This window comes from Lissotriton vulgaris, chromosome 6 (assembly GCF_964263255.1).
Source record: "Lissotriton vulgaris chromosome 6, aLisVul1.2, whole genome shotgun sequence".
Taxonomy (NCBI): Eukaryota; Metazoa; Chordata; class Amphibia; order Caudata; family Salamandridae; genus Lissotriton; species Lissotriton vulgaris.
This window is the reverse complement of record NC_141694.1, coordinates 1,880,226,221-1,880,297,962: the sequence shown is the minus strand read 5'-3', so window position 1 is coordinate 1,880,297,962 and position 71,742 is coordinate 1,880,226,221.

Below are 71,742 nucleotides of genomic sequence, written 5' to 3'. Positions count from 1 at the left end.
GTCAAAACAAATTAATATTTTGTTGGTATTTGTTTACATGTTTTAAATATTTTATTAACACAAACATCAAACCACTCTCACTTAAAAGCCCACCATAATAAAAATGCACTAAGACACTGCTACATACAAATTACTTAATTATCTAAAACTAACTTAAACTATTCATAAAACTACACTATACATTTTATTATGACTACTAAAATAGCTATATAAAATGTAGAATAAAAAAAGAAGGGATTGTCCATGGGAAACTTCATATCTGTACCGCATTGGGCTCCAGTGTCTCATGGCACTTTGCCAGAAGCTCTCCCTGCAACTTCTGCTCCTTCTCCAAGTTCCCAATCCTCTTGTCCATTTTACACATCTTCCTTCCTAGTATGAAGTTTAATCTGACATGTGCAGAACCTCCATATTGGCCTTGACTTGTGGCTTGCTGCTGCTATGCTCCTGAGGGTGCAGGGGTGTGGGTAGAATGTATCTGGCTGTTGAGGACCATGCTGGATGGCTGTAGAGAAGGTGCTATTTGGTGCCTGTGTGGATGAGGGTGGCTTCAAAATACTAGCAGACTTGTCCTTGTTATAAGTGCAGCCCATGCTGCAGAATGCATGTGCAATCTTCCCCAGGTGGGAATTGCATGCCTGTCTCTAGGCAATGGTGCTTGCCATCTCTTGTGTCATGTTAGGTAGGGAGATAATTGTAAAAGTAAAATATGCACATACCATATCACAAAATATAACTGACATTGTTGTGCAATGATAAATGCCTGTCCATACCAATACCTAATCATGGCATATAGAAATATACAATATGCCTTCAATACAGCGAATTCACAAGTACAATATGTCGAACTAACTCAAGTAAGGTCAGTGTAGATGTATAAAACATCTATTTGGGCAAATGTAGAACAATGCATTTCACCCTTACAGGTCCTCCACACTCATGCTGTCAATTGTAAATAATACACATAGGCCAGATATGCATTCTTTTGTTGTTGGTTTTGCATCATGCAAGAGGGCACGGTCAAGGCAAATCACAATTGAGATGCGTACAAGTAAGAAATGGCAGCTACGATGGCTCTGAATGTCTCAAGTAATCTTGAGTTACATAAGGCAGCACACATTGCTGACATGCCTTAATCTGAGGCAGAGAGCTAGTCCATAGATAGGAGGGTGGGTGTCTCACTGCATCAAATCCTTATATTGATGGCTTTGCAGATTTAGCACCAGTGCTACACCTGGAAAGTGTCATGATGCATCAAGTTAACAGGTGAACCTAAACCAGGAGAAACAATCAGTTTTCACCTTCCTGTTACCTCGTTCTCCCTGTCCTGCGTTCTGTAGCTCAAAAAGAAATCACCAAAGCCTCTCAGGAGTGTGTTTATGCAGGCGCTATCCATACCTTCCCAATAACTATGTTGCCTACAATGCAGGCCCACTTGCACCATGATCCAAGGCTGCCTGTGTTGGTTGTAACCAAAAGTTTTAGGGGCATATTTATGAGAGGCTTGTGTCATACTTGCACCACGACAAGTGGCACATGTATGACACACGCCTCTGAAGCAGATTCATGATGCCACATAAAGGCACATCCCCTGGCTTTGAATGGCTTCATAAATCTGGGGTAATGCAACGCAGTTCAAGTCGCTGTGTTGCCATACTCTGTGCAATGGAGATATTCTATGGGTATTGTGGTGGGGATTCCCACGCAAATCCAATGGTTTTTGACACATTCATAGATTTTTCAAACCTGGTAAACTTGGAAATGCACCAAAAAGATACGCCCCCCCCCAGGTGAGGATTAACAAGGAGAAATATCTTTATTTCTTATCTTGTTTGCCTCTTTCTATGTGTGCTACGTTCTGCAGAACACATACAAAGAGGAAACAGTCTTTGTGGATTATTTTTGTGCAGGAAAGTGCACCTACCTGCACAAACATAACGGTGGCTTCAACACAGGCACCCCTGCATCAGGCTGCATAAAAGGTGCCATTGTAGGGGGAAGGACATGAATGCAGTGCATTGATTAACTACAGTGCTTTCCTGCCCCTTCACTCTGGCACTCAGTGACGTAGCAAGTTGACCTGCTGCACTGCAGTGCACCATGTCAGAATCTCATAAATATGCCCCTTTGTGTAGAAGGTGACTGAACGGAATTAAAATTAATTGACATCTGTCATAGGTGTAGTTATATTGGCACTCGTATCAAGGTAATTACATGCATTGTTTTTACAGAAAACCACGTATCCTTCTAAATTTATACAATGCCCTTTTCACATCCTTGTTTCCCAGACAGTGGATAATGTGGTTAAAAGCTGAGGGCACCACTGTGTAAAGCACAGAGAATGTTTTTCCTGCTTTTCTAAGTTGTTAGAGGTTGGTTTCATGTACATGAAAATTGCAGGTCCGATCGCCAAGGTGTAGAAAGGGACATGAAAGCGCTGTATCATGAAATCACTATGTCCTTTTCCTTTAACACAGCACAGCAAGGTAGCTTGATATGTTGCACTGAGTGAAGTAGTGTGGCTCACTGGTTAGAGGCGGCAGACCCGAGAGCAGAGGACAGCCCGGGACCAGGGTTCGATTCCCGGCGCGGCAGGTTTCTGGACCAGGGTTAGCGGACTCGATAATTCTCTCGCCTCGGTGCCCACTCTTATCAGCGATCACACTCGGCAACTCTGGGCATTAGCTTGCCTCATCTTCACTTACGGCCCCACCAGACCGCCGGGGATGCCTGGTCTCACCCTGGAGATACCCATTAAGGGACCATCTCTCAGGGAAGCCAGGAAGGGTTTCGCAGCGGTCGAAGCGCCTTGGGACCCTACGGGTAAGTAGTGCGCTATATAAATGCCTATACATTTACATACATTTACATTTACACTGCATGACAACTTGACATAAATGACATTGCCACTCTGTGGTCAACAAATACATTATTTACTGATATACGGTTGCTACCATCCACAGTACAACTGCTAGACCACAGTGCAAAGCTACTTGCCTTGTGTTATTCTACCCTCACAATGCGCATTAGACAGGCTGATAGCTGTAATAAAGCAAACATTGGATCAATACACAAGCAGTCATACATCTATGCAGCCTCAAGGGCATCAGTGTAATAGGGCCAATGATAATTCAGTCTACATAGGCATGACATGGGCACCTCTGATGGAGGGTCAGAATCTATATCTCAGGTAAATGGTAATACTGACATACAAATCACTCTGTTGTGCAATGATTGCAATGTGATGGCTAACCTGGTAACATTGTAATGGGTGTTTATGCAAAGTGTTGTTAGTCATGAAACACAGATACTGTCACAGATATACCATCCCCATATTTCAAGTGGGGTACAGCAGAAAACACGTACCTACACCAATGTTGACACTGCATTCAGATGTAAACATTGGTGTAGGTACGTGTTTTCTGCTGTACCCCACTTGAAATATGGGGATGGTATATCTGTGACAGTATCTGTGTTTCATGACTAACAACACTTTGCATAAACACCCATTACAATGTTACCAGGTTAGCCATCACATTGCAATCATTGCACAACAGAGTGATTTGTATGTCAGTATTACAGTGAGCCATGATAGATGAAACAATGTTATGTCCATAGGGGGGCATACAACGCATGCTTTTACCTTGCATGCCTTCACAACGCAGGTTTTTCAACGCAAGTCGTTACAACGACTTGCGTTGGGGGGTGCTGGATAGTGAATAGTTTCATTTACTGTTCCAACTCCAGTCCCCGTGGATAGTAGGAAAGGTGTTGGATAGTAAATTAACCATTACCTATCCTACAGTGCCCGCCAGCGTAATTTGTTGTAATGACTTGCATTGAAAAACCTGCGTTGTAAAGGCACTGCGTGGTAAAAGTTGCGTCGTAAAGGATGTTCCCCCGGCATTCACATGGACATGCCTCCTTGTTCTCCTTAACAACTGTTGGGACATTTGATGTTGTGTTTGCTCAATGATTCTGAGTGATTTTTTGGCAGGTGATGTATGCCTCCCTATGGACATAACATTGTTTCATCTATCATGGCTCACTAACACACATGACAGAGGGTCAACCATGTATTCATTACACTTACTTTCCGTATCAGCATCCTTGAAGCTGTCAACTTTGCTTCAGGTGAACAGACGATATTCACCTGCAAACAACAATGGAGTCATTGCATTAATTTTAGAGCTACTCTGCACACTTCCAGATCTCAACTAAGCACTATGACATTCCAGTGTCATGGTACTTTTAACACCCTCATACACATATGTATACTTTCTCAGATCATGGAATGCAGATAGTCACCACACAGAGCTGATATGACAGGAGGGGGAAGGGCAGACATGTCTCACATCATATGTCAAAGTCATGCACCATGCATATGATGTTGTATGAACTGCTGGCCAGCTTAATCACAAGCCCCCATGCACCATGACACGAAGGTGCAAGCATTGCTACTTGGCAGCTAAAACTGTGCCGCTGCTCGGAAAGGACTGGATTGCACTTGATAGATGTGTCCCTTGGTACATACATAGTAGCCTTGCCACACAGATACTCAGAATCTTGTGCAGTGTGGATAATAATCTGCATTAGGAAGATATCCTTAGGGTGAATATAGTCATCACATGGGAAAGGAAAAATAGAAAACATGGTTAATACTAATACATTTACAAGCCCAAACCTTTTCAGTGCTAGATATTGCTATAAAAATAACCCTCATTTGGTCAGAGGGTTTCTTGCATTAATTACCATTAATAGTAGTAGTTCCCTGTAAGGCAGAACTGCATTTATGTGCAAAACAGCAGAAGCGAAGTATCACTCCTAAACCATGTGCACAGCTCCGGGTTGGGATTATCCTACTTTTTTTTCCAAGTTCTTCCAAGTTTTAGCCCAAATTAATTGAAGTACTCCAACGGATCACTGAAAAAATATCGAGGGACAAAATATCGACTTGCAAAAATATTGTGGACAAAATATCGTCAGTCAAAATATCGAGTTTGTATCTACAAACAGGTAAGTACAAAAATATCGAGTACAAAATATCGTTTACAATAATATAGTTATAAAAAATATCGACTTTATTAAAAACAGTGTTTAATTAAATAAATATTAAAATTTAATTACTAAAATATACTTAAAAATACTTAAATTAACTTATACTAATTAAATAATAAATGAAAATAATAAAAATAATGTTTTACTATCATATTTGTTAAAACATATATATCTATATAGTAACATACTATAATTAAATAAGATACTATTATATTACCGTACAATACCAGAAGTGTAAAAAATACTATTCCCACTCCAAAGAGTATCGACGGTCACATTATCGACTTGCTAAAATATCATAAAAAAACTGAAAACTGACCCTGAACCCTAAAAATACCCCTTAACCCATAAACTGAAAACTGACCCTGAACCCTAAAAATACCCCTTTACCCAAAAACCCAAAACTGACCCTGAACCCTAAAAATACCCTTTACCCATAAACTGAAAACTGACCCTGAACCCTAAAAATACCCCTTTACCCAAAAACCCAAAACTGACCCTGAACCCTAAAAATACCCCTTTACCCTAAAACTGAAAACTGACCCTGAACCCTAAAAATACCCCTTCACCCAAAAACCCAAAACTGACCCTGAACCCTAAAAATACCTTTTTACCCTAAAACTGAAAACCGACCCTGAACCCTAAAAATGCCCCTTTACCCAAAAACTGAAAACTGACCCTGAACCCTAAAAATACCCCTTTACCCATAAACTGAAAACTGACCCTGAACCCTAAAAATACTCCTTTACCCAAAATTAATCAATATTATTTAATTACCAATTAATTATTAATTAACAATAACAACAAAGTAAATATATTAGCACATTAGCTGTAATTAATTTAATAATTATTATTATTTTTACCCAATTAATTACTTAACAATAACACAAAATTATATATATAATTACCAATTAAGTACTAATAAAAATATGTATAAAATTATAATAATTAATTAACGAATTAATATTAATTAATTATCAATTAATTATTAATTAAAAATATTTTACAAACATATATTAATTAATTAATTATTATTAAATTACTTCCCACCCTATTCCCCTATAAACCCACAACCCGCTACAGAATTACATTACGCAATTATTATAAAAACAAAATTCATTTAATAAAATATTTTATAACATTAATACACACTTTTCACACATATTATTACAAATAATACACTATAAAATATTATATATTATTAAAAATTCGATATTTTTGCTATCTATATTTTATACAGTCGATATTACTTCACTTACCTTAAAAACGATATTTTTGTAGTCGATATTCTGTCCAGTCGATATTTTGTCCAGTCTATATTTAAAAGTCGATATTATGTCCAGTCGATATTTTGGAGTCGATATTTTGTCTGTGCACCACTCCAACATGTTTGTAATGCTTCATTTATTTTTTGATTTCATTCAGATGTGATATGCTTATGAATTTCATTGCTTCTCATGCCCAAGATATGCTAATCCGAGCCTTTTTCTGGACACGCCAAAAATCATAAATACATCCAATGCATTTTGGACTATTAAAGAGTCCTTCCTCAGGGCTTCACTACAATAAAAGAATATTGCAATTAAATAGTGATTTCAATATTATTTAGTTCTCACATCTAGCCCCGCTCCATTGGAATTGCTTGCCAGACGAGCTACGCGCCTGCACAAGCTTGGAGCAGTTTAAAAAGCAGTTAAAAACCTGGCTGTTCTAAATTCGCAATATTGTCTAGCCTTTAGCACTCTGTAGCTTGTGGAAGAGGCGGGTCTTTCCCTATATTCGTATGTGGATGATACGCAGATTGTCTTTTCACTTTCCACCACTAAAGACGCTACAACATCTGCCCTTCAGTGTGGACTACAGCAAGGGACAGAGTGGATGCAACTTAACTTTTTGAAGTTAAATGGGGATAAGACTGAGGTCGCTATCCTGGGAAAGCACAAGGACCTATAGGGCCCTCACCACTGGCCTCAGGAAATGGGTTTCTTTCCCCTACTTGTCAACCATGTCCGTAATCTGGGCACCCTTATTGATGATAGTCTCTCTATTAGACAACAGGTGGTAAGTGTTGCTGCCATCTGTTTCACGATCGTGAGGTGGCTTTGTAAGATCATTTGGATACTTCCTGCCTCAACCCAATGTAAGGTAGTCCAGGCACTCATCACCTCTCGCCTCGATTACGGCAATGTTCTCCATCTCAGTAGCTGACAAACGGTATTGAGAAAGCTCCAGGTAGTCCAGAACTCTGCAGTATGCCTTCTTTGTCAAGTTCCTGGACAGGCTTCCATCTCGCCGCATTTACGTGACCTTCACTGGCTTTGATAAAAAAATTACATTTAAAACCCTGTGTTACATCTTTAAAATCAAACAAGGTGTGGCACCAGCGCATCTGCAAGAGCTCATCCATCCTTACATTCATTCTCGTCCCCTGCGCTCTACAGCCCACGGAGACTCTGTGATTCCCAGATTTAAACTTGCAAGAATGGGAGGCCGTTCCTTTTCTTGTCTTGGCCCCAAAATCTGGAATTCTCTTACGGAGTCCTTGAAGAATGAACCGTCCTATCTCAGCTTTCGAAGAAATCCTAAAACTTGGCTCTTTTAGTTACAAATTGTTCTTGACTGCTCTTTTTCTAGCAATTTGTGTGCTGGCGCCGGGAAACCCTTGTTGGGTAGCTGTGCACGTTACAAAACTAATCTAATATTATTAATAATAAAAATAATAATAATAACCAAAAGTGCCGAGAGATCCCAGTGGGGATGATTCGTCGCACGATACAAATGCTAAAATAAAATAAAATAAATAAGAACATGCAGACGCACATTAGTACACCCATGAATGAAGCAAACTTCCAACTGAGCATCTTAAGAAAAAATAAAACCTTTCCTCCCCTCTAATGACTTTAAAGTTGCGGTGCAAACACTATTGATCTGTAAGCCGGATTATGGAAGCTCAACTCTCAGTTGCCTTCCTAGATCGAAGACAGGTCCACTTAGGGCCGCTTTCAACTCTGCTGCAAGGCTTATAATAGGTTCTAAAATTAACAACCACATCACGCCTGAGCTGATATCCCTAAATTGGCTCCCATATGAAGCAAGGATGCAAAAAAAAATTGCATGCATGGGCCACAAAGCCATTCATGTCAACTCCCGACATACCCCTTCCAAATTGAGCTCTCTGGTGGCTCTAGATCCTCTAGAAGTGCCAGCACCTAACTGCGCAAACCACAGAAATTCTATAAAATGAAACTTACAATCAAGCCTTTTTAGGGTATCACCCTATAAAAACTGGAATTCCTTGCCGCCTGAAGTCATACAGAATCCCTTGGTTACTCTTTCAAAAAGGAAGTTTAAGGCATATTGATGAAGAAACTTCTGATTAGAAATCTAACTTCCAAGGCTGTCCAGGACACATTTGTTTCTATGAGACTGTGATGATTGTATGTTGATCAGTTGGTTTTCTTTTACTTCCTCATATATCTTTCACAATTGCTAAATTGTAAGCACTCTGATACCACCTGCGGTCATGTTTGTGATATATAAAACATTTGTGTTAAATAAAAGTTCTCTACTCCTCATGTTTTCCCAAAGCAGCCATACCCTTACCCACAAAGGAACCCCAGGTGCTCAATGTTACGTAGCGGTGCCGATACATCTGCACTCAGTGTACAGTCATAGCACATATAGTGACCAATACAGTAAGACACATGTATTATGCTACCACCAGCATATGACACACAGCACAAGTTTCCACACACTGTTCACTACTATAGTCCCTTTTACTGTACTACAGCACTTTCAACAAACACTACCGCACACACACACATTAACCATTCTATTTGTAGTGAATGTCTTGCACAGGTACATGCATTCAACAAATGATTTTATCATGCACACATTTCTAGATCAACCTAATGTTGGGCAGTGGTGTTTTCAAACACACAGCAGCAGAACTTTAGAAAGGGTGGGTGAGTCACTACACCATACGTTGCCACCCCCATGCCTGCAACCCTGGCAAAAGCAGTAGCATGCCACAACCATGAGGGTAGGTCTTTAAGTGCCCTGGTTGTGCAAGACTGTATTCCATGACACTGTCCTATGTCATTGCACACATGCATATTTCATGTTCCTCAATGGGAATATACCAGTAATAGTGATCAAGACAAGTTACAGTTGGGCAAACAGGGCAATGATACACAACTCTTATCATGCAGGGAAAATTCCCTACCCAACACCATCAGCGCACCACATTTCAAATATTTGTGCATGTTTACAACCATTTGTGCTTGCATTATGAAATACATACTTCACACATTACACATCTCTATATTCCTGAAGTGATGGTTGGGAAGAATTTCCCTTGCCTTACTTCTCAGATGACACGCATTGCTACTTCTACAATTTAGTACGTTTTGGTAGGGGCCCTTGCTCTGCATGCATGGTAAATGTATATTTTATCAAGTGTGGGTGAATATAGACCTCACTGCAGGTAGACTTTGAAAGGTGTTACGTTTGTGCTGTTTTGTGGACCACGACACATGAATTATTGTAATCTCTACAAATAACATTTTGGTGTCTACACCTGAGAATATGCCTTTGGTCATGACAGAAATCTCCCATTATCTGTGATGGTATCAGCTGCAACATTTTTTTCCAGCAAAGTGCTGCCTCCGTGCATGCTAGTTCATATGTGAAAAACAAATTAATTTGAAAATTGGCTCAGGGACTGACTTATTGGGAGTACTGTGATCCATCACACACTGGCACATTTAGCATATGTTGATGCAGCAGAACATAGCAAAAGAGCTTGCTGTGTTTCACTGCACTGCTTAAGTGAAGGAGGGTAGGAAAGCCCCATATCTTTCTAGATCTGGAGCAATCCTGGTCTCTCCTTTTTTAATGTAGTGCAGTGCATCACAGTGGCTTGCTGCGTTAATTTGAACTTAGTTGGAGATATGTCCCCATGTTTATCAAACACTCAGAAATCATAAAAACATGTTGTGGCCTACATCTAGTTGAGTAGATGTGTACAACTTTATTCACCTTAACATTGACACAAAGACCACGCCATGGTGAGTTCAAAACAAATACTTAATGAATGATAGGTTTAAATAGTTTCAGCCACTATTTACATCTTTTTGATTTGATTAAGAAATGTGTAACAATGTGGTCCTGTCTCACACGGCCTGCCATTGTGTGCTTTATGGATTGCATTAATTTCATCCTCCTCTGCAGACTTGCACATTATATGACGCAGATAGACAAGGCTTCTACCAGATTTGTCCAGGCAGTGGACATTCGACTTTAGGACCCAGAACGTTCTCTCCATAATATTTCTAGTTTTTCAAAGAGTAGAGTTGTGCTTTTTTTGGCCTTCTGTCTGTGGATTTTGGATGGCATCATGATCCATGGCTGAAGACCATATCCTTGGATAGTGGAGGGGAAAGGTTTGCTTATATATAGTGCTTGCTACCCCTGATGAGGAGTTGAAGCGCATTTTTGACGCGTAGCATGATACTCCAGAACCCATAAAGGGTAAGAGGAAAATAGTATACTGAAATATGCTATTAATTTGAGTGGTAGACATGTTATAATGTTATTTGAATTGAAAGGGAGTAGTGGAGGGATAGATGAGGGAAGGGAATAGCATTTTTTCTAAGCTTAGTTCATAGCAGTAGGAGGGGGTAAAGGGAAGGTGAAGGGAGAAGAGTCAGAGGGAAGGGTTTAGAAAGGCATGTTTGGGAGAACTCAATAGTAAAAGAGGTATAAGATGATGTGAGGAGGGGTAAAGGAGGGAATAGTCTAGAAAGGGCTATATTGGAGATCATAGTAATGGTATGGGTTTGTAATAAGTGAGAGAGTTGAGGTAGAGGATTCAAATTTGAATTTGAATAAAAGTAATAAATGCATAGATACATAAGTACAAGGAAGGTATATATATTTGCATAAGGAAAGTAATATATGTAGAAGAAAATTACATGTAATAAACTCCAGCTTTCAAGTGTGTTGTACTTTAAATTAATGTATTTGTTTTTATTTTTTGTAATTCAATAGTGAAGCAATTGTAAATACATAGTTATGATAAAGATGTTCTTATTTATGCAGTCATTATAACATAGAATAATGCAACTATAATTCTACATTCGTTTAATAGACCTAACAAATATCATTATTACACACATTTATATAAAGGAATACACAGATGTAGGTATAGATCCATAGTCCAAATAAATGCTTATATACAGAGGGAAATGTTGTATATTTATGTTTGCGTATATATGGTTACGTGGGGAGGAACCAATTCTTGAGTAGTTTTATGAAGATAAGTTGGTTATCCATGGATGTTATGTTGGAAGGTAAAGAGTTCCATAGTTTGGCAGCTTGCACAGAGAAGAATGCAGAACCTGTGTTTTTGTATATTGGGTTTTTGAGGCAATGTGCCACTCTAGAGTGGAGGTTGCTTTGTTGAATGTATTATTTGATTTTATTCCTAAAGAATTGCTCTCATGTTCCATGTATCGATTTGTGGGTGAGAGGAAACAGCTAGAAAGTGGATCTTCTGGCAACTGTTAACCAATGCCTGACTTTCAAGGCAGGAGAGATCTGGACTTGTGACTTTATATGTAAGAGTACCTGACAGCTGAGTTCTGATTCAATTTTAGTCTTTTCATAGTCGTTAAGGTGATCCGTGGTAGAGGAAATTGGCATAAACAAGTTTAGACTGACCAAGACAAAGGGAATCCTGGACCATGTGTGAAAATCCGAGATGGGAGAAAATTTGGCACTGAGTTTTTATAGTAACAAAGCTTCATCTTTCTAGTTTGTCCACTTGTGCATTCATTGATAGCTTGTATTCCATGGTAATTTTGACGTTTCCTACTTCCTTTGATACTTTAAGCAGTGATCCCAGATCATCAGGCCAGGCGCTGAGTGGGTCATCATTTTTCCAATCACCACATACGAGTATTTCCGTTTTTGAAACTTTTTATTTGAGATGGCTCCATGTCATCCATTTGTCCACGGCTATGAGACAGCTGAAAATTGCTGAGTATCAAATGTTGACCAAGTATTTGTGTGTCATCTGCATAGTTATAACATGTGAGGTGAAATTGATTGATCAGTAATGGTAATGGCTTAATGTAGATATTGAAAAGCATGGGTGAGATAATAGAGACTTGAGGGACCTCTCGTTTTGTGAAGTACAGTTTGGACGAGAAAGGGGCGTATGGCTGACATTAGTTCTGCTGTGAAGGTAGGATGTTATCCAGTCTAGAGCAGTCCCTTTCTTTCTGGCTTCGTAGAGTATTTTTACCAGAGCGTCATAGTCATACAGCATAGAGCAACCCCGTTCTGTTCAACTGCATTTTTAACGTAATCCCAGATAGCAACGAGGGAAGATTCTGTTCCCATACAGAATCCCCTTTGGGAGTCTGAAAGTATAGCATTATCTTCAATGAATTGTGAAACCTGTGCAAATGCTGCTTTTCTATCAGTTTCCCCAAGAACGGTCCAATTGTAATCGGTCTGTAGATGTCAGGGTTCATCGGGTCCAGGTTTGGTTTCTTTAGTAAAGGGTGTATGTATGACTTTTTGAGTTCTTCTGGACAAATTCCTGTGGTAATGAATTGTTGATTATTCTTCTTACTGATTTGGCAGCAGAGGTTGTTAGAAGAATTGTCTTTAACGTTTATGGTGGGCACGGGCCAGAAGGGCTGATGGCAGGCCTGCTTGCTTTGATCAGGTCCATAAATTCATTATGTGAAATTTGTTGAAAAGAGTGGAGAGGTTGGGTTATAGTATTCATTGATTGTTGTTTTGGAAAAGGGTTAGTGCTGGTGATTTGTCCTTGTTTTAAATATGAATCCAAAGTGTCTGCTTTGGCCTTGTAATGATTTTCCAGTTTGTCTGTGAACTCTTGAGGAACGGGATGAGCTGCTTCTAAGCAATTTGGTTAATGAAATTCAGTGATAATTTTACAGAATTCTTTATTTGCACATTTAGCATTTTGCATTCTGTCAGAAAAGTACCTTTTTTTAAATTTTTTGAAATATGACTATTATAATCTGTTAATATTGTCGAGGTGAAGTTTGACTTCATTGGTGATTTTTAGCAAGGCATTTACCAGCTTCTTAATTTGTTGTTTTGACTCATTTGTTTATTTACTTATTTTGACCGTTTATATAGCACGAACAAGACCCTTGCGGGTATCAGAGCACTTTACAGAGCAAATATTGGTAATTACATATACATATAAATACAATGAATGCTGTGAATACAGTACTGGTAACTATTAGAGATTAGCACATATCTACAGGAGTGTATAGGACAAAATCAAGTGAATTTGGACATGAGAATCGATTTCACTTCTTTTTTGAAGTCTTGTTTCTGGGGGTAATGCATTCCATATCCTGGGGGTCATTCCTGAGAAGGTACAATTGTATGTTTTCTTCTTGGAGAAACGTTGTGGTTTAGGTAGAAGATTATTAGAACTCCTGGTAGATCTGTTACTATCTGTTAGTATTAGTTTCTCGCTAGGTACCTCAGGGTTTTGTGATCCAGTGCATTATGTGTCATAAAGGCAATTTTTTACTGGATTCTGGTCTCATAAGGCAGCCTGTTGAGGGCATGAAAGTCAGGGGAAATGTGTCAGTTTCTTTTGGTGCTTTGACAAGTCTGGCGGCTGTATTGATTGAGGCTCTGAGCGGAGCAGTAGTTGATTTGGGAAGACCACAGAGAGAGACACTCCCATAGTCTACTCTGGGAATTACTAGAGTTTGAACTGCCTGTTTGAAGTCATTTGCGGGCATGAAGGGTTTCAATTTTCTCAGTGCGTTTATCTGAAAAGGTGCTCCTTTTGTTGCAGCTCTGATGTGCTTCTGCTTGTTTAGCTTATTATCCAGGGTTTTTCCTAGAGATGTAGTGGATTCAATGATGAGAGGTTGACCGGCAAATGCAGTTAGGTGCTTCATCCACTCGCAGATGATGGTTGTTTGGTTGGGGGGAGAGATTAAGAGGAATTCTGTTTTTGGTGTGTTTAGTTTTAAATGGTTCTTAGCTAGCCAGGTCTGTGTTGTTTAGAGTGTTGAGTTAAAGGACCTGATGTCTTCAAGAGAGTGGATCTTAATGTAGAGTTGTGTGTCGTCGGCGTACATGTGATATTGGATATTTGGTAAGTTGAGAAGCTCAGTGAGTGGTTCCATAAAAAGATTGAAGATTGTTGGGGAGAGGGAAGATCCCTGGGGTACTCCCAAAGTGAATGGTATGGGGTTACATAAAGATTGGTTGATCTTGAATCTTTGTGTTCTATTTCGGGGGAAGGAAGTGAACCAGTTTAACACTGTTCCAGACAGACCCATTCTATGCTTTAGGAGGTCAAATAGGTTATCGTGATCAAGTGCGATTAGCAAGCAGGCTTTGTTTTCATCCAGTATTTGTAAAGCATCATCTATTATGTGGGTCATGACTGATTCAGTACTGTGCCCTGATCGAAAGCCTGATTAGAATTGGTCGAACAGGTTGAAGTGGTCTATGTGGTTACTAAGATGCATGTGGACACATTTTTCGAGTAGTTTGGCCAGGGTTGAGATGTTGGATATTGGGTGTTAGTTATTCAGGTCTGATGGGTCAGCTCATACTTTCTTAAGGATGGGGGATACCTGACCAGTTTTGAGGATGTCAGGGATGGTTCCTTGCATAACAGAGTTAATTATGATTCTAGTCCATAAGGGCACTAACAGTGGAATGAAGGTTTTTAAGTGGGATGGTTGGAGGGGATCTGTGAAACGATTGGAAGGATTCAAAGTAGTGAGCATGTTTAGGATAGTTTCTTCGCTGTAGAGGTTGAAGGTAGTCCAGGAGGCATTTCTGGAGGTGAAGCATTGTGGAGCAGTTAAGCGGGGTCCCTGGTGTGGTCCGTAAAGAGATTATGCATGTATAGGTAAGGGATAATAGATCATTAAGTAGGTCTGTGTTTAATTTTTCAGTCTTTGTAGTGAAAAAGGAGTCAAGATCCTCACAATTGGGTAGTGTCTGAGGATTGACTTGGGGGGAGGGGGAGATACCCTTAGACTGAGCCTTGAATATTTTGAGCAATTTTTGGGGGCGATTTTTAGCTTGGTCTAATTGGTTGCATATGAAATCAGCTGTTGAGCATCTAATCCTTCTGTAGTAGGCATTTCTGGTGCTTCTTAGTAATTTGAGGTGGGCAGTGGATGGGGTGGCTCTCCATTGTCTTTCAATTTCTCTCAATGATCTTCTGTCTACATTTAGTCTACCATCATACCAGGGGTATTTTTCTTCTGTAACCCTCCCCGCTCCCGCCTCCCAGCTGCCCCGCCCACCCGCGCACTTGGCCTTAAATGGCGACCGTGCGACGCAGGTGAGTGTGACCCACTTGTGGGACACCCCCGCGCCGCACGGCCACCAGCTGCTGCGTGTGCCCCTTGCCTGCCCTCTGCCTCACTGCTGCCTCGTTTGTGCCTCGTTTGCCGGCTGCCGCCGCTGCGAGTGCTTTTTCCGCTTTTTCCCTGGTTTTGTCAAGCATTTGTGCTTGTATTGCCGATCTGTGTTTTACTCTGTTTTTGCCCGTTTTTGTCGCTAATTTTTGCCTGTTTGTATTGTAACGTGTGCGCTCTCCTTCCTTGTTGTCCGCCTACCGCGCCGCCCCCCGCCCTCCCTTCCCGCCACCGCCGCTTGTCCCCGCCCCTTTTTCTTCTGTAACCCTCCCCGCTCCCGCCTCCCAGCTGCCCCGCCCACCCGCGCACTTCGCCTTAAATGGCGACCGTGCGAACGCGCAGCGGTCACGCGCAGCGGGCGCGCCGATTGTGCGCCGAAGGCGCGCCAAAGGTAAGCCCGTCTGCGCCCGTCCGCGACCGGACCGCGCCCAGCGCCAGGACCCCTGGACCTCGAAGACCTCGACCTACCCGCCTGACGTACTCCGCCGCCACCCTCACCGCACTCAACACCGGCCGACTCCCAGAATGCCACCAAGCCACTCCAAGACGCACCCACGGACCTTTCAGCTGCCACGCCTGCAAGTTCTCCTGCATCCGGACCAGCCCCGCACCAGCACCCGCCAAGTCGAACGCCAGCAGTACCCACCTCAAGTGCATCCTGCTCAACACCCGCTCCGTCCACAGACACGCCATCGAACTCTGGAACCTCCTAGACGCCACAGCCCCTGACGTTGCCTTCCTCACGGAGACCTGGATGAACGCCTCTTCAGCTCCCGACATCGCCATCGCTATCCCAGAGGGCTACAAGATCGTCCGGAGGGACCGAAACGCCAACCAGATGGGAGGAGGCATCGCCATCATCCACAGGAACACCATCCGTCTCACGACCAGCACCGACAACACCCTGACCAGCGCCGAACACCTGCATTTCCAGATCCACACCAACCCGAACACCACCCTCAGAGGCACCCTGATCTACCGACCCCCTGGACCACGCACGCAATTCAGCGAGGACATCGCCGACTTCGTCAGCCCGCATGCCCTCCCCTCCGCTGACTACATCCTCCTGGGGGACCTGAACTTCCACCTGGAGAACAACAACGACCACAACACCAGCACCCTGCTCGACAACCTCGCCAACCTGGGACTCAAGCAACTGGTGTCCACCCCCACCCACCTCGCCGGACACACACTCGACGCCGTCTTCTCATCCAGCACAGACATCAACTTCAGCCACGCCACAGAGCTTCAATGGACGGACCACAGCTGCGTCCACTTCACCTTCAAGAGAACAACGACCCACCAACACCAGCAACACACCGCCCGCAGAAGCTGGAACAAGATCACAGCAGACCAGCTCGCCACCTCCCTGAGCCAACACCCTCCTGCCAGCTCAGCGAACCCCAGCCAGGCCGCCGATAACATCACGAAGTGGATCAGCAACTGCGCAGACGAACTCGCCCCGCTGAGGACCCCGCCCAGCAGACCCGGCAGCAAGAAGGCCCCATGGTTCACCGACGAACTCAAGAGCTCCAAGAAGAACTGCCGAGCCCTCGAGAAAGTCTGGAAAAGGAACCCGACACCGGACAACAGGACCTCCTACAAACTGGCCACCCGGAAACACCACCAGCTGATCCGCGCCGCCAAGAGAACAGCATTCAAGGACCGGTTGGACAACAACGCACACAACAGCAAGGAACTCTTCAACATCGTGAAAGAGCTTTCCAACCCCAGCGCAGGAAACAACGACATCACCCCATCGCAAGACCTCTGCAACTCCCTCGCCTCATACTTCCACAACAAGATCACGGACATACACAGCAGTTTCAACAACCAACCAACGCACACCACGACCGACCTGCCACCCCCCCCCACCACCACCCTCCACGCCTGGACCCCGATCAGCACAGAAGACACCATCCGCACGATGAACTCCATCCACTCCGGATCACCAACCGACCCCTGCCCTCACCACGTCTTCAACAAGGCCGACGCTGTCATCGCACCCCACCTGCGAGACATCATCAACACATCCTTCGACACCGCCATCTTCCCCGAAAGCTGGAAACACGCCGAACTCAGCGCTCTACTCAAGAAACCAACAGCAGACCCCACCGACCTCAAGAATTACCGCCCCATCTCGCTCCTCCCGTTTCCAGCCAAAGTCATCGAGAAGACCGTTAACAAGCAGATGGCCGCCTTCCTCGAGACGAACGGATCCCTCGACCCCTCACAGTCCGGCTTCCGAGCCAAACACAGCACCGAGACCGCCCTCATCGCCGCCACCGATGACATCCGAGCCCTGATGGACAATGGAGAAACAGCGGCCCTCATCCTCCTAGACCTCTCCGCGGCATTCGACACGGTCTGCCACCGCACCCTAACACGGCGCCTCAGCAACATCGGTATCCAGGACAAGGCGCTGGAATGGATCATCTCCTTCCTCGACGGAAGAACACAGCGAGTCCGCCTACCACCGTACAAGTCAGAGGCCTCTGAAGTCATCTGCGGCGTCCCCCAAGGATCATCACTGAGCCCCACCCTCTTCAACGTCTACATGAGCCCCCTCGCGGCCATCGTACGCAAACACCACCTCAGCATCATCTCCTACGCCGACGACACCCAGCTGATCCTCTCCCTGACCAACAACCCCGCCGCCGCCAGAGCCAACCTGCACGAAGGGATGAAAGAGGTAGCCGAGTGGATGACGACCAGCCGCCTGAAACTGAACTCGGACAAGACGGAGGTCCTCATCCTGGGCTCTTCACCCTCCGCCTGGGACGACTCCTGGTGGCCTCCCGCCCTGGGCACCGCACCCAAACCGACAGACCATGCACGAAACCTGGGCTTCATCCTGGACTCCTCCCTCTCCATGACCAGGCAAGTCAACAGCGTCTCCTCGGCGTGCTTCAACATCCTACGCATGCTACGGAAGATCTTCTGGTGGATCCCCTCAGAGACCAGGAAGACCGTCACCCAGGCCCTCGTCACCAGCCGACTGGACTACGGCAACGCCCTCTACGCCGGGACCACCGCCAAGCTCCAGAAGAGACTCCAGCGGATCCAAAACGCCTCAGCCAGACTCATCCTCGACATCCCACGATCCAGCCACATCTCCGGACATCTGAGAGACCTTCACTGGCTCCCCATCAACAAGAGAATAACCTTCCGCCTCCTCACCCACGCACACAAAGCCCTACACGACCAAGGCCCGAGCTACCTCAACAGCCGAGTCAACTTCTACGCGCCCAAACGCCACCTCCGATCAGCCAACCACGCCCTCGCCGCCGTCCCCCGCATCCGAAGAGCGACTACAGGAGGAAGGTCCTTCTCCTACCTGGCCGCCAAGACCTGGAACTCCCTCCCGTCCGACCTGCGCCTGACCCAAGACCACCTCTCCTTCAGGAAGAAGCTGAAGACCTGGCTGTTCGAGCAGTAGCGGCACCCCCCCTCCCCAGCGCCTTGAGACCCTACGGGTATGTAGCGCGCTTTATAAGTGTCACTGATTGATTGATTGGGGTTTGAGTTCTTTGTAGTGCCTCTTTTTAATTTTACGGGGGCTAAGGTGTCAAGTGCCCTGTTCATAAAGTGGAAGTAGTTATTGGTCTGATTTCTCCAAGGTGCCTGTTTTCTTTTGTTTGGTTGTGTCGTTTTTAGTTTTTAGTAGAGGACCCACTTCAGTACCCATGAACTGTGTGTCAGGCGTACCTTTTTAGGGGCCACTGAAGTTTTGCCAATCATGGCACAGTTTGGGGGAAAGAGATCTGGCACCGGTGACCTGGTTCGCATGGACCCAGTGAAGTTACTGTTCATAATTACATTAGACCTCAGGCAAAAAGTAGGGGCTAACCATGTCAAAAAAGGGACTCTCCTACAGTCATCTAAAGGGTCTTTAGTGTCCGTAGGGAGTAACTCTTTGTGAATGCTTCTGTAAAAGGCATAGGCTGTGCATTATAGTGGCTTGACCATGAAGACTTCTATAAAAGGTGTAGGGTTTACTACCAGCACAGGTATGCCCAGTAGGTGCTTGGCCAACTAATATGGCTTGGGTGTCTAGAAGACGCAGGCTCTCCTTGAACACTTCTGTGCAGGGTGAAGCTTTTGCATAGTAGAGGAGTGGGCAACTAATGGGACTTGAGTGTCTGGAGTTTGTGTGTCTCTCTAGGAAGATTTGTGTATAAGACAAATGTTATGCTTATTTGGTTCCTGTAAGCCTAATGAGGCCCAGGAGGCGCCCCTCACCCACATCTGACCGCTTTCAGGGCGGTCTCTCTGGATGAGGTTGGAAAGACTCTGGCCAAAATGAAAAGTGGCTCTCCTTGCGACCCTGCACCCATGAGGTTTCTGAAAACAGTCGCCCCTGTGATCGTGTCCCCTATCCTGGAGTTGATTAACACCTCGCTGTCCAAAGGCTCCGTCCCTCCAAGCTGGAAGGTGGCGGTAGTTAAAGCCCTTATCAAAAAACCCCAATTGGACCCCACCGACCTGGCCAACTACAGACCGATCTCGCTCCTCCCGGGGATTAGCAAAATCTGCCGAAAAACTGGTTAATGTCCAGCTGTCCCACTTCCTGGAATCGAATAACCTGCTGCGGCGGTCCCAAACTGGGTTTCACCCTGGCCAAGGCACGGACACGGCCCTCGCTGTCATCGAGAAGGCAAGGTGCATTTTAGATTCAGGGGGATCAGTGGCAGTGATCCTCCTGGACCTTAGTACAGCCTTCGACACGGTGAATCACCGTGTCTTGCTCCACCGGCTGGCCAGGGCGGGACTTGGGGGTACCGCGTTGGCCTGGATTGAGTCATTATTGTCGGGCGTTCGTTTCAGGTCTGGGATGGCAACTCCCGCTCTGATTCTCTGCCTTTGACTAGTGGGGTGCCCCAGGGCTCCTCACTTAGTCCCACTCTTTTTAACGTCTATATGGCCCCTCTAGAGGACGTAGTTGCCCCCTTCGGCATCAAGATTGTGAGCTATGCGGACGACACGCAACTGGTCGTCTCGCTCTCACATCTTGACCAACGCCCAGACAATCTCTTACACTGTCTCCAGGAAATTCATCTCTGGATGGGCGAGTCCTCACTCAAACTCAACGGGTCCAAAACTGAAGTTATGCTGATGGGCAAGAAATGGTCAGCAATTCCACCATCTGTTTGGCCCGATGCTATGGGTGAGGTGCCCGCTCCCAAGAAGGAGATCAAGAGTCTGGGGGTCTGGCTCGAACCGGACTTGTCTATGAAAACTCAGGCAACTAAAACAGCAGGAACCTGCTTCGGACTCATGCGATCAGTCCGCAAGATCCTTCCGCTGCTCCCCCTCCAATCAAGGAAACTCCTGGTTCAAGGACTGATCCTTGCACGACTGGACTACAGCAATGCTGTTGTTGCGTGTTTATCTAGGGTCCTGATCGATACTGTGACCTTATGCCCCTATTCGGCTATAAATCCATTTTATTCCCTATATTGGCATAACCGTTCAAGTGCGATATTCAGAAAGTCATCTCTGACCTCACACGAACAGAGCCACGTTCAAGGATATCTCTCTCTGCCACTTGCTTTGCGACCAATTAGTGCAATGACAGAGCAGAAGTCACTATCTGATATTCCTAGATTAACACTCCGAGTTCTTCAACAAGATAAAAACTCAGCAAACTGGGAAATCCCCCTTGCTATGTTTTGATTAGTAATAGAACTCTAATGAGCAACTGATAGCTATCACTTCCTAGTGATATCTTTAATTGACGTCTTATGTCCAGCAAACTTGCGTCAAACCCGGCACCTGTCAGGTATAAATACTACCAACGTTGCCTTAAGCAATTGTGGTCGAGAGCTGTTGTGCACCCTGTTGTGCATACCGTTGCTGTTGCCGAGCACTGTAGCACTCTGTCGCTGCAGCCTGCTGTCCCTGTGGTGGTGAAGCTACTGATACCATTATCGCTGCTAAAGCGCGAACGATGGTGCAGTACGCTTAGGAGCCGAACAGACGTCCCTCTGCGAAGAGCCCAGCAGATCCAGCTGCCCGCGGACGCTGTCCCCCGCCTCCTCCTCTCGACGCGCTGAAGAAGAGCCGCTGCCTTTCTCGTGCAGAGAAATCCAGCTCCGGCGTTTCCGGTTTACCCTCGCGGGTGACAGGGATATCGAGCTTCCCCTGAAGGAGATACCAAACCTCCATCATTCTATTCAGAGGTATGGTGCCGACTAAACCCTTAAACGAGAATTCTTGAAACACACCTTGGCAAAACCAACTTAACTTAAAGCTACTTACTTACTCCCCTTCCACGTGTTAGGCTTAGGTCAGGCACACTGGGGTAGGCTTAGTTAGAAGCACCAGTTGAGTATTTTAGCCTATTGTATATATGACTGTATATATGTTTTATTACTTTTAACCATTGTATGGCTAAGAAACCATATCAATGATTTTACAGTATTATTTCGCAATACTTATCTTACTGTACGTACTTTTTATCATAACAAGCTTTGCAATTGTGGTAATACATTTCTCTTGTATGAGAAGAAAGACTGTGCAATAAATGTTAACCCTTTATTGACAAACGCCCGTCTCTCTATTCTCTACATCTCGTGAAAGTAAACTGCACTAGACTGACTGAGTGAAATACATGTCTATTGGTTCACACGACCCTAGAGATTGACTCTTGATCTGAGGAGCAAAGTTGTCATGTTGCACGGTTGTTGGAAAACTGAATCCCTTCTTGTCTGTGCCAAGGAAGCTGATCACTTCCTATGCAGAGAAGAAAGTTTCCAGTGACCTCTGAGCTAGTTGGTAACACAACCCAATTAAGTTTAACATAGTCAGTGGAGGCCTGGAATATAAGCAGTTCCACGTCGATACTACTGTTTATGTTATTCCAATGCGCAGGGCCTAGTGGGAAACTAGGAACTACACTACACTGTCTATTTAGGAGCCCCCGAAACTACGCTGGGCAAGTTACAACGAACCCAAAATGCGGCTGCCCGAATGCTAATGAGTCTCCCCTCTAGAGCTTCCGCCAGACCAGCGCTTAAGGCTCTCCACTGGTTGCCAGTGCGAGAGAGGATCGAGTTCAAGGCAATGTGCATCGCCCACATACTCCATGGACAAGGCCCTTCTATTCTGGGAGATATGGTTACCCCATACAAAGCCTTGAGATCCCTGCGCTCGGACAATGAGAGACTGGCAAATGTCCCTAAGTTCAGGAGGGTACGCACGGAAGGCCAGCGCTTTTCAGTAAAAGCTTCCACACGCTGGAATTCGCTCCCCTGCAGTATGCGGTTGGAACCCTGCTACCTACGCTTCTGCAAACAGCTTAAGACTTTGCTTTTTCCCAAATAAGCTCCCCTCCTCTCTTGGCCTTCTCTAGATCTGACAGCGCGGGGATGCCTCCGGGTCACCAGGCGCTTTATAAATCGTTAAATAAATAAATAAATAAATAAAATGAGGTTTTTGGTGTCTGGAGGGAGCTGGATCTCAATGAAGTCTTGTACAAGGCATAGTTTGTGTATTGTAGAGGCTTTGACATGCATGTCTCATTATTTGTACTTGAGAGGTTAGCTACCCTTTGTGCAGAGAAGAGCCTACGCCACCTAATATAGGAAGAACTGTGCTCTACATCAACCCTTCTGTACAATGGTGTAGGCTTTGCATTGTAGGGGCTTTGTCCCTAATATGTCATTGATTGTGCTTGAGAGGTCAGCTACCTAGAATGGGTCTCATACAATATGATGGGTAGGTATAGTAGGGGCTTGGCCACAAAATGTGGCATGGGTATCTATAGGGAGTAGCCTATTCATGAAGACTTTTGTTCAATAAAAGGGGTTTACGTACCAGTGGGTTTGTCAACTTTTATTCCTTTGGTGGATACAGAAAGTTCTGCAAGACGCCTTTAGTACAAGGGTCAGACTTTACATTGTAGGGGCTTGGCCACCCGTTTCTAATAAACTATGAGAGGTCATCTATCCACAATAGGTACCATGCAGGTTGAAGGGTAAGAATAGTACTGCCTTGGCCATGGAACAGAGCTTCAGGAGGAAGTAGGCTCTCTGTGAATACTTATGTACAATATGTAAACCAATGTCATTTACATTTTATGGCTAGGCCAACAACTTTCCCTGATGATGGGCCCATGTTGCCTCTATCTTGTTCTACATGGGAAGAGATGCAGCTCTATTGTCAATGCTCTTAGTTGACTAGGACAACAGTTTGATTTATAACTTTGGAGAATTTGGGGATGACGTGTGCCACCCTTTTGCTAAACATGTTTTTTTCCAAGCAGCAGATAATGACCTCTTGAACCTTAAACAAGAAACATCAGATTTGCTGTATTCCACCTCCTCCTTTAACCCCCTAGTCACAGAAACAGTTTTGCCTGAATGCAAACTGGTCTCCATATTTTACCTTGGCCTCCATGATGATCTAAAAGAGCAAGTGGCCCAAGTTGTAGAACCACCAAAGGACTGTGCTGTGTTTATTGTTCTCAGCATAAAATTAAACCATTGCTTACCAGAAAGAAAAGGAGAAAAGGGAAAACATTATTCAGATATAAGAATTATCATAGTAAAGACACAGAGTTTAAACCCACTAACACAGTTGAACCAATTCAAATTTGTGGAGTTAGAGGACCACTGAATAAGAGGAAAATGCTCAAAGAAACGGAGAAACTGGACAATTACATTTCAGTGCCATGTATTCATACTATTTGCTGCCCACAGAATGTCTTTATTCCATCATAAACACAAGGAGATGATGGACTCTCACCCCCAGTTACAGATCTGGGTTGAATCCATCATCATTCTTTGGCTCACTTTGACACCCCAGTTCTAACCCAGCTATATGCAAATCAGTCTTGAACCTGTGCCTTATGGGAACAGTCCAGCCCAAACTGACAAGCAAGATTTTTTTCTTGATCGGAAACAAGCATCCTGGGACCGTTTTCAGGGTCACACCCCTCGTTAGCCATTGTTGCTTGAATCCAGTGGCAAAGTGAGCAAGAGAGCCACATCTGAGCATACCCTGCCAACTTAGGGAGAACAAAGCAAACACAAGGAGGTGATGGACAGAGAGCTGAAACTTTTCAGACACTCACCCCCCCAGTCACAGATCTGGGTTGAATACATTATTGTTCTTTAGCTCATTTTGCTACCCCAGTTCAGACCCAGCTATATGCAAATCAGACTTGACCCTATGCCTTATGAGAACAGTCTAGCCCAAACTGTCAAGTAAGGTCTGCCCTGGACCGAAAACAAGCATCCTGTGGCCGGTTTCGGGGTCACACCTCTCATCAGTCAGGCTAGCTTGAATCCAGTGGCAAAGTGTGCAAGGGACCCACATCTGGGCATTTTCATCACAGACAGAGAGTTATTGGCCATAAAAACAGCTTTTGATGGGTGGAGTCAATACTTGTTATAAGCCATACACCCAATAACGGTTTACACTGTTCACAGAAATTTATAATTTCTTCATTCCATGAGAGCCCACACTCCTAGACAGTTACATTTGACGCTCTTCTTAAATGAATATAATTTTGTAATAACATATCAACCAGGTAAAGAAAATGCCAAGGCGGATGCCCTTTCCCGAATTAGAGAATCAAAATCACATAAACCTGAACATACTCTTTCTCCTATTTTGTCCACTGATTGCTTTCAATGTGTCATTATCACAACTGACTTTCTAACCACCTTCTGATCACATATTCAAGATAAGCCACTGGACAATTAGCTACAGAAAATGGAACTTGTAGTATTCACAAATGGCCAGTAAATGCATGACCAGTGCTTATTTGTACCTGATTCTGATTTACATGAACAGGCATTAAAATGTGTCATGTTTCAATCCTGCAAAAAGCACCAGTTGATGGACAGAGTACATATCAATGTCATACATGCACCCAGTACAGAGATCTGGGCCTAAATCCATTGTTTTTTTGCTCACCAAGCCATCCCAGTTCAGACATGGTCATATGCAAATCAGCCTTGTCCCTGTGCCTCATGGGAACAGTCCAGCCCAAAGAGCCAAGCCATGTCTTCCCTGGACCGGAATCAAGCATCCTAGGACCGGTTTCTGGCTATCAGCCGTCATCAGCCAGGATAGCTTGACTCCAGTGGCGTGGAGAGCACGGGACTCACGTCTGAGTATACCCGTCCCACTCGGGGTGAGCAATGCAAAAACTACAGTTGATGGACAGAATGCAGAACAATGTCATACATTCACTCCAGTACAAAGATCTGGGCCGAAATCCATCATTTTTTTGCTCACCAAGCCACCACTGTTCAGACATGGCCATCTGCAAATCAGCCTTGACCATGTGCCTCATGGGAACAGTCCAGCCCAAACTGCCAAGCCATGTCTTCCCGGGACCGGAATCAAGGAGCCTAGGACCGGTTTCTGGCTATCAGCCATCATCAGCCAGGATAGCTTGACTCCAGTGGTGTGGAGAGCACGGGACTCACGTCTGAGCATACCCGTCCCACTCGGGGTGACAAATACAAAAAACAAGAGTTGAAGGACAGAATGCAGAACAATGTCATACATTCACCCCAGTACAGAGATCTGGGCTTAAATCCATCATTTTTTGCTCACCATGCCACCCCAGTTTTGACATGGCCATATGTAAATCAGCCTTGACCCTGTGCCTCATGGGAACAGTCCAGCTCGAACTGCCAAGCCATGTCTTCCCTGGACCGGAATCAAGCATCCTAGGACCAGTTTCTGTCTATCAGCTGTCATCAGCCAGGATAGCTTGACTCCAGTGGCGTGGAGAGCATGGGACTCACGTCTGAGCATACCCGTCCCACTCGGGTGACAAATGCAAAAAACAACAGTTGATGGACAGAATGCAGAACAATGTCATACATTCACCCCAGTACAGAGATCTGGGCCTAAATCCATTTTTGTTTTGATTACCAAGCCACCCCAGTTCAGACATGGCCATATGCAAATCAGCCTTGACTCTGTACCTCATGGGAACAGTCCAACTGCCAAGCCATGTCTTCCCAGGACCGGAATCAAGCATCCTAGGACCGGTTTCTGGCTATCAGCCGTCATCAGCCAGGATAGCTGGACTCCAGTGGCGTGGAGAGTACAGAACTCACGTCTGAGTATACCCGCCCCATTAGGGGTGACAAATGCAAAACAGTTGATGGACAGAATGCAGAACACTGTCATACATTCCCCCCAAAACAGAGATCTGGGCCTAAATCCATCGTTTTTGTGCTCACCAAGCCATGCTAGTTCAGACATGGCCATATGCAAATCAGCCTCGACCCTGTGACTCATGGGAACAGTCCAGGGCGAACTGCCAAGCCATGTCTTCCCTGGACTGGAATCAAGCATTCTAGGACTGGTTTCTGGCATTCCAGCCATCATCAGCCAGGATAGTTTGACTCCAGTGGCGTAGAGAGCATGGGACTCACATCTGAGCATACCCGTTTCAATCCTAGCAGATCACCCAGGCACCCCTATAACTTTAGATCATGGCAAACAACACTTCCGGTGGCCCTCCATGGCTATAGATACAAGCCGCTGCTCATGCCGGTAAGAGCAGTCAAACTGTGGGCCGGGTAAGGGGAGATATTGATGGACTATGACGAGGAAAAATATATATTTTTTAAATGTTTCCCCCATCATCGTCCATCTAAATAGCTGCACGGACCGCGGCTGACAGATACACTACAATATGTAGAGAGATGTTAAGTATGTTCTCAAGGAAAATGTAACCATCAGTTCCCCAAGGATTTTTTACGTCCCATCCCCGTCCCCCTGGCCCATGGCATACTATATCAATGTAATTCACACAAAAAATATCCAGGAGTCAGAAGTGCGCTCTAATCACAAACAACCGTTGGCATGACAAAGAAAGTGATTGTGAACTCAATTAAACTAGGCAACACGTGATACCATATAAACAAACAGTTGTTTGTGATTAGAGCGCACTTCTGACTCCTGGATATTTTTTGTGTGAATTAGGTTATTGTCGGGGCATATATCCAGTTTGGAGTCGTAAAACCAGCCCTTGGACGCTCCTCTAAGTAGTGTGTGTTATAATACTATATCAATGAACTTCAAAGTAGAATTACGAAAGACACAATTATAACATTTATAGATCAATTATCAACAACTACCCACATAATGCCACTAATGAAACTTTCAACTCTAGTGTAACTGGCCTATACTTTCATTGCCACCATAGTCCGATTACACAGTTTACCCTCTCTCCTAATCACCAATAGAGCTTCCCAATTTTTTTCACGATTTTGGACAGCATTATGTAACTTTTTAAAAATGGATGACCGCCTATCATCAAGTTACCCCCCCCCCCCAAACTGAAGATCAAGCTGAAAAAGTTAACCAAACCATGGACCAATATCTTTAATGCCTTGTGCTGACCTGGGGTGGAATGGGAGACACATTTTTGGGCAGCTAAATTCATCCACAATAATGCCAGACACACCTCCCTCTGCGTGTCTCCATTCTATTGCTTACAAGGTTATCACCCATGAATAACTCCTTGGGAAAAACCTACCCTTTCGGCCGTCCCTGCTGTGCAAGATCTCTACGCTTTTCTACAGTCTCTTCTGTGCATTGCACAACAGATTGTAGTGCAAGCTAAGGAGGCTTATGAAACCTCGTCTGATACACAAGGTCAGCCTGCACTAATATATACCCGCGGAGATAAGGTATGGTATCTACAAAACACCTATAATTACGTAGTTGCAAAACATTTCTGCCTAAATTCATTCACCCTTAAGCCATTACTGACATAATCAATCCTGTGGCCGTCGGCCTTTCCCTACCCTCTCACATAAAACTTCACCCTGTGTTTCATGTCCCACTAATAAAGCCAGACACACCTGGTACCTGTCTCACCACACCACCATCACCTCTTTAATTGAAGTATGTGAGAAATACAAAGTAAAAAAGGGTTAGGGTTACGCCCTCCGCAGTTGTTAACGTGTCAAGTTGTGGTGTGCTCCTGAGATATCACTCCCCAACATGGTTTGGTAATCAAGAAACAGTCTGCAACACTCTCTCTGGGCACAACCAATTGGACGTAAAAACGTTCTGAAGAATTGTAATCAAATTTCAAGAAATGGTAGTTTCCATCATCGTTTATTCCATGTTATATCCACAGGAAATAGTTCAAATATTTAGCAAATTGCTAGTTTGACATCCTTAAACTTCCCAAATGTACACATGAATCATTGAGGATTCACCCAATGCATTTCGGACTAATTTATAGTCCTTCGTCAGGGGTAGTCTGAAAATAATGTAAACAAAAAATATATGTACGATCATCGCAAGTGTCAAGTTGCACAAACATGTTAAAGTCAAATATCTAACACACTGTATAGTAATAACAAATTCAGCCAATGTAACATATCGAATGGATTGAAAAATACATAAAGATCTAATTCACTATTTCAGATTCCAAAAGATCCATAGGACAATTTTACTCTCTGTGGACTAGAAGGGCTACAACCTGGAAAACCGATCTCGAGAACCCTGAATTAATGTCTGTAATGTTCCACACTTCATTAAAGCATTCCATATGTGTCAACCTGCCAAACTGCCTCCCGTTCTTCTGGTGTTGAGGCTCATTCTTCAAGGGGGCACAGTCAGTATCATGCCTCTATTATCCCAACCACTTTGCATTAAGCTACAGGTATGGGCTGTAAGGCAACCAAAGTAATGGGTTCATGCAAAAATAGATGTGAGGTCATTTCTCTCCCAGAGCTCATACATGCTTATTTTTAGTTCCCTAAGCAATACATCATGAATTATTCCATTTAGAACGCACAAAGTACAAACTTTATTATATTAAAAATATAAACAATAAAAGGACAATTTTCATTATATTAAAAATATAGACTATAAAGGCATCATAGAAACCGAATATGTGAACTATAAAGATAGCAAATAACCATGTCAACCTGAGCACTCACACGGGCATATGTATAGATAAGATAAAAAAATATATCAAGCACCTTCAATAAGGTTGGTCCATGGTATTACTATTATCAGTGCTGACAAAAAATTGTAAAACAACTTATATCCCAGAAAGGAAAGTATTTCAAAAGATATATGTAGCGATGTAAGTTACTAAAAACTAACAGTGCTGGGAGGACCTCATAAAGCCATTTTATCCATACCGCTCTCTGGTTACTAGTGATTCTCTTTTAAAATGTATAGCAGTGGAAGAAATGTAAATAGAGACCAGCAAATAAAAGCAGCTAAAACCTTCTCGATAATAACAAGGGCAGTGAGCCCTCACCAGTCGTAAAACAGAAATTTATTTCTCACTGCTTTATAAAATGCACAAAACAGAATAAAGTACAAGGTGGTTTGTTTAGTTGTGTTATCACATGGACAAGGGGAGAGGTTATCAGACCACCACATTGATGCCGGAAGACTACCAAAAAGTGTATTGTGCCCAAGCAGAATCTTGTTAAATAAAATCTACATTGTGGATTCATAAAAAAGGTGAGATAAAATTGTGGGGGTTTTGTCAGGGCACTAACATTTGCAAAGCAATCAATCAATCAATCAGGAATTTGTGAAGTGTGCTACTCACCTATGAGGGTTTCAAGGAGCTAGGGGGAGCCTGGATTTCAGGCAGTTCTGGCTCATCTGAGGAGCCGGCTCTTGAGGCTTTTCCTAAATGCCTGCAATGTGGGTATAAGTCTAATGATGAGGGTGAGCTCGTTCCAGGTCTTGGGCGTGATGTAGGAGAAGGATCTCCCTCCTGTGTTGCCTCTGCGGATGTGTTGGATTACAGCCAGTGCAAGTTGGTGGAGCGGAGGATCCTATTAGGGGCATGGAACAAGATTCTTTCATTGAGGTATTGGGTCAGGTGTTGTGGAGGGCTTTGTAGATGTTTGTGTGTAGCTTAAAAGGCACTCTCTTTTTTACGGCGACCCAGTGGAGGTCTAGTAGGTGCTGGGTGGAGTGGTCATGTTGTGGGATGCTGAGTATGTGTCTGGCTGCTGAGTTCTGGAGATTGTAGAGTAGAGATTTGTTGATTCTTGAGTAGAGGGTGTTCCCATAGTCCAATCTGCTGGTGCATAGGGGATGGTCTTTCTGGACTGGAGGGAGATCCATTTGAAGGTCTTGCGGAGTATGGGTAGGGAGTTGAAGCATGGGGAAGACACTGCTTTGATCTGTCGGTTTATGGTGAGGGAGGATTCAAGTATGATGGCGAGGTTGCGGGCCTGGTCCGTGGATGTGGGAGGGCTGCCAAGGGTGGGGGGCAACCAGGTGTCTTCCCACACGGAGGGGGTAGATCCAAGGACGAGGACTTCAGTTTTTTTCAAGTTGAGCTTCAGGCTGCTGCTGCTCATCCAGGATGCAACGTACTTCATTCTTTCCTGGAAACTGCGTCTGGTGATGTTGGGTTCCTTAGTGAGGGAGATAATGAGCTGGGTATTGTCAGTGTAGGATACTATGCTGAGTCTGTGCTTTGTGATGATGGTTGCTAGAGGGGCCATGTAGATGTTGAAGAGCATGGGGCTGAGGGAAGAAACTTAGGGTACTCTATAGCGGATCTTTGTTGGTTTGGAGAGGAAAGGTGGGAGTCCTATTCTTTGAGTTCGGCCAGTGAGGAAGGAGCTGATCCAGTCTCGGGCAGTACCCTGAATGCCAGCGTCGTGGAGTCTGGCACATAGTGTGCACTGGGAGATGGTCTTGAATGCTGCTGAGAGGTCTAGTAGAATGAGGGTTACCGTGTGGCCTTCATGAGTCATTCTTAGTCTACTTGATATGGGGGGTTCCAGTGCCAGGGTGGCTCTCCATAAACTATAATTGCCACTGTGGGATGGTCGCTTAGGCGCACCGAATTATGAATGTTATTACGCCACAGTGCAGCTGTAATGGCCAATGAGATGGCTGGCCAAGAGCGATATCACTGAACTGGGGACAGTGGCCATATTCTGGGACCACCTGGTATTATTGGAATGGTTATTGGCACAAATACTATGACACAAAAGCAGCAAGACAATATCTTAATGACGATGGCCGGACGTAACTGGTCTAGATATGTGATGCCCAAAGGTCATACCAAACCATGCGCCCCTGGCCTACCATTAGAGATCCTACCGGGCATGTTTGTCTGCCCTAGCCGCAGGGAGCTTGGGCCGTGGAAGGTGAGGGGATTGAACACACGGGGTGACATGTATGTGGAGTCACAGCTACAAACTTTCAAGGAACACATGTCTAATCACAAGGAACTGCAGGGCTTGTTCATGCTACATGCATTACTTGCACATGACTTCCTACCGACATGGGGGAATGTTTGCACAGAACCCCCCACATCTCATCTTATGCAAACGTTGTTGACGCTTGCACGTGGCAGACACGCAATAATGGCATAAACACCTCTTTTAGACTGGATTAAGCACCCTCATTGATGACACTGCGCGCGTTCTGGGACAACGAGTTGGCCATCACCTTCACAGATAAACAATGGGCGCAATGCATGAGCCCCCCAAAAACTATCTCGACCACTGCCAGGCTAAAGTATACTCAATTTAATTATTTGCATCATAGATACCTGACACCTCATAGACTTGTGCGCATATACCCAACCACTGTTGACCTATGCCCAGGTGCTTGGACCCAGAGGCCACGTTCACGCACATGGTATGGACGTGCACAAGTATTCAATCTTACTGGACTGACATAGCTGCTATACTAACGGAGGCAGCAGAAGCCCATGGTGTCCAACCGACTCACTTCCTATTTAGCATTACTGAATGAGTTCTTGGACTTAGCCCTGGGCCGCACGAAATGCAAAATAGCCATTTCATAGAAGGCGCAACTAGGCCCCAATGTACACTTCTAGCTGTTCGGCCTTCATAGGCCACTAGTGTCAGATCACACTAATCAACTAGCTAATACAGCACAGGTGTCTGGGCCCCCATGCCTGAACCCCATTCAATGGCAGGACTACCTGACATTGGTGGAGAACAAGTTTGCTGCAGCGCATCCTCCCTCTAGGCCATTGAATTCTGTAGAACCATACCCCTGCACATGCCTGGCTGCTGACCACGTTTTTGCCTCCGCCCCTCCCTTCTGCCCCCCAGTCCTCCTTCTCCTCCTCCCCCTGCTCTCCTCCATTCTTACTCCCCACTGAGCAGGCCACCGTACCCACTTAGCTGCACATGTGATGTCCCGCGACACACTTCACCACTATGTACAATTTTGCTTGAATCCGTATGTAAGGATTAAGCTTTAGTTTCTCTTTTTTCTTGCTTTTTCTCTTTGTTATTCATATACAATTAAATTGATTTGTGTAATACTGGCAATCTTTTTGCTCTACACCTCTCATAACTGTTGGTAAATGCACCTTTCCGTGGAAATGTGAGTCAACTTAGTTGACAAAGTGTAAACTCTTCACTGTATTAGATTCCCTCGATATCCCTCCTTAGCCATTCAAGTTACTGTCATTACAATGCCAAAGTCTGATGTTGTCATCATACAGATGCTACTTGTATAAATCAATAAAGATCATTTACAGGCAACAAGGTCCATGAAGGCCACTTGTCCAGAGCTCTTCATGGACTTAGAGGACTGACTGCCAATCAATGACAGATCGAGGCATTGTTCTATCCTGCCCATTCCACACCTCAAACGGTGCTGTGCCCTGGGAAGCACATTATTGCCAGATGCTCAGTCTTCAAGACAAGCCAGAAGAACCCTGCATAATGCTTTCACTATAGAGTCCATCAACGTTATTGGCCTATAGCAGGCAGGGTCCTTTCTGTCTCCCATTTAAAAATGGGCACCACTGTTGCCTCTCTCCAAGATACAGGCAGAGGCCCAGTAATAGCAACTTGAAAAATATTAGACACCAACATTGCCCCAAAACTCGAATTTTCCTTATAGATATCAAGGGGAACCCAATCTGGGCATGGAGCCTTATGTTGAATGCCCTGAATAACATAATTCTCTACTTCTTTTACAGTATTGGAATCACTAGACAGAGGAGTTTGGTCCATATTCTGAATCATCTTTACATCCCAAACATCTGAATGTATTACTTATTCAAATGATTAAAAATATATGTACAGTGGGCAGCCCCTAGGTTCAGTGAATCTATTTTTTGGGGAGGTCATAATGCTCATGCATAACGTTTTGCTCAAAGGCCTGCAGATCAACTCGATTCCACATCAGCCATAGCCATTATTAGAATTATAGCGAATGGGAGTTTTTGGGGCTTGCTTGTTCCCTAACCTTAAGTTAAGGGACGCTATTTCAAGTTTCAAGTTTGTTTTTATTTGCATAGTTACTGAAAACTGTTGCAAAATGTTAAAATACCCAATAAAACTGGTGTTGTACCCTGGTAAAACCAATAATAAACATATTAAAAATGCTGCACAGTGTGTACATGGCTGTGGTTAGAAAAGACGGTGAGGCCGTAATAAAGTGTAGTGCGGTTATGAAATGCATTACTAAAACCAAAAGTGCACATAGTAAGGTGCCTAATGAATTTGGCACCTGCTAAAATGTTATACATTAAAAAGGTGCCCTTCTCTTCTTGCAACAAAGAGATGCAGCAACCAGCTTGTGAGCTAATGGTAGCACAGGCAGCTTATTACTAATGTTGCTGAGGTTGGATTGTCATTTAAGGCATTTTTTGTTCTCCCAGGGTGAGAAGTTTGACTGTACTGCAGTTCAGTTGCTTGGCCACCGGGTCAAAACATGCCAGCACCAATTGCCTCCTGGTGCAAATTCCCTTCTGCTTCAAGGGGGCCTTTAGGAGCTGTGACCTCTCTTGCTGCAGCTCCTCTTGGGTCCTAGTTTGAATTCCCTCCTGCTTCAAGGGGGCCTTTAGGAGCTGTGACCTCTCTTGCTGCAGCTCCTCTAGGGTCCTAGTTTGAATTCCCTCCTGCTTCAAGGGGGCCTTTAGGAGCTGTGACCTCTCTTGCTGCAGCTCCTCTTGGGTCCTAGTTTGAATTCCCTTCTGCTTCAAGGGGGCCTTTAGGAGCTGTGACCTCTCTTGCTGCAGCTCCTCTTGGGTCCTAGTTTGAATTCCCTTCTGCTTCAAGGGGGCCTTTAGGAGCTGTGACCTCTCTTGCTGAAGCTCCTCTTGGGTCCTAGTTTAAATTCCCTCCTGCTCCAAGGGGGCCTTTAGGAGCTGTGACCTCTCTTGCTGCAGCTCCTCTTGGGTCCTAGTTTGAATTCCCTTCTGCTTCAAGGGGGCCTTTAGGAGCTGTGACCTCTCTTGCTGCAGCTCCTCTTGGGTCCTAGTTTGAATTCCCGTCTGTTTCAAGGGGGCCTTTAGAAGCTGTGACCTCTCTTGCTGCAGCTCCTCTAGGGTCCTAGTTTGAATTCCCTTCTGCTTCAAGGGGGCCTTTAGAAGCTGTGACCTCTCTTGCTGCAGCTCCTCTTGGGTCCTAGTTTGAATTCCCTTCTGCTTCAAGGGGGCCTTTGGAAGCTGTGACCTCTGTTGCTGCAGCTCCTCTTGGGTCCTAGTTTGAATTCCCTTCTGCTTCAAGGGGGCCTTTAGGAGCTGTGACCTCTCTTGCTGCAGCTCCTCTTGGGTCCTAGTTTGAATTCCCTTCTGCTTCAAGGGGTCCTTTAGGAGCTGTGACCCTTCTTGCTGCAGCTCCTCTTGGGTCCTAGTTTGAATTCCCTCCTGCTTCAAGGGGGCCTTTTGGGAGCTGTGACCTCTCTTGCTGCCGCTCCTCTTGGGTCCTAGTTTGAATTCCCTCCTGCTTCAAGGGGGCCTTTAGGAGCTGTGACCTCTCTTGCTGCAGCTCCTCTTGGGTCCTAGTTTGAATTCCCTCCTGCTTCAAGGGGGCCTTTAGGAGCTGTGACCTCTCTTGCTGCAGCTCCTCTTGGGTCCTAGTTTGAATTCCCTCCTGCTTCAAGGGGGCCTTTAGGAGCTGTGACCTCTCTTGCTGCAGCTCCTCTTGGGTCCTAGTTTGAATTCCCTCCTGCTTCAAGGGGGCCTTTAGGAGCTCTGACCTCTCTTGCTGCAGCTCCTCTTGGGTCCTAGTTTGAATTCCCTTCTGCTTCAAGGGGGCCTTTAGGAGCTGTGACCTCTCTTGCTGCAGCTCCTCTAGGGTCCTAGTTTGAATTCCCTCCTGCTTCAAGGGGGCCTTTAGGAGCTGTGACCTCTCTTGCTGCAGCTCCTCTAGGGTCCTAGTTTGAATTCCCTCCTGCTTCAAGGGGGCCTTTAGGAGCTGTGACCTCTCTTGCTGCAGCTCCTCTTGGGTCCTAGTTTGAATTCCCTTCTGCTTCAAGGGGGCCTTTAGGAGCTGTGACCTCTCTTGCTGCAGCTCCTCTTGGGTCCTAGTTTGAATTCCCTCCTGCTTCAAGGGTGCCTTTAGGAGCTGTGGCCTCTCTTGCTGCAGCTCCTCTTGGGTCCTAGTTTGAATTCCCTCCTGCTTCAAGGGGGCCTTTAGGAGCTGTGACCTCTCTTGCTGCAGCTCCTCTTGGGTCCTAGTTTGAATTCCCTTCTGCTTCAAGGGGGCCTTTAGGAGCTGTGACCTCTCTTGCTGCAGCTCCTCTTGGGTCCTAGTTTGAATTCCCTTCTGCTTCACGGGGGCCTTTAGAAGCTGTGACCTCTCTTGCTGCAGCTCCTCTTGGGTCCTAGTTTGAATTCCCTTCTGCTTCAAGGGGGCCTTTAGGAGCTGTGACCTCTCTTGCTGCATCTCCTCTTGGGTCCTAGTTTGAATTCCCTTCTGTTTCAAGGGGGCCTTTGGAAGCTGTGACCTCTCTTGCTGCAGCTCCTCTTGGGTCCTAGTTTGAATTCCCTTCTGCTTCAAGGGGGCCTTTAGAAGCTGTGACCTCTCTTGCTGCAGCTCCTCTTGGGTCCTAGTTTGAATTCCCTTCTGCTTCAAGGGGGCCTTTAGGAGCTGTGACCTCTCTTGCTAAAGCTCCTCTTGGGTCCTAGTTTGAATTCCCTTCTGCTTCAAGGGGGCCTTTAGGAGCTGTGACCTCTCTTGCTGCAGCTCCTCTTGGGTCCTAGTTTGAATTCCCTCCTGCTTCAAGGGGGCCTTTAGGAGCTGTGACCTCTCTTGCTGCAGCTCCTCTTGGGTCCTAGTTTGAATTCCCTTCTGCTTCAAGGGGGCCTTTAGGAGCTGTGACCTCTCTTGCTGCAGCTCCTCTAGGGTCCTAGTTTGAATTCCCTTCTGCTTCAAGGGGGCCTTTAGGAGCTGTGAGCTCTCTTGCTGCAGCTCCTCTTGGGTCCTAGTTTGAATTCCCTTCTGCTTCAAGGGGGCCTTTGGAAGCTGTGACCTCTGTTGCTGCAGCTCCTCTTGGGTCCTAGTTTGAATTCCCGTCTGTTTCAAGGGGGCCTTTAGAAGCTGTGACCTCTCTTGCTGCAGCTCCTCTTGGGTCCTAGTTTGAATTCCCTTCTGCTTCAAGGGGTCCTTTAGGAGCTGTGACCTCTCTTGCTGCCGCTCCTCTTGGGTCCTAGTTTGAATTCCCTTCTGCTTCAAGGGGGCCTTTAGGAGCTGTGACCTCTCTTGCTGCAGCTCCTCTTGGGTCCTAGTTTGAATTCCCTTCTGCTTCAAGGGGGCCTTTAGGAGCTGTGAACTCTCTTGCTGCAGCTCCTCTTGGGTCCTAGTTTGAATTCCCTTCTGCTTCAAGGGGGCCTTTAGGAGCTGTGACCTCTCTTGCTGCAGCTCCTCTTGGGTCCTAGTTTGAATTCCCTTCTGCTTCAAGGGGGCCTTTAGGAGCTGTGACCTCTCTTGCTGAAGCTCCTCTTGGGTCCTAGTTTAAATTCCATCCTGCTTCAAGGGGGCCTTTAGGAGCTGTGACCTCTCTTGCTGCAGCTCCTCTTGGGTCCTAGTTTGAATTCCCTCCTGCTTCAAGGGGGCCTTTAGGAGCTGTGACCTCTCTTGCTGCAGCTCCTCTTGGGTCCTAGTTTGAATTCCCTTCTGCTTCAAGGGGGCCTTTAGAAGCTGTGACCTCTCTTGCTGCAGCTCCTCCTGGGTCCTAGTTTGAATTCCCTTCTGCTTCAAGGGGGCCTTTAGGAGCTGTGACCTCTCTTGCTGCAGCTCCTCTTGGGTCCTAGTTTGAATTCCCGTCTGTTTCAAGGGGGCCTTTAGAAGCTGTGACCTCTCTTGCTGCAGCTCCTCTAGGGTCCTAGTTTGAATTCCCTTCTGCTTCAAGGGGGCCTTTAGAAGCTGTGACCTCTCTTGCTGCAGCTCCTCTTGGGTCCTAGTTTGAATTCCCTTCTGCTTCAAGGGGGCCTTTGGAAGCTGTGACCTCTGTTGCTGCAGCTCCTCTTGGGTCCTAGTTTGAATTCCCTTCTGCAGCTCCTCTAGGGTCCTAGTTTGAATTCCCTTCTGCTTCAATGGGGCCTTTGGAAGCTGTGACCTCTCTTGCTGCAGCTCCTCTTGGGTCCTAGTTTGAATTCTCTTCTGCTTCAAGGGGTCCTTTAGGAGCTGTGACCCTTCTTGCTGCAGCTCCTCTTGGGTCCTAGTTTGAATTCCCTCCTGCTTCAAGGGGGCCTTTTGGGAGCTGTGACCTCTCTTTCTGCAGCTCCTCTTGGGTCCTAGTTTGAATTCCCTTCTGCTTCAAGGGGGCCTTTGGAAGCTGTGACCTCTGTTGCTGCAGCTCCTCTTGGGTCCTAGTTTGAATTCCCTTCTGCAGCTCCTCTAGGGTCCTAGTTTGAATTCCCTTCTGCTTCAATGGGGCCTTTGGAAGCTGTGACCTCTCTTGCTGCAGATCCTCTTGGGTCCTAGTTTGAATTCTCTTCTGCTTCAAGGGGTCCTTTAGGAGCTGTGACCCTTCTTGCTGCAGCTCCTCTTGGGTCCTAGTTTGAATTCCCTCCTGCTTCAAGGGGGCCTTTTGGGAGCTGTGACCTCTCTTGCTGCCGCTCCTCTTGGGTCCTAGTTTGAATTCCCTCCTGCTTCAAGGGGGCCTTTAGGAGCTGTGACCTCTCTTGCTGCAGCTCCTCTTGGGTCCTAGTTTGAATTCCCTCCTGCTTCAAGGGGGCCTTTAGGAGCTGTGACCTCTCTTGCTGCAGCTCCTCTTGGGTCCTAGTTTGAATTCCCTCCTGCTTCAAGGGGGCCTTTAGGAGCTGTGACCTCTCTTGCTGCAGCTCCTCTTGGGTCCTAGTTTGAATTCCCTCCTGCTTCAAGGGGGCCTTTAGGAGCTGTGACCTCTCTTGCTGCAGCTCCTCTAGGGTCCTAGTTTGAATTCCCTCCTGCTTCAAGGGGGCCTTTAGGAGCTGTGACCTCTCTTGCTGCAGCTCCTCTAGGGTCCTAGTTTGAATTCCCTCCTGCTTCAAGGGGGCCTTTAGGAGCTGTGACCTCTCTTGCTGCAGCTCCTCTAGGGTCCTAGTTTGAATTCCCTCCTGCTTCAAGGGGGCCTTTAGGAGCTGTGACCTCTCTTGCTGCAGCTCCTCTAGGGTCCTAGTTTGAATTCCCTCCTGCTTCAAGGGGGCCTTTAGGAGCTGTGACCTCTCTTGCTGCAGCTCCTCTTGGGTCCTAGTTTGAATTCCCTCCTGCTTCAAGGGGCCTTTAGGAGCTGCGACCTCTCTTGCTGCAGCTCCTCTTGGGTCCTAGTTTGAATTCCCTCCTGCTTCAAGGGGGCCTTTAGGAGCTGTGACCTCTCTTGCTGCAGCTCCTCTTGGGTCCTAGTTTGAATTCCCTTCTGCTTCAAGGGGGCCTTTAGGAGCTGTGACCTCTCTTGCTGCAGCTCCTCTTGGGTCCTAGTTTGAATTCCCCCCTGCTTCAAGGGGGCCTTTAGGAGCTGTGACCTCTCTTGCTGCAGCTCCTCTTGGGTCCTAGTTTGAATTCCCTCCTGCTTCAAGGGGGCCTTTAGGAGCTGTGACCTCTCTTGCTGCAGCTCCTCTTGGGTCCTAGTTTGAATTCCCTTCTGCTTCAAGGGGGCCTTTAGGAGCTGTGACCTCTCTTGCTGCAGCTCCTCTAGGGTCCTAGTTTGAATTCCCTCCTGCTTCAAGGGGGCCTTTAGGAGCTGTGACCTCTCTTGCTGCAGCTCCTCTTGGGTCCTAGTTTGAATTCCCTCCTGCTTCAAGGGGGCCTTTAGGAGCTGTGACCTCTCTTGCTGCAGCTCCTCTTGGGTCCTAGTTTGAATTCCCTCCTGCTTCAAGGGGGCCTTTAGGAGCTGTGACCTCTCTTGCTGCAGCTCCTCTTGGGTCCTAGTTTGAATTCCCTTCTGCTTCAAGGGGGCCTTTAGGAGCTGTGACCTCTCTTGCTGCAGCTCCTCTTGGGTCCTAGTTTGAATTCCCTCCTGCTTCAAGGGGGCCTTTAGGAGCTGTGACCTCTCTTGCTGCAGCTCCTCTTGGGCCCTAGTTTGAATTCCCTTCTGCTTCAAGGGGGCCTTTAGGAACTGTGACCTCTCTTGCTGCAGCTCCTCTTGGGCCCTAGTTTGAATTCCCTTCTGCTTCAAGGGGGCCTTTAGGAACTGTGACCTCTCTTGCTGCAGCTCCTCTTGGGCCCTAGTTTGAATTCCCTTCTGCTTCAAGGGGGCCTTTAGGAACTGTGACCTCTCTTGCTGCAGCTCCTCTTGGGCCCTAGTTTGAATTCCCTTCTGCTTCAAGGGGGCCTTTAGGAGCTGTGACCTCTCTTGCTGCAGCTCCTCTTGGGTCCTAGTTTGAATTCCCTCCTGCTTCAAGGGGGCCTTTGGGAGCTGTGACCTCTCTTGCTGCAGCTCCTCTTGGGTCCTAGTTTGAATTCCCTCCTGCTTCAAGGGGGCCTTTGGGAGCTGTGACCTCTCTTGCTGCAGCTCCTCTTGGGTCCTAGTTTGAATTCCCTCCTGCTTCAAGGGGGCCTTTAGGAGCTGTGACCTCTGTTGCTGCAGCTCCTCTTGGGTCCTAGTTTGAATTCCCTTCTGCTTCAAGGGGTCCTTTAGGAGCTGTGACCTCTCTTGCTGCCGCTCCTCTTGGGTCCTAGTTTGAATTCCCTTCTGCTTCAAGGGGGCCTTTAGGAGCTGTGACCTCTCTTGCTGCAGCTCCTCTTGGGTCCTAGTTTGAATTCCCTTCTGCTTCAAGGGGGCCTTTAGGAGCTGTGACCTCTCTTGCTGCAGCTCCTCTTGGGTCCTAGTTTGAATTCCCTTCTGCTTCAAGGGGGCCTTTAGGAGCTGTGACCTCTCTTGCTGCAGCTCCTCTTGGGTCCTAGTTTGAATTCCCTTCTGCTTCAAGGGGGCCTTTAGGAGCTGTGACCTCTCTTGCTGAAGCTCCTCTTGGGTCCTAGTTTGAATTCCCTTCTGCTTCAAGGGGGCCTTTAGGAGCTGTGACCTCTCTTGCTGCAGCTCCTCTTGGGTCCTAGTTTGAATTCCCTTCTGCTTCAAGGGGGCCTTTAGGAGCTGTGACCTCTCTTGCTGAAGCTCCTCTTGGGTCCTAGTTTGAATTCCATCCTGCTTCAAGGGGGCCTTTAGGAGCTGTGACCTCTCTTGCTGCAGCTCCTCTAGGGTCCTAGTTTGAATTCCCTTCTGCTCCAAGGGGGCCTTTAGGAGCTGTGACCTCTCTTGCTGCAGCCCCTCTTGGGTCCTAGTTTGAATTCCCTTCTGCTTCAAGGGGGCCTTTAGAAGCTGTGACCTCTCTTGCTGCAGCCCCTCTTGGGTCCTAGTTTGAATTCCCTTCTGCTTCAAGGGGGCCTTTGGAAGCTGTGACCTCTCTTGCTGCAGCTCCTCTAGGGTCCTAGTTTGAATTCCCTTCTGCTTCAAGGGGGCCTTTGGAAGCTGTGACCTCTCTTGCTGCAGCTCCTCTTGGGTCCTAGTTTGAATTCCCTTCTGCTTCAAGGGGGCCTTTGGAAGCTGTGACCTCTGTTGCTGCAGCTCCTCTTGGGTCCTAGTTTGAATTCCCTTCTGCTTCAAGGGGGCCTTTAGGAGCTGTGACCTCTCTTGCTGCAGCTCCTCTTGGGTCCTAGTTTGAATTCCCTTCTGCTTCAAGGGGTCCTTTAGGAGCTGTGACCCTTCTTGCTGCAGCTCCTCTTGGGTCCTAGTTTGAATTCCCTCCTGCTTCAAGGGGGCCCTTTGGGAGCTGTGACCTCTCTTGCTGCCGCTCCTCTTGGGTCCTAGTTTGAATTCCCTTCTGCTTCAAGGGGGCCTTTAGGAGCTGTGACCTCTCTTGCTGCAGCTCCTCTTGGGTCCTAGTTTGAATTCCCTCCTGCTTCAAGGGGGCCTTTAGGAGCTGTGACCTCTCTTGCTGCAGCTCCTCTTGGGTCCTAGTTTGAATTCCCTCCTGCTTCAAGGGGGCCTTTAGGAGCTGTGACCTCTCTTGCTGCAGCTCCTCTTGGGTCCTAGTTTGAATTCCCTCCTGCTTCAAGGGGGCCTTTAGGAGCTCTGACCTCTCTTGCTGCAGCTCCTCTTGGGTCCTAGTTTGAATTCCCTCCTGCTTCAAGGGGGCCTTTAGGAGCTCTGACCTCTCTTGCTGCAGCTCCTCTTGGGTCCTAGTTTGAATTCCCTCCTGCTTCAAGGGGGCCTTTAGGAGCTCTGACCTCTCTTGCTGCAGCTCCTCTTGGGTCCTAGTTTGAATTCCCTCCTGCTTCAAGGGGGCCTTTAGGAGCTGTGACCTCTCTTGCTGCAGCTCCTCTAGGGTCCTAGTTTGAATTCCCTCCTGCTTCAAGGGGGCCTTTAGGAGCTGTGACCTCTCTTGCTGCAGCTCCTCTTGGGTCCTAGTTTGAATTCCCTCCTGCTTCAAGGGGGCCTTTAGGAGCTGTGACCTCTCTTGCTGCAGCTCCTCTTGGGTCCTAGTTTGAATTCCCTCCTGCTTCAAGGGGGCCTTTAGGAGCTGTGGCCTCTCTTGCTGCAGCTCCTCTTGGGTCCTAGTTTGAATTCCCTCCTGCTTCAAGGGGGCCTTTAGGAGCTGTGGCCTCCCTTGCTGCAGCTCCTCTTGGGTCCTAGTTTGAATTCCCTCCTGCTTCAAGGGGGCCTTTAGGAGCTGTGACCTCTCCTGCTGCAGCTCCTCTTGGGTCCTAGTTTGAATTCCCTCCTGCTTCAAGGGGGCCTTTAGGAGCTGTGACCTCTCCTGCTGCAGCTCCTCTTGGGTCCTAGTTTGAATTCCCTCCTGCTTCAAGGGGGCCTTTAGGAGCTGTGACCTCTCCTGCTGCAGCTCCTCTAGGGTCCTAGTTTGAATTCCCTCCTGCTTCAAGGGGGCCTTTAGGAGCTGTGACCTCTCCTGCTGCAGCTCCTCTAGGGTCCTAGTTTGAATTCCCTCCTGCTTCAAGGGGGCCTTTAGGAGCTGTGACCTCTCCTGCTGCAGCTCCTCTAGGGTCCTAGTTTGAATTCCCTCCTGCTTCAAGGGGGCCTTTAGGAGCTGTGACCTCTCCTGCTGCAGCTCCTCTTGGGTCCTAGTTTGAATTCCCTCCTGCTTCAAGGGGGCCTTTAGGAGCTGTGACCTCTCCTGCTGCAGCTCCTCTTGGGTCCTAGTTTGAATTCCCTCCTGCTTCAAGGGGGCCTTTAGGAGCAGTGGCCTCTCTTGCTGCAGCTCCTCTTGGGTCCTAGTTTGAATTCCCTCCTGCTTCAAGGGGGCCTTTAGGAGCTGTGGCCTCTCTTGCTGCAGCTCCTCTTGGGTCCTAGTTTGAATTCCCTCCTGCTTCAAGGGGGCCTTTAGGAGCTGTGACCTCTCCTGCTGCAGCTCCTCTTGGGTCCTAGTTTGAATTCCCTCCTGCTTCAAGGGGGCCTTTGGGAGCTGTGACCTCTCCTGCTGCAGCTCCTCTTGGGTCCTAGTTTGAATTCCCTCCTGCTTCAAGGGGGCCTTTGGGAGCTGTGACCTCTCCTGCTGCAGCTCCTCTTGGGTCCTAGTTTGAATTCCCTCCTGCTTCAAGGGGGCCTTTGGAAGCTGTGACCTCTCTTGCTGCAGCTCCTCTTGGGTCCTAGTTTGAATTCCCTTCTGCTTCAAGGGGGCCTTTAGAAGCTGTGACCTCTCTTGCTGCAGCTCCTCTTGGGTCCTAGTTTGAATTCCCTTCTGCTTCAAGGGGGCCTTTAGGAGCTGTGACCTCTCTTGCTGCAGCTCCTCTTGGGTCCTAGTTTGAATTCCCTTCTGCTTCAAGGGGGCCTTTAGGAGCTGTGACCTCTCTTGCTGCAGCTCCTCTTGGGTCCTAGTTTGAATTCCCTTCTGCTTCAAGGGGGCCTTTAGGAGCTGTGACCTCTCTTGCTGCAGCGCCTCTTGGGTCCTAGTTTGAATTCCCTTCTGCTTCACGGGGGCCTTTAGAAGCTGTGACCTCTCTTGCTGCAGCTCCTCTTGGGTCCTAGTTTGAATTCCCTTCTGCTTCAAGGGGGCCTTTAGGAGCTGTGACCTCTCTTGCTGCAGCTCCTCTAGGGTCCTAGTTTGAATTCCCTTCTGTTTCAAGGGGGCCTTTGGAAGCTGTGACCTCTCTTGCTGCAGCTCCTCTTGGGTCCTAGTTTGAATTCCCTTCTGCTTCAAGGGGGCCTTTAGAAGCTGTGACCTCTCTTGCTGCAGCTCCTCTTGGGTCCTAGTTTGAATTCCCTTCTGCTTCAAGGGGGCCTTTAGGAGCTGTGACCTCTCTTGCTGCAGCACCTCTTGGGTCCTAGTTTGAATTCCCTTCTGCTTCAAGGGGGCCTTTAGGAGCTGTGACCTCTCTTGCTGCAGCTCCTCTTGGGTCCTAGTTTGAATTCCCTTCTGCTTCAAGGGGGCCTTTAGGAGCTGTGACCTCTCTTGCTGCAGCTCCTCTAGGGTCCTAGTTTGAATTCCCTTCTGCTTCAAGGGGGCCTTTAGGAGCTGTGAGCTCTCTTGCTGCAGCTCCTCTTGGGTCCTAGTTTGAATTCCCTTCTGCTTCAAGGGGGCCTTTGGAAGCTGTGACCTCTGTTGCTGCAGCTCCTCTTGGGTCCTAGTTTGAATTCCCGTCTGTTTCAAGGGGGCCTTTAGGAGCTGTGACCTCTCTTGCTGCAGCTCCTCTTGGGTCCTAGTTTGAATTCCCGTCTGTTTCAAGGGGGCCTTTAGGAGCTGTGACCTCTCTTGCTGCAGCTCCTCTTGGGTCCTAGTTTGAATTCCCTTCTGCTTCAAGGGGTCCTTTAGGAGCTGTGACCTCTCTTGCTGCCGCTCCTCTTGGGTCCTAGTTTGAATTCCCTTCTGCTTCAAGGGGGCCTTTAGGAGCTGTGAACTCTCTTGCTGCAGCTCCTCTTGGGTCCTAGTTTGAATTCCCTTCTGCTTCAAGGGGGCCTTTAGGAGCTGTGAACTCTCTTGCTGCAGCTCCTCTAGGGTCCTAGTTTGAATTCCCTTCTGCTTCAAGGGGGCCTTTGGAAGCTGTGACCTCTCTTGCTGCAGCTCCTCTTGGGTCCTAGTTTGAATTCCCTTCTGCTTCAAGGGGGCCTTTGGAAGCTGTGACCTCTGTTGCTGCAGCTCCTCTTGGGTCCTAGTTTGAATTCCCTTCTGCAGCTCCTCTAGGGTCCTAGTTTGAATTCCCTTCTGCTTCAAGGGGGCCTTTGGAAGCTGTGACCTCTCTTGCTGCAGCTCCTCTTGGGTCCTAGTTTGAATTCCCTTCTGCTTCAAGGGGGCCTTTGGAAGCTGTGACCTCTGTTGCTGCAGCTCCTCTTGGGTCCTAGTTTGAATTCCCTTCTGCTTCAAGGGGGCCTTTAGGAGCTTTGACCTCTCTTGCTGCAGCTCCTCTTGGTCCTAGTTTGAATTCTCTTCTGCTTCAAGGGGTCCTTTAGGAGCTGTGACCCTTCTTGCTGCAGCTCCTCTTGGGTCCTAGTTTGAATTCCCTCCTGCTTCAAGGGGGCCTTTTGGGAGCTGTGACCTCTCTTGCTGCCGCTCCTCTTGGGTCCTAGTTTGAATTCCCTCCTGCTTCAAGGGGGCCTTTAGGAGCTGTGACCTCTCTTGCTGCAGCTCCTCTTGGGTCCTAGTTTGAATTCCCTTCTGCTTCAAGGGGGCCTTTGGAAGCTGTGACCTCTGTTGCTGCAGCTCCTCTTGGGTCCTAGTTTGAATTCCCTCCTGCTTCAAGGGGGCCTTTAGGAGCTGTGACCTCTCTTGCTGCAGCTCCTCTTGGGTCCTAGTTTGAATTCCCTCCTGCTTCAAGGGGGCCTTTAGGAGCTGTGACCTCTCTTGCTGCAGCTCCTCTTGGGTCCTAGTTTGAATTCCCTTCTGCTTCAAGGGGGCCTTTAGGAGCTGTGACCTCTCTTGCTGCAGCTCCTCTTGGGTCCTAGTTTGAATTCCCTCCTGCTTCAAGGGTGCCTTTAGGAGCTGTGGCCTCTCTTGCTGCAGCTCCTCTTGGGTCCTAGTTTGAATTCCCTCCTGCTTCAAGGGTGCCTTTAGGAGCTGTGACCTCTCTTGCTGCAGCTCCTCTTGGGTCCTAGTTTGAATTCCCTTCTGCTTCAAGGGGGCCTTTAGGAGCTGTGACCTCTCTTGCTGCAGCTCCTCTTGGGTCCTAGTTTGAATTCCCTTCTGCTTCAAGGGGGCCTTTAGGAGCTGTGACCTCTCTTGCTGCAGCTCCTCTTGGGTCCTAGTTTGAATTCCCTTCTGTTTCAAGGGGGCCTTTGGAAGCTGTGACCTCTCTTGCTGCAGCTCCTCTTGGGTCCTAGTTTGAATTCCCTTCTGCTTCAAGGGGGCCTTTAGAAGCTGTGACCTCTCTTGCTGCAGCTCCTCTTGGGTCCTAGTTTGAATTCCCTTCTGCTTCAAGGGGGCCTTTAGGAGCTGTGACCTCTCTTGCTGCAGCTCCTCTTGGGTCCTAGTTTGAATTCCCTTCTGCTTCAAGGGGGCCTTTAGGAGCTGTGACCTCTCTTGCTGCAGCTCCTCTTGGGTCCTAGTTTGAATTCCCTTCTGCTTCACGGGGGCCTTTAGAAGCTGTGACCTCTCTTGCTGCAGCTCCTCTTGGGTCCTAGTTTGAATTCCCTTCTGCTTCAAGGGGGCCTTTAGGAGCAGTGACCTCTCTTGCTGCAGCTCCTCTAGGGTCCTAGTTTGAATTCCCTTCTGTTTCAAGGGGGCCTTTGGAAGCTGTGACCTCTCTTGCTGCAGCTCCTCTTGGGTCCTAGTTTGAATTCCCTTCTGCTTCAAGGGGGCCTTTAGAAGCTGTGACCTCTCTTGCTGCAGCTCCTCTTGGGTCCTAGTTTGAATTCCCTTCTGCTTCAAGGGGGCCTTTAGGAGCTGTGACCTCTCTTGCTGCAGCTCCTCTTGGGTCCTAGTTTGAATTCCCTTCTGCTTCAAGGGGGCCTTTAGGAGCTGTGACCTCTCTTGCTGCAGCTCCTCTTGGGTCCTAGTTTGAATTCCCTTCTGCTTCAAGGGGGCCTTTAGGAGCTGTGACCTCTCTTGCTGCAGCTCTTCTAGGGTCCTAGTTTGAATTCCCTTCTGCTTCAAGGGGGCCTTTAGGAGCTGTGAGCTCTCTTGCTGCAGCTCCTCTTGGGTCCTAGTTTGAATTCCCTTCTGCTTCAAGGGGGCCTTTGGAAGCTGTGACCTCTGTTGCTGCAGCTCCTCTTGGGTCCTAGTTTGAATTCCCGTCTGTTTCAAGGGGGCCTTTAGAAGCTGTGACCTCTCTTGCTGCAGCTCCTCTTGGGTCCTAGTTTGAATTCCCTTCTGCTTCAAGGGGTCCTTTAGGAGCTGTGACCTCTCTTGCTGCTGCTCCTCTTGGGTCCTAGTTTGAATTCCCTTCTGCTTCAAGGGGGCCTTTAGGAGCTGTGACCTCTCTTGCTGCAGCTCCTCTTGGGTCCTAGTTTGAATTCCCTTCTGCTTCAAGGGGGCCTTTAGGAGCTGTGAACTCTCTTGCTGCAGCTCCTCTTGGGTCCTAGTTTGAATTCCCTTCTGCTTCAAGGGGGCCTTTAGGAGCTGTGACCTCTCTTGCTGCAGCTCCTCTTGGGTCCTAGTTTGAATTCCCTTCTGCTTCAAGGGGGCCTTTAGGAGCTGTGACCTCTCTTGCTGAAGCTCCTCTTGGGTCCTAGTTTAAATTCCATCCTGCTTCAAGGGGGCCTTTAGGAGCTGTGACCTCTCTTGCTGCAGCTCCTCTAGGGTCCTAGTTTGAATTCCCTTCTGCTCCAAGGGGGCCTTTAGGAGCTGTGACCTCTCTTGCTGCAGCTCCTCTTGGGTCCTAGTTTGAATTCCCTTCTGCTTCAAGGGGGCCTTTAGAAGCTGTGACCTCTCTTGCTGCAGCTCCTCCTGGGTCCTAGTTTGAATTCCCTTCTGCTTCAAGGGGGCCTTTAGGAGCTGTGACCTCTCTTGCTGCAGCTCCTCTTGGGTCCTAGTTTGAATTCCCGTCTGTTTCAAGGGGGCCTTTAGAAGCTGTGACCTCTCTTGCTGCAGCTCCTCTAGGGTCCTAGTTTGAATTCCCTTCTGCTTCAAGGGGGCCTTTAGAAGCTGTGACCTCTCTTGCTGCAGCTCCTCTTGGGTCCTAGTTTGAATTCCCTTCTGCTTCAAGGGGGTCTTTTGGAGCTGTGACCTCTCTTGCTGCAGCTCCTCTTGGGTCCTAGTTTGAATTCCCTTCTGCAGCTCCTCTAGGGTCCTAGTTTGAATTCCCTTCTGCTTCAAGGGGGCCTTTGGAAGCTGTGACCTCTCTTGCTGCAGCTCCTCTTGGGTCCTAGTTTGAATTCCCTTCTGCTTCAAGGGGGCCTTTGGAAGCTGTGACCTCTGTTGCTGCAGCTCCTCTTGGGTCCTAGTTTGAATTCCCTTCTGCTTCAAGGGGGCCTTTAGGAGCTGTGACCTCTCTTGCTGCAGCTCCTCTTGGTCCTAGTTTGAATTCTCTTCTGCTTCAAGGGGTCCTTTAGGAGGTGTGACCCTTCTTGCTGCAGCTCCTCTTGGGTCCTAGTTTGAATTCCCTCCTGCTTCAAGGGGGCCTTTTGGGAGCTGTGACCTCTCTTGCTGCCGCTCCTCTTGGGTCCTAGTTTGAATTCCCTCCTGCTTCAAGGGGGCCTTTAGGAGCTGTGACCTCTCTTGCTGCAGCTCCTCTTGGGTCCTAGTTTGAATTCCCTCCTGCTTCAAGGGGGCCTTTAGGAGCTGTGACCTCTCTTGCTGCAGCTCCTCTTGGGTTCTAGTTTGAATTCCCTCCTGCTTCAAGGGGGCCTTTAGGAGCTGTGACCTCTCTTGCTGCAGCTCCTCTTGGGTCCTAGTTTGAATTCCCTCCTGCTTCAAGGGGGCCTTTAGGAGCTCTGACCTCTCTTGCTGTGCTCCTCTTGGGTCCTAGTTTGAATTCCCTTCTGCTTCAAGGGGGCCTTTAGAAGCTGTGACCTCTCTTGCTGCAGCTCCTCTTGGGTCCTAGTTTGAATTCCCTTCTGCTTCAAGGGGGCCTTTAGGAGCTGTGACCTCTCTTGCTGCAGCTCCTCTAGGGTCCTAGTTTGAATTCCCTCCTGCTTCAAGGGGGCCTTTAGGAGCAGTGACCTCTCTTGCTGCAGCTCCTCTAGGGTCCTAGTTTGAATTCCCTCCTGCTTCAAGGGGGCCTTTAGGAGCTGTGACCTCTCTTGCTGCAGCTCCTCTTGGGTCCTAGTTTGAATTCCCTTCTGCTTCAAGGGGGCCTTTAGGAGCTGTGACCTCTCTTGCTGCAGCTCCTCTTGGGTCCTAGTTTGAATTACCTCCTGCTTCAAGGGGGCCTTTAGGAGCTGTGACCTTTCTTGCTGCAGCTCCTCTTGGGTCCTAGTTTGAATTCCCTCCTGCTTCAAGGGGGCCTTTAGGAGCTGTGACCTCTCTTGCTGCAGCTCCTCTAGGGTCCTAGTTTGAATTCCCTCCTGCTTCAAGGGGGCCTTTAGGAGCTGTGACCTCTCTTGCTGCAGCTCCTCTTGGGTCCTAGTTTGAATTCCCGTCTGTTTCAAGGGGGCCTCTAGAAGCTGTGACCTCTCTTGCTGCAGCTCCTCTTGGGTCCTAGTTTGAATTCCCGTCTGTTTCAAGGGGGCCTTTAGGAGCTGTGACCTCTCTTGCTGCAGCTCCTCTTGGGTCCTAGTTTGAATTCCCTTCTGCTTCAAGGGGTCCTTTAGGAGCTGTGACCCTTCTTGCTGCAGCTCCTCTTGGGTCCTAGTTTGAATTCCCTCCTGCTTCAAGGGGTCCTTTAGGAGCTGTGACCCTTCTTGCTGCAGCTCCTCTTGGATCCTAGTTTGAATTCCCTTCTGCTTCAAGGGGGCCTTTAGGAGCTGTGACCTCTCTTGCTGCAGCTCCTCTTGGGTCCTAGTTTGAATTCCCTCCTGCTTCAAGGGGGCCTTTAGGAGCTGTGACCTCTCTTGCTGCAGCTCCTCTTGGGTCCTAGTTTGAATTCCCTCCTGCTTCAAGGGGGCCTTTAGGAGCTGTGACCTCTCTTGCTGCAGCTCCTCTTGGGTCCTAGTTTGAATTCCCTTCTGCTTCAAGGGGGCCTTTAGGAGTTGTGACCTCTCTTGCTGCAGCTCCTCTTGGGTCCTAGTTTAAATTCCCTTCTGCTTCAAGGGGGCCTTTAGGAGCTGTGACCTCTCTTGCTGCAGCTCCTCTTGGGTCCTAGTTTGAATTCCCTCCTGCTTCAAGGGGGCCTTTAGAAGCTGTGACCTCTCTTGCTGCAGCTCCTCTTGGGTCCTAGTTTGAATTCCCTCCTGCTTCAAGGGGGCCTTTAGGAGCTGTGACCTCTCTTGCTGCGGCTCCTCTTGGGTCCTAGTTTGAATTCCCTTTTGCTTCAAGGGGGCCTTTGGAAGCTGTGACCTCTCTTGCTGCAGCTCCTCTTGGGTCCTAGTTTGAATTCCCTTCTGCTTCAAGGGGGCCTTTAGGAGCTGTGACCTCTCTTGCTGCAGCTCCTCTTGGGTCCTAGTTTGAATTCCCTTCTGCTTCAAGGGGGCCTTTAGGAGCTGTGACCTCTCTTGCTGCAGCTCCTCTTGGGTCCTAGTTTGAATTCCCTTCTGCTTCGAGGGGGCCTTTGGAAGCTGTGACCTCTCTTGCTGCAGCTCCTCTTGGGTCCTAGTTTGAATTCCCTTCTGCTTCGAGGGGGCCTTTAGGAGCTGTGACCTCTCTTGCTGCAGCTCCTCTTGGGTCCTAGTTTGAATTCCCTCCTGCTTCGAGGGGGCCTTTAGGAGCTGTGACCTCTCTTGCAGCAGCTCCTTTTGGGTCCTAGTTTGAATTCCCTTCTGCTTCAAGGGGGCCTTTAGGAGCTGTGACCTCTCTTGCTGCAGCTCCTCTTGGGTCCTAGTTTGAATTCCCTCCTGCTTCGAGGGGGCCTTTAGGAGCTGTGACCTCTCTTGCTGCAGCTCCTCTTGGGTCCTAGTTTGAATTCCCTTCTGCTTCAAGGGGGCCTTTGGAAGCTGTGACCTCTCTTGCTGCAGCTCCTCTTGGGTCCTAGTTTGAATTCCCTTCTGCTTCAAGGGGGCCTTTAGGAGCTATGACCTCTCTTGCTGCAGCTCCTCTTGGGTCCTAGTTTAAATTCCCTCCTGCTTCAAGGGGGCCTTTAGGAGCTGTGGCCTCTCTTGCTGCAGCTCCTCTTGGGTCCTAGTTTGAATTCCCTCCTGCTTCAAGGGGGCCTTTAGGAGCTGTGACCTCTCTTGCTGCCGCTCCTCTTGGGTCCTAGTTTGAATTCCCTCCTGCTTCAAGGGGGCCTTTAGGAGCTGTGACCTCTCTTGCTGCCGCTCCTCTTGGGTCCTAGTTTGAATTCCCTCCTGCTTCAAGGGGGCCTTTAGGAGCTGTGACCTCTCTTGCTGCAGCTCCTCTTGGGTCCTAGTTTGAATTCCCTTCTGCTTCAAGGGGGCCTTTAGGACCTGTGAGCTCTCTTGCTGCAGCTCCTCTTGGGTCCTAGTTTGAATTCCCTTCTGCTTCAAGGGGGTCTTTGGAAGCTGTGACCTCTCTTGCTGCAGCTCCTCTAGGGTCCTAGTTTGAATTCCCTCCTGCTTCAAGGGGCCATTAGGAGCTGTGACCTCTCTTGCTGCAGCTCCTCTTGGGTCCTAGTTTGAATTCCCTTCTGCTTCAAGGGGGCCTTTAGGAGCTGTGACCTCTCTTGCTGCAGCTCCTCTTGGGTCCTAGTTTGAATTCCCTTCTGCTTCAAGGGGGCCTTTAGGAGCTGTGACATCTCTTGCTGCAGCTCCTCTTGGGTCCTAGTTTGAATTCCCTCCTGCTTCAAGGGGGCCTTAAGGAGCTGTGACCTCTCTTGCTGCAGCTCCTCTTGGGTCCTAGTTTGAATTCCCTTCTGCTTCAAGGGGGTCTTTTGGAGCTGTGACCTCTCTTGCTGCAGCTCCTCCAGGGTCCTAGTTTGAATTCCCTTCTGCTTCAAGGGGGCCTTTAGGAGCTGTGACATCTCTTGCTGCAGCTCCTCTTGGGTCCTAGTTTGAATTCCCTCCTGCTTCAAGGGGGCCTTTAGGAGCTGTGACCTCTCTTGCTGCAGCTCCTCTTGGGTCCTAGTTTGAATTCCCTTCTGCTTCAAGGGGGTCTTTTGGAGCTGTGACCTCTCTTGCTGCAGCTCCTCTAGGGTCCTAGTTTGAATTCCCTCCTGCTTCAAGGGGCCATTAGGAGCTGTGACCTCTCTTGCTGCAGCTCCTCTTGGGTCCTAGTTTGAATTCCCTTCTGCTTCAAGGGGGCCTTTAGGAGCTGTGACCTCTCTTGCTGCAGCTCCTCTTGGGTCCTAGTTTGAATTCCCTTCTGCTTCAAGGGGGCCTTTAGGAGCTGTGACCTCTCTTGCTGCAGCTCCTCTTGGGTCCTAGTTTGAATTCCCTTCTGCTTCAAGGGGGCCTTTAGGAGCTGTGACCTCTCTTGCTGCAGCTCCTCCAGGGTCCTAGTTTGAATTCCCTTCTGCTTCAAGGGGGCCTTTAGGAGCTGTGACCTCTCTTGCTAAAGCTCCTCTTGGGTCCTAGTTTGAATTCCCTTCTGCTTCAAGGGGGCCTTTAGGAGCTGTGACCTCTCTTGCTGCAGCTCCTCTTGGGTCCTAGTTTAAATTCCCTTCTGCTTCAAGGGGGCCTTTAGGAGCTGTGACCTCTCTTGCTGCAGCTCCTCTTGGGTCCTAGTTTGAATTCCCTCCTGCTTCAAGGGGGCCTTTAGAAGCTGTGACCTCTCTTGCTGCAGCTCCTCTTGGGTCCTAGTTTGAATTCCCTCCTGCTTCAAGGGGGCCTTTAGGAGCTGTGACCTCTCTTGCTGCGGCTCCTCTTGGGTCCTAGTTTGAATTCCCTTTTGCTTCAAGGGGGCCTTTGGAAGCTGTGACCTCTCTTGCTGCAGCTCCTCTTGGGTCCTAGTTTGAATTCCCTTCTGCTTCAAGGGGGCCTTTAGGAGCTGTGACCTCTCTTGCTGCAGCTCCTCTTGGGTCCTAGTTTGAATTCCCTTCTGCTTCAAGGGGGCCTTTAGGAGCTGTGACCTCTCTTGCTGCAGCTCCTCTTGGGTCCTAGTTTGAATTCCCTTCTGCTTCGAGGGGGCCTTTGGAAGCTGTGACCTCTCTTGCTGCAGCTCCTCTTGGGTCCTAGTTTGAATTCCCTTCTGCTTCGAGGGGGCCTTTAGGAGCTGTGACCTCTCTTGCTGCAGCTCCTCTTGGGTCCTAGTTTGAATTCCCTCCTGCTTCGAGGGGGCCTTTAGGAGCTGTGACCTCTCTTGCAGCAGCTCCTTTTGGGTCCTAGTTTGAATTCCCTTCTGCTTCAAGGGGGCCTTTAGGAGCTGTGACCTCTCTTGCTGCAGCTCCTCTTGGGTCCTAGTTTGAATTCCCTCCTGCTTCGAGGGGGCCTTTAGGAGCTGTGACCTCTCTTGCTGCAGCTCCTCTTGGGTCCTAGTTTGAATTCCCTTCTGCTTCAAGGGGGCCTTTGGAAGCTGTGACCTCTCTTGCTGCAGCTCCTCTTGGGTCCTAGTTTGAATTCCCTTCTGCTTCAAGGGGGCCTTTAGGAGCTATGACCTCTCTTGCTGCAGCTCCTCTTGGGTCCTAGTTTAAATTCCCTCCTGCTTCAAGGGGGCCTTTAGGAGCTGTGGCCTCTCTTGCTGCAGCTCCTCTTGGGTCCTAGTTTGAATTCCCTCCTGCTTCAAGGGGGCCTTTAGGAGCTGTGACCTCTCTTGCTGCCGCTCCTCTTGGGTCCTAGTTTGAATTCCCTCCTGCTTCAAGGGGGCCTTTAGGAGCTGTGACCTCTCTTGCTGCCGCTCCTCTTGGGTCCTAGTTTGAATTCCCTCCTGCTTCAAGGGGGCCTTTAGGAGCTGTGACCTCTCTTGCTGCAGCTCCTCTTGGGTCCTAGTTTGAATTCCCTTCTGCTTCAAGGGGGCCTTTAGGACCTGTGAGCTCTCTTGCTGCAGCTCCTCTTGGGTCCTAGTTTGAATTCCCTTCTGCTTCAAGGGGGTCTTTGGAAGCTGTGACCTCTCTTGCTGCAGCTCCTCTAGGGTCCTAGTTTGAATTCCCTCCTGCTTCAAGGGGCCATTAGGAGCTGTGACCTCTCTTGCTGCAGCTCCTCTTGGGTCCTAGTTTGAATTCCCTTCTGCTTCAAGGGGGCCTTTAGGAGCTGTGACCTCTCTTGCTGCAGCTCCTCTTGGGTCCTAGTTTGAATTCCCTTCTGCTTCAAGGGGGCCTTTAGGAGCTGTGACATCTCTTGCTGCAGCTCCTCTTGGGTCCTAGTTTGAATTCCCTCCTGCTTCAAGGGGGCCTTAAGGAGCTGTGACCTCTCTTGCTGCAGCTCCTCTTGGGTCCTAGTTTGAATTCCCTTCTGCTTCAAGGGGGTCTTTTGGAGCTGTGACCTCTCTTGCTGCAGCTCCTCCAGGGTCCTAGTTTGAATTCCCTTCTGCTTCAAGGGGGCCTTTAGGAGCTGTGACATCTCTTGCTGCAGCTCCTCTTGGGTCCTAGTTTGAATTCCCTCCTGCTTCAAGGGGGCCTTTAGGAGCTGTGACCTCTCTTGCTGCAGCTCCTCTTGGGTCCTAGTTTGAATTCCCTTCTGCTTCAAGGGGGTCTTTTGGAGCTGTGACCTCTCTTGCTGCAGCTCCTCTAGGGTCCTAGTTTGAATTCCCTCCTGCTTCAAGGGGCCATTGGGAGCTGTGACCTCTCTTGCTGCAGCTCCTCTTGGGTCCTAGTTTGAATTCCCTTCTGCTTCAAGGGGGCCTTTAGGAGCTGTGACCTCTCTTGCTGCAGCTCCTCTTGGGTCCTAGTTTGAATTCCCTTCTGCTTCAAGGGGGCCTTTAGGAGCTGTGACCTCTCTTGCTGCAGCTCCTCTTGGGTCCTAGTTTGAATTCCCTTCTGCTTCAAGGGGGCCTTTAGGAGCTGTGACCTCTCTTGCTGCAGCTCCTCCAGGGTCCTAGTTTGAATTCCCTTCTGCTTCAAGGGGGCCTTTAGGAGCTGTGACATCTCTTGCTGCAGCTCCTCTTGGGTCCTAGTTTGAATTCCCTCCTGCTTCAAGGGTACCTTTAGGAGCTGTGACCTCTCTTGCTGCAGCTCCTTGCAAGTTCAGATTAATTGTAGAATGTCTCCTTGTTCTGTATCTCACAGCCTGCAAGTTCTTTGGGTTTATGCCCTCAGCCAAGGTGGAAGGTGATGAGTTAATGGAAAAATGCCCAATCTATGCCATAGGAATTTTTGTTTCATTGGTTTAGGATAACCCTGATTGAAGTATTTTTGAGGTGCAAATGTTTTATAGGAATTGAGGGTCATCCAGGCATGAGATCTGGCTGAAAATCTTGCCTTGTCCTCCATCAATGAGAGTTGTTTTATGCACTTTCGGACCCCTTTTTTGAAAGGTAAATGATGGAGCTGTGTGTTCCGGAGTTCGGTGAGCCTGGCAGTGTCCGTAGATTCCTGGAGGTAACTTCTCGAGCTGGAAGTTTCCCTGTGCTGTACTTCTTGCCATAGCAGTTGATTTCAGGTGTTTGAGGTGGAAGTTCTGATCTTGTTCCAGCAGATAATATAAGATCCGTGCCTGGCCAGGGATTGCTTTAATAAGCCAAACGCAAGCCTTACTTGAGCTGGAGAGGTGTAGGACTGAAGGCAAAGCAGCGTGCTGTCTGGTAAGTTGGCGTCCCTTCCCTGCATTGCTTCACTGCCACAGATTATAGTAGGGATTAGTCTAGCTTGTAGTAACTTCAGGAGCGGGCTCAAGGTAGGCCCGTCAATTTATTTGCTATGCCCAACCCACTCCTTCTAATTTCTTCTTTCTATTTAAGGGTTGTGGTGACTGGCACAATATGGTGAGACATTAAAATCCTGCACAGGGCTAATGAAATTGCTAGATACTAGCATAAAATCCATTGAATGCGCATGACCTCCCCCCACAGAAGTCAAGCAGTGTGTAATAGGGTAATTTGGAAAAGTCCCATCAGTTAAAATGTGTCATGGGCTGGCCCTCCTTATTGTCCATATCACAGGCCTGTGAGTGACTGAAATTACAGATCACACAATTACAATGTCCTTGCCACAAAATGCATACCAGTTGTCTCAATGTTGCTCTCCTACTGATTTCCTCCTGTAGGTTGTCCACCACCTGTGAAAAGATGTTGCAATAAAAATTGATGATTGGAAGGACGACAATACCTGAGCTAGGCTGTGAAAGCAACCGATTCCAGGGTGATAAGCGTACAGGTCGAGTATTCACCAGCGGTCTTTAATACCTATTAGCCCTGCCAAACCGCCCTTCCCCCTACCTGATGTGGCAAGAACAGCTGGAATACAATATGAACGAAAACCATTTAGGTGAAAATCCTTCACCACCCATGTCTGCTGAAGACAAATTGGATCAAAATCTGAGACAAAACCCACCCAATCCTCATTTCTCAACTTTTTATCAATACCTTCTATATTCCAAGGCAGCATGGCAAGAAAAGAGTCAGATTTTTCAGATGTCGGAGCAACATCTGCCACTGAGTCCAAAACCGAAATGTTTGTGATGCAGCCGAACGGTCCTGTGTCCCCATCACTGGCAACAGAAAACTCTACATAATGATGAATATTATGAGACTCCTGAACCTCCAGTACTTTAGCTTTGTATTATGTGGGGGGTGACACAGTATGTCAACCAAAATCACATAAGCCTGTTAGTGCCTCAAAGCAATTAGCATAGAGGAATGGTATGGGACTTTGCACATGTGTCTGTAAACTAATATGCCAATTGTTACAAATGGGGCCTGAGTGCGGGGGTAGAATTATCCGAATAGACAAACATTTATTTAAAAAGAATTAGATCTCTCATTACTCAAACGTGACAAAAAAGGTGAACACACACAGGGATCTCTGAAATATAGGACTACAAAACACCCTCTGTTTTTTAATTGATGGACTCACCTAACGAACTCTAAGTGCCATAATGACTTCATGAATTACTGCAAAAGGGACATTTGCATTTCTGGAGCAGCTTATTAATAAGTATTCGGCAATCTTCATGTGAACCACATAAGAGTGGGGGCTCACCCGTAAGACTCAAAGTGTGAGGTCCACTATTAGGAGGGAGGTCAAGTGACCCGGAGCACCTTTGTGATAGAAGCAGAAATGGACGTGGAGCGATGACATCAATTCGCAATCCATAAAGAATGGTCCCACAGAGGCACGCGAGCTGTGGCCACAGCTCCTCGCTCATTCTGTTTGCAGAGATCATAGAAGCGCTATAACGTATTCGTCGAATTTCAACCTGTGAAGCATCTGTACTAACATTTGGTGGGCATTTTTTTTATTACTTGGGCACTGCTCACTCTCTCGAAGTGCCGGGGCCGCCCGCAATGAGGCTTAATTACTTAATTACCTTTACTAAATTATCTTTAGTGATATTGACCAAGGATTGCAGCTTCTCTTCAATATTCCCTAACCGGGTCATAATAGGTTCTAGAGCCACTGACAGACGGTGTGCAGTAAGGTAAGGAAGCTTCTCAGATAAGGCCAAAACCCCACTCTCTCCCATCCCATTAGATAGTTTTTGCTCCACCTTGCTTACTTTTTTTGTGGGACAAGGCAATGTTTTTTGGAATTTGTGCTGAGCTCCACCTTTTTCTGTTTCCCACCGATAGGGTTTAAACTTATATCATCAACTGTGAAAGCAGCAGAAGCACTGGCAGGGTTATTGATGATTTGACTACTGTAGGTGAAAGCAGAACAGTAAAACAGGACTCACTTCAATCCTACATTTCACTGGTCACCGTTTCCTTTGCAAGGCCATATGGGGGGTGAAAGTGAGAACGAAGATAATCTTCTTTCTGCCAGTTCAATTTCTTTGTTTATAACTCCCAGGGCACAGCAGTGTTTTTATGTTTCCCCATTGTTACCAATACCAATGGGGCCAGCCCCTGCAGCAAAATTAAAACACATCAATGAGTTTTGGGTAATGATGAATGTGAAATACTAAGAACCTGCCTTACCCTAGTAATTACATAATACCTTAAGGTGGTAAAGCCAGGAGAGCAGGCCCCGCCCAGCTCTGTCCAGACATGGGCGGGGCGGAAAGGCCGGATCCTGGACCAGCCATCGCTCGGGTTCACGCCTGGGCCCGTCCCACGTGCGACTGTGCCACAGGATCAGCTAAGCGCTGTTAGCGCCATGTTGGAGATTCCTTTTTTTTTTTTTAAATATCTTTTTTATTTTCCAATTTGCAAAAATTGTACATCATAGCGCACTAGATATCATAATGTATCAACGATTATCAATAAAATATATACCGTACATCCTCTTTGCAATTAAGTTTCATTACCACCTTATTATGACATAATTAAAATTTTTGGCTAGAGAAAAGAGAAAAACAAAAGAAGTGTCAAGTTTATTTTTTTTTTTTTTTGCTTTGGTACTCAACTGAGGACCACAAATATTTCAAGCATAAAATTCAGTTTTTACACCATTTAAGATTTCTCATGTTAATACAAAGCTAAAAATGGTTTTAAAAATGTATAAAATTTATGACAAACAAATTCATTTGGGGGAAATTTGCATAAAATGATCAGTTCCTTTGCTGAGTTAATTCTACATTTGACGTATACAGATTGCAAACACTTTTTCCTTGCCATTACCACTTTTGGATTTGGGCATACAAACAATAAATGCTCTAAGTCCTGCTCTCCGCCATTACACAAGTTACAACACTGACTTATTGTCAGTGAAATTCCTCTCCCACCCTCGCAGCTCCACCATTAAGTGAGGTGCCCCTGCCCTTGCACTCTTGAGTGTTAGTGATCGAGGCCCTCCTCCACCCGCAGGTTTCACTGTGCCTCTTCCCTGGTGGTCTCACTCTGCTCATTCACTCGTTTTTCTACCCTTTCTATCTTTCACCCTTCTGCACCTTTCTGAATCTCTGCTCTTTTGTGCCTTATTTCTGCCGATTTTCCCTTTCTCTCCCTCTGCTCCTTCACTCGTTTTCACACGTTTTTCTACCCTTTCTATCTTTCACCTTTCTGCACCTCTGCTCTTTTTTGCCTTATTTTTGCCCATTTTCCCTTTCTCTCCCTCTGCTCCTTCACTCGTTTTCACTCGTTTTTCTACCCTTTCCATCTTTCACCTTTCTGCCCTTTTCTGCATCTCTGCTCTTTTGTGCCTTATTTCTGCGTATTTTCCCTTTTTTCTTTATCCTTTCTTTCCTCCCTTTACCTTTCCCCGCCGCTGCTGCCCCCACGCCCCCCTCCCCCCCCAGCGCGACCGGCCCAATCCAGCTTCTCTCCCCGCTCCCGCCTCCCAGCTGTCCAGCCCTCCCCGACCCCTACTTAATGGCGGCCACTGCGGGGACAGCAGAGCAAGACCACTGACTTATTGTCAGTGAAATTGCTCTCCCACCCTCGCAGCTCCACCATTAAGTGAGGTGCCCCTGCCCCTGCACTCTTGAGTGTTAGTGATCGAGGCCCTCCTCCAGCCGCAGGTTTCCCTGCGCCTCATCCCTGGTGGTCCAGTGGACCTCTGTCTCCTTTCTCTCACTCTGCTCCTTCACTCGTTTTTCTACTCTTTCTATCTTTCACCCTTCTGCACCTTTCTGCATCTCTGCTCTTTTGTGCCTTTCTCTCCCTCTGCTCCTTCACTCGTTTTTCTACCCTTTCTATCTTTCACCTTTCTGCACCTCTGCTCTTTTTTGCCTTATTTATGCCCATTTTCCCTTTCTCTCCCTCTGCTCCTTCACTCGTTTTTCTACCCTTTCCATCTTTCACGTCTGCGTCCATCCGCGACCCGTCCGCGACCAGCACCAGGCACCCTGGGACTTCCGCCCCGCCAACGCTACGACCCAGCAGCACTCCACGCACTCAACCCAGGCTGCAACAACAACTGCAAGCTAGCATCACCAGCCGACACCCATGGACCCTTCAGCTGTCACCGCTGCCGGCACACCTGCAGCACCGCCAAGAACACGGATCCAGCACAACCCGCCCACAAGAACACAACCGAACCGAAGACCCTGCAATGCATCCTCCTCAACGTCCGATCCCTCCACAAACACGCCACAGAAATCTAGGACCTCCTCGACAGCACCACCCCGGACGTAGCCACCTCAGGACCGGACATCGCCATCGCCATCCCACAAGGATACAAGATCTACATAAAGGACCGCCCCACCCACCCAGGAGGAGGAATTGCCATCGTCCACAAATCCAGCACACTCCCTGACGAGTCCACAGAACTGATGGTACACCTTCGCTTCAAGATACTGGCCAGCCCCACTGCCGCCCTCCGAGGAACCCTCATCTACCGACCCCCTGGACCCCACGGACCCTTTGCCAACTCCATCACGGACATTATCTCCCCGCAGGCCATCGCACCCACCAACTACACCCTGCTGGGAGACCTCAACTTCCACCTCGACAATCAACTGGACCCCAACACCACATGCCTCCTGGACAACCTCCACAACATTGGACTCTGCCAGATCGTGACCGAGCCCATGCACTCAGCAGGACACACCCTCGACCCCCTCTTCACTACAGGAAACTCCATCACCTTCAGCCACACCACCGAACTCCCATGGACCGACCATTGTTGCGTCCACTTCACCTTCAGAACACTCACCATCCACAGACACCAGCACCTGCTTCCACAAAGAAACTGGACCAAAATCACCGCAGCCCGAACCCTGCATAGATGGATCTCGGACAGCACCAACACCATAGCCCCCCTCAAGAAAAACAACAATACCCGTGCCAAGAAAGCCAGATGGTTTACCACCGAACTTCGAGAGTCCAGCCGCCGCCTCGAAAAGTCCTGGAGAAACACCAAATCCACAGAAGCCCACAACAACTTCAGAGCCGCCACCAACGCTCACCATCAAATCATCAGAGAAAGGAGGAAAAAAGCGATTGAAGACAGAATCTCCACCCACGCACACAACAGCAAGGAACTCTTCAGCATCATCAAGGAGTTCGCCCAACCCACCAGCGAGTCTACCGACATCCCTCCCTCACAAGACCTCTGTGACAAACTCAGCACCTTTTTCCACCACAAAATCAAGAGCATCTTCAACAACTTCGACGAAGACAACCAACACACTGAACCCTCACCAACCACCCTGACACCCGGAAACCAGCGATTGATGACTGGACAGCCCTCACCACCAAAGACACACTGAAGACAATGAAGTCAATCCACTAAGGGGCCCCCACGGACCCCTGTCCCCACCACATCTTCAACAGAGCTGCTGACACCATCGCACCCATGCTCTGCCACACCATCAACCGCTCCCTGGCGACCGCCTTGTTCCCCGACGACTGGAAACACGCCGAGGTCAACCCCCTCATGAAGAAACTCTCAGCGGACCCCACCGACCTCAAAAACTACAGACCCATCTCCCTGCTCCCTTTCCCAGCGAAAGTCATCGAGAAAGCCATCAACAGCCAACTTGCCACATTCATTGAAGAACACAACATCCTCGACTCCTCCCAATCCGGCTTCAGAAAAAAACACAGTACAGAAACCGCCCTCCTCGCCGCAACAGACGACATCCGCGCCCCACTGGACAAAGGAGAAACAGTAGCCCTCATCCTCCTAGACCTATCAGCGGCGTTCGACACAGTCTCCCACCGCACCCTAATACGCAGACTCTACGACGCAGGAATCCAGGACAAGGCCCTCGACTGGATCTGCTCCTTCCTCTCTGGCAGGACGCAATGGGTCAGACTCCCCCCTTTCCTCTCAGACCCCACACCTACCACCTGCGGAGTCCCCCAGGGCTCCTCCCTCAGCCCGACGCTCTTCAACTTCTACATGGCTCCACTTGCCCCCATCGTCAGAACCTACGGACTCAACATTGTGTCATACGCAGCGACACCCAGCTCATCCTCTCCCTATCCAACGAGCCCAACACCACCAGACGCAACTTTCGAGAAGGCATGGAAGCCGTCGCCAAATGGATGAAAAACAGATGCCTACAACTAAACACCAACAAAACAGAAGTACTCATCATGGGCCCAAACCCCGACGCCTGGAGCGACACCTGGTGGCCCACCGCCCTCGGAAACCCGCCAACCCCCACAGACCACGCACGCAACCTGGGAATCATCCTGGACTCCAAGCTCAAAATGGACAGCCAGATCAACTCTGTCTCATCTTCCTGCTTCCACACCCTCCGCCTCCTTCGTAAGGCCTTCAAATGGATCCCCCTTTAACACCGAAAGACAGTCACTCACGCCCTGGTCACCAGCAGACTCGACTACGGCATTGCACTCTACGCCGGAATAAACAAAAACCTCATCCACAAGCTACAGAACATCCAGAACGCCACCGCAAGACTGGTCCTCAACCTGCCAAAACACTGCCACATCTTCCAGCACATGCACACACTACACTGGCTCCCCGTCGAGGCGAGAATCACCTTTAAGATGCTCACCCACGCACACAAGGCCCTCCACGGCACCGGACCAGCATACCTGAACAGCCGGCTCAAATTCCACGCACCCCAAAGGACCCTACGATCAGCCCAGCTCTCCTACACCGAGGTCCCCCGCACCAGAAAGACCAGATAGGGAGGCCGCTCCTTCTCCTTCGTCACGGCCAAAGCATGGAACGCCCTTCCGCTCCACCTCAGACAGACAACATTGCTCCCCATCTTCGCAAGAAACCTCAAAACCTGGCTCTTCGACAGACCCCCTCCTTGATGGAATGGAACCTGCACCCCCCCCCCACCCCTAGCACCTTGAGACCCTTACAAGTGAGTAGAAGCGCTTTAACAAACTCCTGATTGATTGATTGACATATCAAGCTTTCCATTAAATGCCATTTAGATGTTACAGCTTTGACAGGTAATATACCGAACCGGAGCAGAACAATCGCTCTCCTTACACCATGATTTAGGCTAAAAGCAATATACTGCTGAGGTTTCTTAAATGTTATTGATTCAATAAAATTCTTATATACAGTTAGTGTAACAAAAGAAAAAAAGATGAAGGTGAAAATGAAATATAACGAAGAACCAAAGAACACTCAAAATAGAGAAATATTGAAAATCTTCGCATGAAGTAATTCAGTTATCCCACACACTCAGCGTAGATTCAGACCCTCCTTCCATTTATTAATGGGCTCCCATATTCATAGACCCAACTGCCTCCCTTTCCTGCCTTTCCGTGCATAAATGGGTTTTTCCAAATTATATACTGCCAGAAGATTAGCCAACCATATTTGCAGTACCGGGGAGGTTTTATCCAGCCAAGCCCTAGCTATGCTTAACCTGTACACTGCCATAGCAATAAACATAAATTCCCTCTGTGGGGTATTGGCCTCTGGGCCTATCCCTAATAGTATTCGCGTGGGATTAAGTGTTGTTTGTATGCCTAGCGATCTATCCATGAAAGTCTCTATATCTCTAATTAGGGTATGCAGTTGGGGACAGGTAGCAAATATATGTATCATATCTGCTTCTAAAAAATTACAGCGCGGACTAGAGATACCCGTGGTGCCACCCCACTTTGCTATTCTGGCTTGGGTAAAATGCAATGAATGTAAGGTTTTATAATGCTGTGACTGTAACTGAGCTGAGCAGAGAATTGTGCAACCCAAGTCTAGAGACTCCTGAAACCAGCCTACTTCACCACACAATTTCTCTGCCCACTTATTGCTGTATTTATCCTAATCATCAAATTTCCCTATTGCAAGGCTTGCGTAGAAACTTCGGATTGTACAGTCCCCACCTAGCCTTATTTTCTCCAGTATTTCAATTCTGCCAACCCCGCCGGTCCTCCCCGCTTAGCGCTTAAGAAACTCCTAACTTGCAGGTATTTGAAAAAACCCAGTCTGTCTATACCATATTTATTTGTCAGCTCGGTAAACTGCACAAGGCCCTCAGAGTCCATCACGTCCCCAATCTGCACTATCCCCTTCTCGACCAACCCTGCCATCGTCATATCTGCAAAGACTGCGGCTGAAAAGGATCTCTTTTTATACACCCTTATGTACCTATTAAATCTCCCCAAGCCAAATTTCTTCAAAAAATCATTCCAGATTTTAAGCGCTGCCTTAACCATCTTCAACCTCGTCCTCTTATAATATCCAAAGTCAGTACAGTTTAAGAAACAGTTTAAGAAACAGTTTTCCGCCTCAGCCCATAGAACCGCAGTATAGACTTTGGTGGAAATACTAGTAATTCTTTTATCGAGGCCACCACCCCCAATCAACCCCTGCATATATTGTACAGCAGCTGCCCAGTAATATAGTCTAAAATCCGGTGCACCCCACCCACCCCTCTCTCTGGGGAGGGGGATGAACCTATGGGCCCTCCGCATTTTACCATGCGCCCAGATGAATCTATTTAATATTACCTCCAGTGCATTAAATCATCTTACTTCAAAATGTAAAGGAATCGAAAAATACAAACATTTGGGCAATATCAACATCTGTATAACGTAAGTACAGCCCACTAGGGATAGATGCAAGTTGTTCATTCCTTCCAGATCTGTCTTTACCCTGGTCATTAAGGGAGCCATGTTATTCTCTACCACGGTGTCTAGGTCTGCTGAAATTGCCACTCCCAAATATACTGCAGAGCCTACCACCCTTTGGTCATTACAACCTGCGCACCTATTTTCTACTATCTGGGTCTTTGCTCTATTCAAACTATACCCCGAGGCCTGCCCAAACAGCTGAGCCTCGGCTTCCACTTCTCTAATAGCCACAGACAGGTTGGGTGTTAGAATGGCCACATCATCCGCATAAGCCAAGGTCTTAACCTCTCAGTCATATAACCTCATTGGCGGAATCTCGATGTTACCTTCTAGCCTTCGCAGGAGAGGTTCCAAATGCAGCGCAAACAAAAGGAGGGATGAAGGACAACCTTGCTTGGTCACCCTACAGATCTTAACTGCTGCTCAATATCCCCTGTTGACTCTAATCCTTGCTGTCGGTTCTTTATACAAGGTCTGGATAGCTTTTATGTAGCCCTCTCCTATGCCGCTCCATCTCATAGTTAGCCACAGATAGTCCCAGGAGAACCTATTGAACGCCTTCTCCGCGTCTAGGAAAAGCGCTGCCATAGGGGCTCCCATGGTACCTGCCGCATCAAACATTGTGATCACCTGCCTCACATGTTGAGTAGTACCCTTGCTGGGTATAAACCCGTGTTGTGAGGGGCTTACCAATCTCTTGGCTAATATTTTGGAATATATTTTGGCGTCGGCGTTCATTAGTGTGATCGGCCTATACGAACCTGGTGCGTCGAAGGTTTCCCTTTTTTTAGAATCACAATAATGTCCGCTCCCCCCCAAGAATCAGGAATCGACTCCCCCTTTTGCACCTGCAGCATGATGTTAACCATTTCCATAATTATCACACCTTGGAATACTTTGTAGAACTCCACCGGAATCTGATCCGGGCCCGCTGCCTGGCCCGAGGGGAGACTACTCAAGGCTGACATAAATTCTTCAAGATGGAATGAGGAATCTAACGCCTCCTTTTCCTCCTCAGGTATAGATGGAGGAAGGGTATCCCTTAAGTAGCTCTCTATCTCTAGTAGCTCTCCTACGATGTCACTAGCATACAGGTCTGCATAGAATTGCCTAAAGACTTCCCTCACCGAGTCAGCTTCGGAGACAGGGATGCCCTGCACGTCCTTTATCTCCTTAATATCTGACAGCGCTAGTCTCTGTCTGGTTCGTATGGCTAATATATGGCCCACCCTCTCGCTTAGCTCATATGCGGCTTCCTTTTTAATAAGATAGTTCTCTGCTGCCTTCTTGGCGATATTTTATGAAGCTTCTGCCCTGGGTGCTACAATTTTGAGCAGATGTTGCTCTAGAGGGAGATGCTGCTGAATAGCAACTGATAGTTCATCCTCTTCTTTAAGTACATTTTTACAAAGTTCCTCTATCCTGGCTTTCTCCCTTTTCTGACTAAATAATACAAAACTCAATGTCTCGCCCCTGCCCCGCCTTAAAAGCATCCCATACCACCCCTGGGGGTGCTGTTCCTCTTTTAATATTCCAATAGTTCTTAATCCATGTCTCCATGTGTTTCCGATATGCCTCGTCCTTCAATAAGGCTCTTTCGAATGTCCATTGTGTATCCCTTTTTTGCGCCTGACCTATTCTAATAGTAAAAATCGGTGGGCTGTGATCTGAAATAACCCAGGGTTGCCTTTCAATTTGTGCACCAGTCATCAGGGAATTGGTGATTAAAAAATAGTCCAACCTAACCATGACTTTATGAGGAGCTGAGAAAAAGGTACTACCATCTATATGTGGGTGTATCTTGACCCATGGATCAACCAGGGAGTTATGTAATACCATATCTGAAAGTGCCCTATGTGTTCTCTTCTTCCTCCCTGGATACTGCCCTCCTGGCTGTGAGAAAGTGCTACTAGAGTCATGTATATTGAAATCTCCACAACAAACAATTGGCTCTGGCTTCTGTGCCAGCTCTGCATCCAGATATTGGAAGACCTCGGGGTCATCCTCAGTTGACCCATAGATTGTGGCCAGTGCTAACTTCCCTCCTTTGAAGACTATTTCCAGTAACACCCATCTACCCCATTGGTCCTCTTTCTTCCTTATCACCACCACATCCCTGTTTCTACCTAATACTGCTACCCCTCTGGTTCTTCACCCCTGTTTAGAATTTGCCAGTACTGTAAACCCCAGATGCTCCAATAGGTACCCCTTTGCACCCTCTATGTGTGTTTTCTGTAGGCAAACCAGATCCAAATGGAGTGTTCTAAGTAATGCAGCCACCCTAAACCTTTTATTCATATCGCTGAGCCCACAAATGTTAATTGTAGCAATCCTGCAAGTCATTAAAATACATCAAAAGCCTTGCCCAAGACGAAAAACAGTTTATCAAACATATACTGATACTGATACTGATGCTGATACTCAAAAGAGAAAAAGAAAAAAACCATGCCATACTGTACTGGGTGTACTGTGTAAGCTGTGCACTACTCAGTATTACTTTGTGCTGTACCCTGCAATATACGCCATTGCTTTGTATACATTTCACCCCCCCTGCCCCACTTACCCGCCTTACCACCCCTGCCTCCCCTGACCCTTCCCACCCTCTCTACCCCACCCCACCTCCCCTTTACAGGCAAATAGGTAAAAAATTACCTATGTGTGGCCACTTTGGATTGTGGTTGTCGCACCCCTCTCCCTCCTGCAACCATAGTGCCCTGTGCTCCCCCTTTTGCCTTGTGCCTTGTGCCCTACCCCTCCCCCAAGCCTAAGCCAAAAAGCTATATTCAAAAATACGCGTGCACACATTGTTTTTACATTCTCCAAGCATCCTATCTAGCAAGATATTTCTAAGCCACTTAACCACCCTTCTGCATTTTGAGCTCCTCCAAAAATTGCTGAGCTTTGATCTCAGACAGGAACATCCTTACTTTCCCCCTTGTAACTACCTTCAGTTTCGCAGGAAAGAGGAGATACGCCTCTGAGCCCAAGGACTGAAAGGGCGCTATCATCTGCCTGAGCCTCCACCTTCTTTCTACCGTGACATGGCAGAAATTGGGCCTAGCAAAAAAGGTGGTGCCCTCAAATGTGCGCCTGTTGTCCGGTCTTGCCTTATCCATTATCTCTTGTCTGAGGAGATAGTTCCCTACATTTACCAGAATTGCCCTGGGCAAACCTGCCTAACCACCTCCCCCTGCTCCCCGCTCTTTCTTTAGCGTAAATGGGAATCTGTGTGCACGTTGTACCTCCTTCTCCCACTGCCACTCAGAATCAGGAAATGCCCCCCTCAATAGATTCACCACAAATTTCCTAATGTCCTGCCCCTCTGTCCCTTCTGCCACACCCAAAAGTCTGATGTTATGATGCCTCTGGCGATTTTACCAAATCTACCAGTTTCCACTGTAAGTCCTCTGCCAGCTTTTCTTGGGTTAATTTAAAAGACTGCCAGGTTCCAACGTCGTCCTCCAGTTTCCCTGTTCTCTCCTATACCAGCGTGACTCTATCGGCAATTTGATCATAAAGTTTATTAACTTTCCTCAATGTGTTGTGGATTTTCTTTGTATCTTGTCTTGCTCTGTGACTTTCCGACCTTGCCTCCCCTTGCATCTGCTTAAGTGTATTAAATAGCAAATCAAAGGGAGCCTGGGGAGGACCAGAATGAGGAGGGGCTTCCCCAGATTGACCCATAGAGTTATTATCGTCCAGATAAGTCTGCGAGGTGGCAGAATAGTCCCACACCAGCTTTTTCCCAGTACCTGCAGGAGACTCCGACCCAGAGCCATGCCTCCTTGATTTACACCATCTTTTCCTTTGCGTACTTTCTTTACCCGAGGTACTGGACCCAGAGACTGACCCATCCTCTGAGCTTACTTCACTAGTTTGAGTTGAATCTGTGACCTCGTTAAGGGAGAAGAAGCATTCCCTTCTATTGAGCCTCAATCACCTCTTTCCAGCCCCTCACGGGCCATATCGTTTGGGGTATCACCCTTGTGTGCCAAACTGACACTGCTGCCCCAGGTACGCCTAGCTTGTCTTGGGGATTTCAGTTCGGCCTCAACCAGCATGAGTGCCCCCAGCATATCTGCGCTCCCTGCCGTGCTGTATTTTGCTCCCCCCTCGCTCTCTGTATATTTTGCTACCCCTGAAACATGGGTTTTCTCACCAGAATATAGTTCTGCCATTGGAGCCTCCATGAGTGAAGCCGCACTGCTACCGGGACCGGAGCTGGAGTGTTGCCTAGCAACCATGCTCTCCACGTTTGGAGCGTCTGCAGCGTGCTCCAGGACGTCCTTGCTCTGAACCGGCTTTCCATCGGGTTGCACAGCGGATGAATACTTCTGTTAAGGTAGGTTGCCTTAAACCAGTCTCTTTGTTTTTTACTTTTTTGCCCGCTTTCCTCTGCTGCTGTTTCTCAGCAGAAACGGTACGATCCTTCATGGGGCTGCCATGCTCTGACTGCGCACTTGCTTTCCCTCGCATCTCCGTTTTCCCCCTTAGTAGCGGGGACTACGGCTTTGCGGATTGCTCCAAGTGCTCGCTGCGGCAGTCCCGTAGTTAAAGCATCCTTAATTACACTGTCCATATTGGATCTTATGGCAGCGGGGTCCAACTGCTCCTTCCCCTTCTCTTGTCTCAAGGGGCGGGGGGGCATCTTGACCGACTGATGTTTCCTCTCCCAGATCCCGATCAACCAGCTGGCAAATTTTCCTTTTACCCAGGCCAAGCCTAGCCTGAGCGGGAGTAGTTGTTTCCTCGTAGGCTTATACTCTGTTAAACCTGCTTGTACCCAGTATTCGAAGGCCATCAGAGGCACAAAGCATCCTTCTCAATCCTCCATCAAAAAGTTTACAAGGGAGAGGGGATAGGTGCGACTGCTCACCACAGCCCTGCGGCGGCCATCTTGCCCCAAAAGTTACCTTGCCCTCTCCATGATGGAGATTCCTGACCTCCTGTACCCCCGGGGTTCCCTGGGGAGCAAAGTCCCACCCAGCAGAGGAAGCAATGTTGTAGGCGCGTTAATCTCCCACTTCTTAGGGGCTTTGCATTCCTAAGTGGCAGCTGAATGAAAACGATGAGAGCGTGAACCAGCCTGACATCAATCGGGCTCTCTCAGACATCCAGACCTCCCGGTCACAGGTGGATGGTGCCTTGCCCGCAGTATGAGAGTTTGAACGGGACCACAAGATGGCAGCAATCAGGCTCTCTCCACGTTCCCAATAACGAGCTGATGGTGCCTTCCCCTCCACCTCGCTCTCCACAGCCTGGGTAAGTCTGCACAGCTCATATCTACAGTGTGACTCCTCAACAAAGCTGTGTGCTAAGTGCACACAGAAGAACTCCCACAGGGACCCTGGGCATGGGAGCCGCTTGTCTATTTAAATTGCGCTCAAGGCTAAAACCATGCTTTGGTTCAAGACTTGTTAGCCTACCGGTATCCTGCCGGCTACAGTTGGAGTCGGACCAGTACCTTGCACTTGTTAATTACAGTCTTCTCATCAACAGCATTTCTTGCTAAGTCTCCTTCAATCAATCTGAGTTTTGTATAGCGTGCTTCTTATTTGTGAGGGTCTCAAGGCGCGGAGGGGTGGGAGCAGCTCCAAATAAGTCGAAGAGCCAGCCAAGTCTTGAGGTCCTTCCTGAATGTGTGCAGCGTTGGGGAGCGTCAGATGTTCACAGGGAGCTCATTCCAGGTCTTGGCTGTGATGTAGGAGAAAGCTCTCCCACCTGTTCTGTTTCTACGGATGCGGTGGACCTCTGCTATGGGAGGTCGGCAGAGTGGAGGTTCCTATTGGGTACGTGGAAGGATACTCTTTTGTGGAGGTATTTGGGTCCGATGATGTTGAGAGATTTATAGGCTGGGTGAGGAGTTTGAAGGTGACCCTCTTCTTGATGGGGAGCGAGCAGAGGTCACATAGATGTTGGATCATGTGTTTGAGACACAGTGTCCCGACGACGAATCTTGCTGCGGTTTTCCGGATGGTTTGGAGTTTGTGTAGTAGGGACTTGTTTATTCCGGGGTAGAAGGTGTTGCCGTAGTCCAGTCTGCTGGTTATGAGTGCATGGGTGACGGTCCTTATATAGACGGGGAGGATCCATTTGAAGGTCTTACGGAGGATGTGCAGGCACTTAAAACTGGTGGATGCACCGGCGTTGATCTGGTGATTCAAGGAGAGGTAGGAGTCAAGGATGATGCTGAGGTTCCGAGCGTGGTCTGTAGAGGTGGGTGGGTTCCCAAAGGCGGGGGTCACCAGGTATTGTCCCAGGGAGAGGTGCAGGGTCTAAGGATGAGGACCTCTGTTTTCTCAGAGTTGAGCATCAAGCAGCTACCTTTCATCCAGGCTACCACATTCTTCATTCCTTCCTGGAAGCAGAGTCTGGTGTATTCAGGTTTCTTCATGAGTGAGAGGATGAGCTGGGTGTCGTCAGCATAGGATACAATGCTGAGCCCATGCTGTCTAATGATGGCGGCGAGGGGGGCAATGTAGATTTTGAAGAGCGTGGGGGCTTAGTGATGATCCCTGGGGTACTCCGCAGTTGATTGGGTTTGTAGAGGATGGGCGGGAGTCGAATCCTCTGAGTTATGCCGGAGAGGAAAGATTGGATCGAGTCGAGGGCGGCTTCTTGTATTTCTGTGTCACAAAGTCTGACTGCGAGTGTGCAATGTGAAATGGTGCCCAAAGCTGTAGTGAGGTCTAGAAGGATGAGGGCCGTAGACTGTCCCTGGTCGAGTAGTATGTGGATGTCGTCAGTGGCGGCAAGGAGGGCTGTCTCGGTGCTGTGGTTGAAGAGGCGTCTGGGATAAAGTTTTCTTTGATGAAGGTGGTCATCTGGGTGTTTACAAGTCTCTCAACTGATGGGTCGGTAGTTTTTCAGGTCCGTTGGTGCGGCAGTTGGTTTCTTGAGGAGGGGTTTCACTTCCGCCCATTTCCAGTCATCTGGGCATTTGCCGGATCTAAGGGAGGAATTGATGGTCCGTTGTGGTTAGGGTGCGATGGCGGTGGTGGCCCTGTGGAATACATGTGGTAGACAGGGGCCCGTTGAGGCTCCTGAGTGTGTTTTCTTCATGGCGGTGGTGATGAGTGCCTTGAGACCCTCATGGGTATGTAGTGCGCTTTACAAGTGCCTTTATTGATTGATTGATTGATTGATTGATGGCCGGCTTATTGGCGGCAATCGATAGGGGGTGGTGTCCGGCGCTAGTTTGCTGAAGTTGTCGTAGAGGACCTTGAGCTTCAGGTGGAAGTAGGAGCTGAACTTGTCGCAGAGTTCATGGGAGGGTGTGATGTCCTTGGTTCGCTGGAGATTTTGGCGAACTGCTGTATGAAGTTGAACAGTTCCTTGGTATTGGTCGCATTGGTCTTGCCTTTGTCTCTCATGAAGGTCTGTTTGGTGTCTCTTATTTGCTGGTTGCATTCTTTCAGGGGACTTCTGTTGGTTTTCTGAGGTTTCTTGGTTTCGCCAGGTTTTCTCTAGGCATCTGCAGGAGCGTCTGGCTTCTTGAAGTTCTGTGGCGTACCAGATGGCCTTCAGAGGGCTTTGTTTGGCGGGATGGTGGAGGGATGCCAGCTTGTCAGCGCAGCAGAAGATCCAGCTGTGAAATTCCCTGGCTGCGGCGTTGGTGTCGGTCGTGGCGCTGGGGGAGTTTTGATGGAGGGTGATGTTGAGATTTTCCTCTGTGACCTTGCTCCAGTTCTA